Genomic DNA, 62,672 nt, shown 5'->3' with positions numbered 1-62,672 from the left:
ATCCCCTTATTTCTGTTTCGCATATGAGGAAACCTAGAGTAGCTAGTTAAGGCTTTCTAGTTTAATTAAAAAATCATGGGGTCTTATGAAGACTCTTCATAAGTGTTCATAGGGATTTTATCCACTTATTTTGGTTGCAGTTTCCAATTTTTAAAAATGTTTAGATAATCTTCTCTACCTTTCCCAAATCCTAATTCTTGTAGATTCATTAGTGTTGAACCAATATTTTCTCATGCTTCAATTCTTGGTATATGTATACTTTTCAGATGTATTAAACAAACAAAAAAACCCTTCACAAGCCAAAAAAGAAAAGGAAAACCCACCTACACTAAACAAGGTACTTGGGGTAAGTGATTAAAACAAGGCAAGAGGGGATCCCTGGGTGGCTCAGCAGTTTAGCGCCTGCCTTTGGCCCAGGGACGAGATCCCGGAGTCCCAGGATCAAGTCCCAGGATGGAGTCCCATATCAGGCTCTCTGCATGGAGACTGCTTTTCCCTCTGCTTCTCCCTCTGCCTCTCTCTGTGTCTCTTATGAATAAATAAATAAAATCTTAAAAAAAATAAAACAAGGAGAGATTTTCCATGTTACATAAATTGTCTACAGCAGAGAAAAGGGTAGACTTCTCCCCAACTCATTTATGATTGTGGCATAAATCTGATGCCAAAATTACTAAATTAGAAGAAAGTAATTGGTCAATTCTACTTAAGAATATGGTGAAAAAGTATCTCAATAAAATACTAGCAAACTGGTCCAGCCGTGAATTAGAAGAATAACATATTATGGGTTTATTCCAGAAATGGAAAGAGGATTCAGCATTAAGCTATCTATTACTATAATTCAGTACAGTGAGATATTAAAGGGGAAATATGTCACCATGTCACTAGATGCTGAAAAACCATTTGGCATAATAGAGATTGTTCCACAGTATAATACTGTCAGCCACACAGCAGAGGTTTTTATGAGAGGGTGGGGTGACAATGAAAAATGATAATCAGTTCCACATCCTGGATTGTAAGGGAATAAAAAGTCATGTGGAGGGAGGCACTCCCAGGAGACATGAGAAGGGTTCAAAGCAAGGAGGTGGGGAGAACATTCCCAGAAGTGGTTGAGGCAGGAGAAACAACCCAGCATTTCTGGAAGTGGAGAACAGTGATGACCACCACTTTGTCAAAGACAAAGAGGAACACAACATGGCAAAGTGACAGATGAGGCAGTAGAGTGGCCGTCATTAAAACCGGGAACTCAGGCTCCCAGGTGGTACCAAGGGATTTTGGAGAGCAGACAGGATTCAGACCCTCTCCTTCCTTATGAACTCCTTCCTAACACGAATCTCTCCGAGAAGCTTGCCATCTGCCGTTCCTCTTTCTCCTGTAGAAAAGGATCACCTCTCACACATCCCAAACCTTCCAAAGAGAATTGTGCCGGCACACAAATACCTCCGGGGCATCCGAAAACTGGACACATAAAGAACATGTCGCTTCTGGAGGAGACTGGAGGAGACCCTACCTTTTCTACATAGTGGTGTGCTTGTAAAGAAGCATGTATAACATATTTATTTGAATTTTATTTTTTTTAAGATTTTATTTATTAATTTGACAGAGAGAGAGAGAGCACAAGTAGGCAGAGCAGAAAGCAGAGGGAGAGGGTGAAGCAGTTTCCCCACTGAGCAGAGACTCTGATGCGGGGCTCATTCCCAGGGCCCCGGGATCATGACCTGAGCAGAAGGCAGCCACTTAACCTGCTGGACCACCCAGAGGCCCCTATTTGAATTTTAAATGCAGTGACTTCTGTGAAAAAGGAAGTCAGGTCTGGTGGTTGGGTTTGGCCAGGAGGACTGGCACTGCCGACTAGACTGTACCCAAGCATTTCCATAAATTGAATAGGCTCAATCTGTGACTACAGTGCTTTGACAAAAATATATTTAAGAGGGGCACCTGGGTGGGTCAGTGGTTGAGCATCTGCCTTCAGCCCAGTGCACCCCCCACCCCAATCCCAGGGTCCTGGGATCCATTCCCACATCAGGCTCCCCGCAGGGAGCCTGCTTCTCCCTCTGCCTGTGTCTCTGCCTCAATCTCTGTGTATTTCATGAATAAATAGATAAAAGCTTTAACAATATATATATTTAAGATTCATATATTAAATGTATACCCTGGAGATTCTATCCTTTGCAGGATTCTATCCTTTATTTAATCTTATGACAAAAAGAAGTAGATGTTAACTTAAAAGTGTGTGAAAGGTACATCGTTAGGACATACTCTTTAGGTCCAAGAGCTCGAAGAAAAGTGCACTTGAAATCTGGGGAGGTGGGCACTGGCTAAAGAAATTAGAGATTTTCACCATCTCTTGAGGGGTGGGGGAGGGCGCTAGGGGGAGGACTCATTTCACCTGCATGTGTCATGGTAAACCCAGAAACCCTGTGCCCCCCACAGCTATGGGGTTGGGTGAGGGAGGGTGAGTGGTCAACATGAGGAATCTTCACGTTATTCTTTTGAAATCTCACTCCCTGGGAACCCTGGGTGGCTCAGCGGTTTAGCGCCTGCCTTTGGCCCGGGGCGCGATCCTGGAGACCCGGGATCGAATCCCACGTCGGGCTTCCTGCATGGAGCCTGCTTTTCCCTCTGCCTGTGTCTCTGCCTCTCTCTCTCTCTCTCTCTCTCTGTGACTATCATAAAAAAAAAAAAAAAAAAAAAATCTCACTCCCCTTTCCACCTTTCCTTTCCTTTCTCCACCCTTCTGTTTATTTAATCCTTAGCCCCTACCCACCCCCTTCCCGCCTTCCTATTTCCTCCTCTTTCGGTTCTGTTTCCTCCACCTTCATCCTGTGACTGAATCAGCATCAATCCTGACCTAACAAATATGCTCTAGTGTTAATTTGGGTTTTCGTGTTTCAGGCTCCTAATTCTTCTGGAAATGGTGTGAGATGTATTTTATTTCTCTCTCTTTCAAAAAGTGTAATTCAGCTACCATTTCCTTGTGAAAGATTGCTTGCTTTATTCCTTGTGGCTCAGAAGCTTTGACAAGCTAGAAAAGAGCCTGTCTGGAATATATCACACAGTGCACACTTTCCCTCCAGAATGCGTGCTTCCTTTTCTCTTAGAAGTCTGGAACACAGCGGTTCCTGTGACCTTCCTTCTAAGAGCGCAGCCTTAGCACAGCGTCAGCCTCCCGTCCTTTCTTTCCGCAGACTGCCCCTTCTTTTTTCCACCTTGACTATCGGTGTCATTAAGGACTTTTCACTTTATTTCTGGTTGGTTTTACTCCCTGTTTTCTGCCCTCAGTGTTTCTGCTGCCTATCCAACACTTACTGAGGTTTCTTTTGTTTTGTTTTGTTTACTGCCGTGGCTTAAACTGGTGGCCGGATCAGTCAGGGAGGTCCCCTGCCCTTGGGGACAGTTCCCTTGTCCTTGGCGGGGCTGCTTAGTGAGTTTTTCCTTCTGTGAAAAGTCAAGACATCCCTTTAGCCATGTTTCCGGAACCTTACTATGAAAAGGGGTGCAGAATATCATTGTCTACACCTCTTTCACACTTCTAATAATCTACTGCAGGGACCCCAACCAGGCTGGAAGCTGGTTTTCAGTTCTGCAAATACCAGGGAGATTCTGGGCCAGTTTCCTAATGTCACTGGGACCCATCTGGAAAGATTACTTCTAAGGGACCAAATTTATGATTCTATCAAATCCTTTGGTTAGTTGGCACCACAGAAAAATACAGAGCATCTTGCCTCACTCCTCCTCTCTGTAATTCCTGAACATAGCCCAGAGTCAACTCATGGTGGGCAGTGAATAAAATTTGATGTTCAAATGACTACGTGACAGATTTCAACAGACACTCTGGAGCCTGCTTCGTCAGGGACATGGTAAATGACATGAGGATGATGGAGTTATGAGGACTTTTAAGGACTGAGCCTCTCTCACCTCCTCTACAATTAAATGAGGCAGCCTTGGGGATGGTGTTTTTCCTCCCCTTTCCTGCCCCCGCTGGACTTCATGCTTGAGAATGAATCCTTAGGGCCCAGGGGAAAAGTGTTTAGCAAGCACTGGACAAAACACAGTATGCTTAATAACAAGTTAGGCTGCCCCCAAATCGCATCTTGTCTTTAGCAATATCTGTAATTCTAAGTAAACCAGCAGCTAAACTCACCACTAGCTCTGGGAGAAGGATCTATTGTCAAGCTTCAGGACAGAACATTTGGCTTGAAGTCAGCATCGTTCATTTTTAAAAGTGGCAGCAAATACAAGAACATTAAAAGTAGGGCCCATGCCTATGAGAAAGAAAGGGAAGTTGTAGTTATTGTAAATGTGTTGAGTTTTAGCCCAATGACGTGATTATTTTTTCCAGAAAAATTGTTATCAAAGCAACAGTATAGACTACTAATGATAGTGTCAACGAATGATGACATTCCATGAATTTGCAGCAAGAGTCACTTCACTGCAGTGAGATTAAATTTATTTTATGGGTGCACATCTCATCAGAATTCCTTCTTGTTTTAAATGCCTTTTAAATTAATATCTATTTTAATAACAACAATATAAGCAAATTATCCTTGGAAGAACACATAGGAATATGTTGGTTGCTTTTGCACAGGGGAACAAGGTGGAAGGGGGCAGGGGAAAAGGCAGACATTTTATTTTTTTATTTTTTATTTTTTTTTAAGGCAGACATTTTATTGCACCATTTGAATTTTGAAATGTGTGAAAATACTTTCTATTATAAAAAATACTGATAGAATAACACAGGTACCTAATTTAACAAATAGTGATATAAGAGATAGTTCTCTCCTTGGCCTTCCCCACCCCCACCCCCCCAGCCTTGTCCTTCTTCAGAAGTATTTGCCTTCAAGTATTTTAGTGTCAGGGCACCTGGATGGCTCAGTAGTTTAGCATCTGCCTTTGGCTCAGGTCATGATCCTGGGGTCCAGGATCGAGCCTGCTTCTCCCTCTGCCTGTGTCTCTGCCTCTCTCTCTCTCTCTCTCTCTGTGTGTGTGTGTGTGTGTCTTTCATGCATAAGTAAATAAAATCTTTTTTAAAAAAGTATTTTTGTGTCACACTTATAAACAGGATGCTCTTGATTTCCACTTAGGGCATTGGTAAGGTTAGTTCTCTTACACAGCCTGATCTCTGCTGCCTCTTCTTCATCTTCTCAATATGGGGAATTTAAAGAGCCAATGTGGGACTCCATCCCAGGACCCTGGGATCACTTCCTGAGCCAAAGGCAGCCGCTCAACCACTGAACCACCCAGGTGCCCCTCAATATGGTTTTATCACAGTTTTTGGTTGAACAAATAGCCAATGTCAGTATTGTTCACTGGTGAACCAAATAATTCTACGATTTGCTTCCTTGTCTTAGTGTTCTGTTATTCCCTAGTTTTTATTTGCTTAATTTTCTGTGGTATGTTTTTCAAGTGACCCCCACCCCACCCCGAATTTTTTTCATTCTCCCCATCCTGTGATTATCAGCCCAGGTTATCAACAGCAGCACCCAAGGTGACTCACTCTCTTACTAAGAGCCTCCTTTGTTCTGAGACTTTTCACAGAGCCTGTGTTACCAACACAGTCCTACTTGGAAAAAGGTCAATTGGATTCTGTTTCCTCCAGGGATATGCCCACCTCTCCCTGGGGGCCGGAACACCCTGAACTCCCTCTTTGCCTCACAAGATAAGCGGGGCTCAAGGTGTAAACTCTCCTGTTCACATCAGAACACATTTTAACATAAAAAGCTGGCTTCACTGGTAGGATTTGTTTGTGTGCCTGGTATCACAGCGGGTGCGGAGTGGCAGCTAAGTTCCCTCATGCCAAAGACACCGCAATCAGGCTTATCTAGTAGCATAGGGGTAAGACAGAGCCAACAAGAAGTGCTAGAAAAGCTGACTTCTGGGGCGCCTGGGTGGCTCAGTTGGTTAAGGGCTGCCTTGGGCTCAGGGCATGATCCAGGGTCCTGGGAGCAAGCCCTGTACTAGGCTCCCTGTTCATCAGGGAGTCTTCTTCTCCCTCTGCCCCTTCCCTCTTCTCGTGCTTTCTTTCACTCTCTCTCTCAAATAAATAAATAAATAAATAAATCTTTTTTAGAAAGCTGACTTTTTTTCCCCTTCCCACTTCTGACTGATATTTTTGTCACCTCTTAAATGTAGTAGTATCTGTAAAATTCTTTCCTACTGTGTTTTAACTTCTAGCCTTGTATGCCAGATACAACATTAACAGTTTACTGCATAATCCAGGTATTTTCATAATTCTTTGGAAACTCATTTTGCCTCCAAAGCTTACTCTCTGCATGGCCTTTGATAAATTACTTGAGCTTGTTGATCTTAATTTCTCCATAGCTATAATGGGAATAATAACGAACGGTATCTTGAACATTTGTTGTATTTAATGAGAAGATCAATGCGAAGAATTTAGCATAGTACCTGACATTTGGTAAGCAGTCAAATATCAGCTATCATCTTTAGATTGGAATTATCATTTACCATCATCATCATTTTATTTGGTCATAAAAAGGAATCTTAACACATAACTTGATCATCTTCTAATATTCAGCATTATTATTAAGAACACTGGTGGGGGCAGCCTGGGTGGCTCAGCGGTTTAGCGTCGCCTTCAGCCCAGGGCGTGATCCTGAAGACCCCGGATCGAGTCCCACGTCAGTTTCCCTGCATGGAAACTGCTTCTCCTCTACCTGTGTCTCTGCCCGCCGCCCCCCCCGCCACGTGTTTCTCATAAATAAATAAAAAAATCTTTTTTAAAAAGTACACTGATGGAATACTATATAGTTAGTATTAAATATTTGAAAGTTAACTAAGAGAGTAAATCTTAAAAGTTCTCATCACAAGAAAAAAACTTTCTATGTGTGGTGATGGATGTTAACTAGGCTTATTGTAGTGACCATTTTGTAATATATACAAATGTCATACAGCTGAAACTAATATAATGTTATAAGTCAGCTATAGCTCAGTGAAAAGAGAAGTCTGGTCAATCTAATTTCCATTCCTATGTAAATGAGCTGTTTTCTTTCTCCCCAGTCTTCTCACCATCATCAGTGTTTGGAAAATTCACAATGACATACATGCATGATTGCTTCTTCTGTCATCCATGGTGCTAGGCACTCAACTTAGCACTTTTAATCTGCACATTATTTTTTTTTCTAGTTCTAAGGATTTTTCTTACACTACTTCTCTGATAATCTCTTCCTTTATATTTTCTTTGCTTTATTCCTGGAACTTCTTACTGGGTGCTGTACTTCCAGGAGTGGCCTTCCAATTTTCTTATAATTTCTCTCCCATTTCCCATATCTTTATCTTTTTATAATATGTCTTAGTATATTTTTCCATCTTTGTCTTCCAAACAATCGATTGAGTTCTTTACTTCATTTATCATGTTGCAAACGCCCATTGGAGGATTTCATAGGCTCTGACAGTTCCCATTCCATAGCATCCTTTCTTGCTTAATGGATCCAATACTTTCAAGTCTGTCTGAGAAGCTAAATGGTCATTGGGGTTTGTTCTTTTATATTTTCTTTTGTTATTTGCATTGTCTTCATTTTCTCTGAGTTCCTTTTTTTCTGATTTGTTTTGTTATTGCTGTTGTTTCTTGTTTTCTCCCACTTTATCGAGTGTTGGTGGTTTTTCTTTACTCATTGTTGGCTATTGGTTCAGATTTATCATTCAGCCTGGAGCTGAGGTCTTCAGTCATCACCAGGCATCTAATGAATTATCCAAACCAGACTCCTAGAGTGTAGACTGTTTGTAGGAGAGCCTTAGAACACCCATCCATAATCTCCTGTGGTGAAGCCATGAAGGGTTTGGTCAGAAGAAACCGAGCGAACCAGTCTGATCCTTTTTAGACATAAGGCCTCCCCTCTCATTCAGACAAGACTTTCTGCAAAACATCCCCAAGTACTCCTTTATGACCCCCAGTCAAGCCCATGTCATACCCTCAGGGAGAAATGTGATCACTATTAGCCAGTTTCCCTTGAATTTCCTTCCTAAATAGACATCACAATTTACTTCAATTTTTTTTTACTTCAATTTTTCATTCAAAAAATTATTTTTCTCCAAACCCAAAACAGTAAAACAAGTAAGGGCATGCTTTCTGGGAAAAACAAACAAAAAATAGGGGTGCCTGGGTGGCTCATTTGGTTAGGCATGAGACTCTTGGTTTTGGCTTAGGTCATGATCAGGATCTTGAGAATGAGGGGCTTCAGGCTTCAGGCTGTGGGCTCAGCAGGGAGTCTGCTTCTTCCCTCTCTCTCTCTGCCCCTCTCCCCCTCCTGCTCACACACTCACTCTCTCTCTCTCTAAAATAAATTTTAAAATCTTTTTATATAAAAAAGAACAAAAAACTAATGACACCAAATCAGAAGAATTTAAGGAGCATGGACCAGGGCACAGGGCAGGAAGATTAGAACTGAAACTCATAGGAAGGTGACATTTAGTAGACATTTCGTTGACCTGATGCTCAGATATCCTAGCTCTAGGGGCCCTGAAGAGAAAAGGTACAAGGCATTATTTTGATGGGAAATGGATACCAGCAACTGTATGTTGAATAATTCTGTGGCAGAAATACGTATACTAAGAAAGAAACTTTAAATATTAACAGTCAAAAAGGAAATAGAAATATTAAATTCCTTCTAAAATCTGAAAAAATTTCAGAAAAAAGTTATGAGCAACACTCCCATTTTTAACAAGGAACCATTAAAATATAGCATGTCATTGGAGGAAGATTTACTTTCCATCACATACCCTTTTGTGAGAATTCTGTGTGGGCAGCAGGAGTGTCTATTTGAATTGGCTGCCAGAGCCCCACCACCAAGCAGGAACTAAAGGTCTGGGAGAGAAAAAAAAAAAAAAAGGTCTGGGAGATGTGGAGCTGCACGATCTGGTGCAGCCCTGTATAAGAAGGGAGAAATAGTTTAGCTGAGCAGCCTCAGGGGGCAGGATGAGCAAGAGAGGTCAGCCCTACAAGGCACAGCTTTGGTGCAATGTCACAGCATAGAACCTCCGCCTTTCCCTGGGCCAGCTCAAACCACATCTGGATGCAGCAACCACTCCTCCTCATTGCACAGAGTGGCAGGTGTGGGGAAGCAGAAATTGAAAGGGAGGCAGGCAGTCCCCACAGAGCACTAGTGCATCCTGCAATTCATTCTTTGCCCTTAGCCAATGCTCGTGCAGGTGAAGCAGGTGTGGCAGTTTTCTCATGAGTACTACAGTTCTAAAGAGAACTGTACACCTGCTCTTAGTGTCCACTCTGGTCCATCTGTTGGATCCAGTCTCCAGATTAGGGGAATGGCAGAGAGGCAGGTGTTCCAGATGAAGGGGCATTTGCAGGAGGGTGCCATCTCTCTATGTGGTTCCTGTGAGTTTGTACAGGCAGGACATATCCTTGTGGTTCTTTCAGGTACCGCACTGCTCATGCAACTTGTCCCTCAGTCTGGCTTTTCCTTGGGGTACTTGGCATCCCTCTGAAAATGAGAAGGTCAGTTCTTCCCTGCAAAGTCCAAAGGCTGGGTGCCCCACGTTACAACTGCCAACACCAGAAGGAGTAGCAACCGTGCTGTCATTGATCAGGCCCTGTCTATCCTCAATCCTGAAACAAACAGACTAGGATTTTCAAGTCCTCCAAAGATTCCAGCAGGTCCAGGGTTTTTGAACACAAACCTTATGTTTAATCCTTTACCTTTTCAAAAAAATTTATTTGAAAGATGAACAACCTAATAACAAGATAAAGAGTATGAATAGCCAAACTGCGGAAGGAGTCTCGGTGTCCATCGAAAGATGAATGGATAAAGGAGATGTGGTCTATGTATACAATGGAATATTACTCAGTAATTAGAAACGACAAATACCCACCATTTGTTTCAACATGGATGGACCTGGAGGGTATTATGCTGAGTGAAGTAAGTCAATCAGAGAAGGACAATCATTATATGGTTTCACTCATGTAAGGAATATAAAAAATAGTGAAAGGGATTATAGGGGAAAGGAGAGAAAATGAGTGGGAAAAATCATAGAGGGTGACAAAACATGAGAGACACCTAACTCTGGGAAATGAACAAGTGGTAGTGGAAGGGGAGGTGGATGGGGGGTTGGGGTGACTGGGTGACAGGCACTGAGGGGGGCGCTTGACAGGATGAGCACTGGGTTTATACTATATGTTGGCAAATTGAACTCCAGTTAAAAAAATATACATATATAAAAAAAGATAAAGAGTATGTACTCCCAATTCACCAAAATGAACAAATAAAAACAACAAATGGCCAATAAAATATGAAAAGATACTAAAAATTTTTGTCACTGTTTAAATATGTTAAATACGTCATTCTGTCTTTGTTATAAGAATAAAGGATGGAAATTAAGATTTTCTCCAGATCTCATATTTTCATTGGTTTTTCTAAAGCCCACAAATGCCTTTCCCTTGGTCCATCTTACTTTTTTCTAATATCAGAAGCAAAGCAAAGTAGGCTTACTTTCAAAATGAAAACTAACTTGAATAAAGAAGAGCCAAAATATATTCAGTTCTTTAGTCATGCCACCTATCTTCTTTGATTCCTATTATCCACTGTCTAATTGATTTGGGTATTGAGTTCATGTTAATAACTGAAGCTGTCAGTATAATTACTGAAGTCATCTTACTTTGATGGTTTTAAAGCTGGAGATTTCTATATTTAAAAACAACGTAACATCTCACAGTTAAATCTAAAAAAATTTTTAAATATAGGCTAGAAGGCTACATATCTCATTTTCTAACTTTGCTCTGGAATGATTTTAAATTATGTTATAGAAAGATGCATTCAGCTCTGTCCTCCTCTATATAGAACAATAGGAGGCAAAGGAATTTTAAAATAGAAGAACACAAGAGACTGAGTGGCTCAGTCGGCTAAGCGACTGACTATTTTTTCTTTTTTTTTAAGATTTTTAATTTATTTATTCGAGAAATAGAGAGGCAGAGACCCAGGCAGAGGGAGAAGCAGGCTCCATGAAGGAAGCCCAATGTGGGACTCGATCCCGGGTCGACAGGATCAGGCCCTGGGCTGAAGGCGGCACTAAACCGCCCAGCCATCCAGGCTGCCCTAAGTGACTGACTCTTGATCTCAGCTCAAGTCTCGATCTCTGGGTTGTGAGTTCAAACCCCAGGTTGGGCTCCACATTGGGTGTGAAGCCTACTTAAAAAAGAAAAAAAGTAGAACACAAGAGAAGCATTGAGGATGAAGTGTGGATCATTCATCTGTGAAGTTTATCTCCTTCGTGTCTTCAGCAGGACTTTATTTAGGGTGGCACCCCAAAGAATCAGAGTTCCATCTCATTGACAAGTAATGTAACTAGCATCCCTGGTTATAGAATATCCATGCCTATCTGAGCTGTTTGAAGACCTTTGTATGTCTTGAGCAGTCCTACTTTGAAAGCCCCACCTATATTCTTACCAAAACCTTCAAAATGCACCCATGTCATAAATATTTATTGAGAGCATTGCCCTAGGCGTTGTTCCAGAAACTTGGCATATAGTAATGAACACAATTAAGAACCCTACCTTGGTAGAGCCATTATTCAACATAATTTATATACAACGATGGAGGAGTCAGGTTGAACTACGTATAGTTGAATGGTGGGTACGTGGTTATGTAGATGCTTGTACACAGGTTAGGCTGGACTCTGCTGAGGTAACAAACAACCCCCCAAATCTCAGTAGCTTAGCAGAAGACAAATGTATTTCTGACTCATTACATGTCCAGTGTAGATTGGAGGGGCTCTGCTCTCATGGGTACCCAGACTCCAGAAGGCATCATCATCTTGTAACTGCACCAGTGAGAACATAAGACCTCTTCAGTCTCTATAACTGGGAAGCAGTAACCTGGAGAGTCATGCACTGGCTCTTAAGTGTTTCATACCAGAAGGGACAAGAGTCACTTGTAGTCATAGCCAATGGCCAAAACAAGCCATAAAGTCCTATCTAACTTCAAGGAAACTAAGAAATGCAGGGAAGCCCAAGGTTATTCATGAGCAATAAAGCTTATTTAATATTTGCTGATTTTATTTTGCAGTTTTCCTTTTATAGTATAGAGCCAGTCAATGTTTTTTCAAGCTTCAGATAATTTGCACGAAATGCTCATATACCCTGAGCACTGTTACTATAATAGTTTATATTTACTGAAAGTTTGTTATGTGTAGGCACTGTTTTTGGTGCTTTGTAGGCATGCATAAATATGCAGCTTATCTTACTCTTCAGAACAACCCTGTGACATAGGTACTAGTCCTGTCCCCATTCTACAGCTGAGGGGATGGAGGTACAGAAAGGATGAGTCACCTGCCCAAAGGCACACAACTAGTAAGTGGCAATGCCTGAGTTTATACCACCTAGTTTCACTGCCTTTAAAACATGAGGGTGAAGACAGTCTGTGGGACATGCAGAATTTATCTTTTCTGCCTGTACCAATGCTTATGGTAACAATAATGAAAGAGGAAAGAAGAGGAAGGGGATTAGCAAGACCCTTCTTGCCCAAGTCAAGCCCAGTAGTGAGTAGCTCTCATTTTCCTTTGGATGTGTCTCTACCTAGCACAGTGCTATAAAGAAATGGGAGAAATAGGAGGTGGCTCTATCCTTTGAAATCTACTACAGTCCACATTCTGGTAAAATGGTGTAAAACGCTTACTCAGCCAGTGCAGGCCTGATGGAGTTCATTTTGTTTTCTTTCTTTTTTTTTTTTTTTTCATTTTGTTTTCAAATGAACATCTTAATGTGATTAGAGAACAGAAGTTATTAAGCAAACAGATGAAGTTCACTGAGGCAAAAATTTTCATCATTGTGCCTGAAACAAACATAAATGTAGCCTTTTCACCCAAGATGTTGCCTTACTCCAAACCTAGCAATTAGAGATCTACAGCACACCCATTCACTGTGCATGGTGTTTATTTCCGGGTTTGTACTCAGTGTGTCACCGAGAAGGGCAAACAAGACTCAGAGTACACAAGTATGTGCTAGCACACACATGCCCATTGCCTAGAGTAAGAAACCACACTTGAGGGCCTATACCATGACATTGCATTTATATCAAATTCAAGAAGCGGCAAAACTTATTTATGGTGACAGACGTCAGAATAGTGATTAGCCCTTGCAGGAGGCACGAGGGGATGTTCTGAAGCAATGGAAATGTTCCATATCTTGAACTAAGTGGTTCACACATTAGAAATTCATCCAACTAAGCACTTCAGATGTGTGTGTGTGTGTGTGTGTGTGTGTGTGTGTGTATCGGTAAACTTACCTCACTCCCCTCCCTCACTGGAAATCACTAGTCAGTAGATATGATTCCACTATAACAGGGTCATAAACAAGGAATTACCTTTACCACACTTTTAGCTGAGTGATCTTGGTCAAGTCACTCAATCCCTCTGCATTCTAATTTCCACATTTGTAAAAAGGGCCTAGTCATTGTGCCTACTTTCAGGGGTTCCTACCTATACCCCCTTAGCCCTAGGCACAAAAAACTCTATGTTATATGCATTAATTAATATATTTGTGTGTAGGGGTGCCTGGGTGGCTTGGTTGGTTAGGCATCTGCCTTCAGCTCTGATCATGATCCCAGGGTACTGGGATCGAGCCCCATATGGGGCTCCCTGCTCAGTGGGGAGCCTCTTCTCCCTCTTCCTATCATGCTCCCCTGGCTTGTGCTCTCTCATGCATGTTCTATATCTCAGATAAATAAATAAAATCTTTAAAAAATAAAAAAATTCAAATTCATATATTTGTGTGTATACATCTAAATCTGTATTTCAAAGCCGTAACCTTCATAGCCCATCAGTACGGGAGACAGAATCATTAGCATCCAAGAACTGGTTCACAGTTCCTAAAGGCGAGAAGAACATGATCTTCAAACAACCCCAGAGGTGAGCTGGGGGGCGGTAGTGGGGGTGCCTCAAGGAGGTACATACTTGAAACTGCAGCCTTGGAAGTTGATCTTATATGAGTTATGGAGACAAAAAGGCAAGATGGGGAGAAACGAGAGCCCTGTTGCTCTGGAAGACTGTGCACCTAGCCAGGTCGGGCCACTGTGCTCAGCTATGCAGATTACACACTGTACAACCCCAGGGCCATAGTCCACATGAATGGCATCCCCTGCAGGTGTGTTGAGCAGGATCACTGTGAGAAGCACTATGGGAGAGCTAAGACCTCACCAGCTGAATGTCCCACCTTCTCCAGGAGAACCTCTCAAATGGGATCTCAACATGGCTGCCTCAGCCTTCACCTGGTGATTTCTCAGGTGAGCAAAACCCATCACTACAGTGCACTTTGTTCCATCAGAGTGCCTGGCTCCATTCAACTCCAACCAATAATGTCTTGGGAACACCTAAACCCAGTGGTGCTCCTGGATAGCCACGAGAGCAGAGGCGTGAAACTCTGCAACTATACTTGTGGAGGAGGGGGACCCCAGAGCTCAGTAATGTTAGTGACACACACACACCCACTGTGCTAGTGGCAGCAGTAGTAAGACTGATAAAATCTGTAGCCGTAGCTTATTTGGGGTTGCCCAAGGCAAAAACTTTGATAAGGCAAAAACTACTAGGGTGCTCAGAAAGGTGCAGATCATGGGACAGACGGGTCTTATCATACCAGAGTGCATCAATACCTGCATTTTTAAAATTTGTAAAGCCTCAGAAAAAAACAAATCCTTTATGTAAACTTTTTGCAAATTTCCCCATCCTCTGACTAGTATGTGAAGTTAAAAAATGGTGAACCAAAATAAAAAACAAGACAAAAATGTTTTCTTCTGGAATGATGATCCTGAGTTTAATTGTCTATTCCAGTGTTACAGAAAAGGTAAGGGGGGTGGGTTTAGGGCTCACAGCCCTCCTGGGAGGACACTTAGATCCAGATCTTTGGGCAATGCAAAGTGGGGACCAAAGGCTTTGCGAGGCTAAGAGGGGGGATGCTTTCTTCTTCATTATAATCTTTCTCCCTTATAGAAACATGTTAATTTTAGAAATAGAGAAAATAAAGATTGCCTCACCACAGAAAGGAATCCAGTGGGACAGTTCATCCATTTTTCTTACTGTCTTATTTTTCCTTTTCCTTTTTATCTTTTGTAAAACTCTTAGTGGATTTGTTACTGAAGTTGATTATTAAGACAATTTTTAAAAATTGCTCAAGAGATTGTTCAAATTTTCATGAACATCCACATAGGCCCTACACCCATTCTGGTAAAACAAGACTTGTGGCTTCTTGAGAATATACAGATTGAGGGAAGTGGGGCAAACGTAGAAAATTCTTGCTTGGCAAGTTCTGCTCTTGTATTTTTCAAAATGTGTATGTTAGAGTAGTTGCGTGTATATCTTTTATTGTTACTGTTATTGGGTATAGTTCATGGAATATGGGGGCCCTTTGCCTCAGTCGATGGCTCAGAGCAAAGTGGATATCTTGATTTGGACCAGGCCGAATCCCTGCCTAAATGTCCAGAGTCACCTGTTGTGAAAGCCTCAAATAAAAACAGTTTTAATAGGGACGCCTGGGTGGCTCAGTAGTTGAGCATCTGCCTTGGGCTCAGGGTGTGATCCCAGAGTTCCACAATTGAGTTCTGAGATTGAGCCCCACGTCGGGCTCCCTGCATGGAGCCTGCTTCTCCCTCTGCCTGTGTCTCTGCCTCTTTCTCTCTCTCTGTGTCTCTCATGAATAAATAAATAAAATCTTTTAAAAAAAACAGTTATAATAATTGGCCTCACAATGAGAGCAGGTGAATCAGTCTATCAATGACATCAGAGAGGAAAAAGAATGAGTTTGGGCTGTAACAGAATAAAAAGGACTTAAGAGATATAAGAATCAAATGCAATATATGAGTGTGGTTGAAATCTGGACTCAAATAAACCAACTATAAAAAGACACATATTATATGATACTTCTACCATTATTCTGTTGTGCAGAAAGGAACAGGAGCTTTTAATGTCCCTATCAATTTACCAGTGAAATGATATGTCTGATATTTGCTCTAAGATATTCACAGAAAAAAGTGTTGCCTGGGGGCATATGGAAGCAACAAAGTGTTAATTATTGAAACCAGATTATAGGAGTTCACAACACTATTTACTTCATTTTTGCGTATGGTTAAAATTTCCATAATAAAAAAATGTTTAAAAAAAAGCAATGGAGGGGTGTCTGGGTAACACAGTTGGTTAAGGAACCAAATCTTGATTTATTTCAGCTCAGGTCATGATCTCAAGGTCAGGAGGTTGAGCCCTGTGTCAGTCTCTGTGCTGGGCATGGAGCCCACTTGGGATTCTCTCTCTCCCTCTCTCTCTGCTCATCCCCTACACCTCTCTTTCAAAAAAAGAAAAAAGAAAAAGAAGAAGAAGCTAGGGAGAACAAAGAAATTGGTGAACATAACAATTGAATGAAAAAATAAGTACCTAAGAATACTAAATAATTTATGTAGAAGCTCTGCTCTCAAGGAGGTGGAACATAGCTTCCCACCCCTTAAGTATGGGAATCCTCATAGTGACTTCCTTCTAAGAAGTACATAGTGGAAAAGAAGAATAACTTTGGATAGAACTAATAAACATGCTCCAGTCAAGTGCTCAAGATCAACATCATCAGTGACAAGTCATGTTGACAGCAGATACCCTTGATATGATGTGATGAGAAGGGCCCTTCACCTCTGTGGGCTTCCTCCCCCAAACCGATAATTCCTGTTCAACTATGAGAACATCAGACAAACCTAAACTGAAGGACATTCTACAAAACACTTGCATAGTGTTTCTCAAATTTGTCAAGGTCATCAAAAATAAAGAAAATCTGAGAAAGGATCACACCCTAGAGGAGTCTAAAGAGACATGATGACCACATGTAATATGGCATCCTGGGACAGAAAAAGAATATTAGGTAAAAACTGTAAATCTGAAAAAGTATGGGATTGAACTCATAAAAATGTACAATATCAATTTATTAGATGTCATTGATGTAGCATAGTAACAATAGTGAAAACTGGGTATGGAGAACACAGAAATTGTGATATTCTGGAACTTTTCTGTAAAACTAATTCTAAAATGAAAAGCTTATTTTGGGGCACCTGGGTGGCTCAGTTGGTTAAGCATCTGCCTTCAGCTCAAGTAATGATCCGAGGGCCCTGGGATCCAGCTTCACATCAAGCTCCCTGCTCATCAGGGAGCCTGCTTTTCCCTCTACCTTTGCCTGCTACTCCCCCTGCTTATGCTCTCTCTCTCCCTCTCTCTTCCTCTCTCTCTCTGACAAATAAATAAAATCCGTAAAAAAAATTAAAAAATAAAAAATAAAATAAAAAGCATACTTTAAAAAATGACTACCTCGGGGATCCCTGGGTGGCTCAAAGGTTTAGTGCCGCGTTCGGCCCAGGGTGTGATCCTGGAGACCCGGGTTCAAGTCCCATGTCGGGCTCCCTGCATGGAGCCTGCTTCTCCCTCTGCCTGTGTCTCTGCCTCTCTCTCTCTCTCTCTCCTCTGTATCTTTCATGAATAAATAAATAAAATCTTTAAAAAAATAAAAAATAAAAAAGTGACTACCTCTGAGAAAGTGAAAAATACAAATGTAAAAGTAATGAAATAGCCAAACTGACTACAGGTCACTTAAATCAAAAGCAATGGGGGTAGATGTCAGGCATAGTTAGTTTCTATAGTGTCTGAGAAAGAGACACAGAAGGACACAGAAAAAGAGAGATGCATATGGAAATGTTATGGACTGAATTGTTTCCCCCAGAATTTGTATATTGAAGCTCTATCCCTAAATGTAACTATATTTGGAGATAAGGCTTTAGAGAGGGAATTAAGGTTAAATGAGGTCCTAAGGGTGAGGCCCTAATCCAGTGAGACTCATGTCCTTATAGGAAGAGACCAGGTCTATCTCTCTCTCCATCCCTCCCTCCCCATGGGCACAGAGGAAAGGCCATGTGAGGATACAATGAAAAGGTGACTATCTACAAGCCAGGAAGAGAGAGATTTCACCAGAAACCAACCTTGACAGCCCCTTGATCTGGGACTTCTGGCCTCCAGAACTGTGAGAAAATAAACTCCTGGTGTTTAGACCACCCAGTCTGTGGTATTTTGTCATGGTGGTCTGACCTGCCTAATACAATAAATGCATGGCAACATTTTGGGAGATGGGCATACGGTGATTGCATGCTATAGACTGGGCATTGTTTGGGACTAAACTAAAGTTACTGGATTACCTTCATCAGGCATATATTTTATATCTTCGTACATGTTAAAGAGTAACTAAAAGAAAAAAGTTTCACCTATTTTCCTCTCCTTTCACACTTCTGACACCAAACATGTGAGAGTTTTCCCCACACTAATTTTCAAACTCTTCAGATACCAGTTGGGTGTCCTAGAATCCAGTCATGGCATTAACTCCCTGGAGTTAGTGCAGACACCACAGGTCCTTGTAGGATTGGTTCTACAAGACTGCCCCTACTTCAGATGCCAGTCACAGATCTCAGGGTGTCTCCTGTACTTCTGCCTACTTGGCTACAAATTGGAGGTTCCCACAACACCCTCCTCAAATTCAATAATTTTCTGTTAATACTCAGAGAACTCCCAGAAACACATTTATTGATTCATTACAAAGGAGATAATAATGGAGACAGATATAGAGATACATAGGGTGAGGTCCCAAAGTGTTCCACATGCAGTGAACTTTGGATAGGCCACCCTCCTGGCACATGGCTATGTTCACCCAGAAGCTTTTTGAACCCCATAGTTTAGGGATTTTTACAGAAATTTCATCACATAAGCATGATTGATTATTAACTCAGTCTCCAGCCCCTCTTCCCTCCTAGAACGAGAGGTTGTGGCTAAAAGTTCCAAGCTTTTAATAATGCTTTGTCTTTCTGGTGACCAGCCCCATCCAGGAGCCTGCCAAGAGTTGTCTCTTTAGGACAAAATCTGCTTCTATCACCTAAGAAATTCCAAGGCATTTTGTGAGTTCTGTCATGAACCAGGGGTAGAAACCATGTATACTTATTATGTCAGAGTAACCAGTGAAAGAAAAATAGGATGCATACAATCAAAACTGGTGGATGGTGGGATGCCTGGGTGGCTCAGTGGTTGGGCATCTGCCTTCGGCTCAGGGCATGATCTCGGGATCCAGGATCAAGTCCCACATGGGGCTCCCTACAAGGAGCCTGCTTCTCCCTCTGCCTTTGTCTCTGACTCTCTCTCTCTCTCTCATGAATAAATAAAAAAACAAACACCGGTGGATGGAAAACAAGGGAATAAGGAAAGCTCCACATATTCAATGGAAGGCAGGAAGGAAAGGGTGGAGGAAAGCAAAGAGAGAGAGAAAAGTATAGTAAATAAAAGTCACTAAATAAGATGGTAGAATAATAAGTGCAAATATATCAGTAATCACAAATTCACCTTTTAAAAAGGAAAGGTGTTGGGATGCCTGGGTGGCTCAGTCGTTGAGCATCTGCCTTCAGATCAGGGTGTGGTCCTGGGGTCCTGAAATCAAGTCCTGCATTGGGCTTCCCACAGGGAGCCTGCTCCTCCCTCTGCCTATGTCTCTGCCTCTCTCTGTATGTCTCTCATGGATAAATAAAATCTTTAAAAACTATAACATAAAAATAAAAAGGAAAGGTGTTAAGAGGTACATAAAATCTAGTGATACAGCAAGGTTGAAGTAAAAGGATGGAAAAAATCTACCATATGCGTAAGTCTGGATCCCAGTAGAATCCAAATCAGATGGTTCAAAAGACCTTAGTGACAACCCACAGATAGAGGTAGAGGTAGGGGTAGATTCAGGAAATAAAATAGGGATGAGGGCACCCCGGGTGGCTCAGCAGTTTAGGGCCACCTTCAGCCCAGGGCCTGATCCTGGAGACCCGAGATCAAGTTCCACGTCAGGCTCTCTGCATGGATCCTACTTCTCCCTCTGCCTGTATCTTCGCCTCTCTCTCTCTCTCTCTCTCATAAATAAATAAATAAATAAATAAATAAATAAATAAATAAATAATCTTAAAAAAAAAAAAGGGATGAGAAGCAGAGAGAAACTGTTGATACTCTCAGGGTAGACATAATGAGGGGAAGACAATTTGCCAGGCCTCAGAGGATGACAGAGCCATGGAGGAGGGGTCTCCATAGCCCCCATAGTCATAGTGAAACATGGTACCTGCCAGATAATGAGTTCAGTATAAGGGGGAAGAGGCAAAAAAATACTTTGACCTCTTTTCTCCACTCTTACATCTCCTGCCTCTCCTTGGCAGCCTAACCATGGGCAGTAAGCAAGAGAGCCTGGGTGGTATAGTTTGTGGGCCAGGCAGAGAAAAGAAGATGGGCAAAAGGCATCACAGTATTCATACCCAATAAAAAGGACTTTAAGACAAAAGGCACTGTTAGGCATGAAAAGGGGTTTTGCATAATTATAAAACAAATTCGTCTAGAAGATGTTAACAATCCTATAGCTGTATGAATCTAACAACATAGGCTTCTCAGTATGCAAAGAAAATACCATAGGGGTTATAAGAAGACAACAACAAATACACTATCATAGTGGAAAGTTAACATATCTCTCCCAGAAAGTGATGGATCCAACAAATGAGAATTGTCTAAGTCTACAGAAAATTTAAACAACACAATAAGTTTCATATGATGGATATATAGAGAATTCTTCTCCCAATAATTTAAAGCATACGGTGTTCCCGAAAACCATACAAATGTATTTCAGTTGGTGGATGGATAAACGAACTGTAGTATATCCATAGAATGGAATACTATTCAGCAATAAAAAGAAACAAATTACTGATAAGCAAAAATGTGGATGAATTTCAAACACACTGTGCTGAATAAATAGATTCCAAAGGCTACATAACGATGTGATTCTATTTATATGACTGGAGGAGGCAAAAGTAAAGCAATAGAAAACAGATTAGTGATGGCCAGGAGCTGGGAAGGAGTTGATTCCAAAAGAGCAGTGGGGGGGACAGAACCATTCTGGTTGGGGCACGGTAGATAGTTACTTGATTCTGCTTCTGCTAAAATTCACACAGCTGTCCATCCAAACCAGGAATGTTGCTGCATACAAACTTTTAAATTGGATTTTAAAAACATAGTCTATCCAAGCTCAAATAGCAATATAATTGACCAAGTGCATGGTCACAGAATGAATATTAAGAACCACAAAGGATCAGTATTATACCCACCAGAGCTTCTAACTACAGTGCAATAAAACTCAAAATTGCTTTTAAAAATTTAGCTCCCAAATGTCATACTTGTGGAAACTAAGAAAATGCATTTTAAAAAATCAATGGGTCAAAGAATATCATAATAGAAATCACAAGCTATTTCAAGTTGAATAATGACAGAAGTGTTAAATATGAAAATGGGTGGCCTGTAGCCAAAATGGCGCTTTAAGAGCTGAGTCAGGGAAGACAGAAGTTGTGTTGGTTTGTTTTAAATAATACGGTAAACTTTTTCTCAGGAGTTAGAAAATGGACAAAGACAATTTAAAAAGTGGAAAGAAGGGGATGCCTGGGTGACTCAGTGGTTGAGCATCTGCCTTTGGCTGTTCAGGTAGTGATCCCGGGGTCTTGGGATCGAGTCTTACATCGGGCTCCCCGCAGGGAGCCTGCTTCTCCCTTTGCCTGTGTCTCTGCCTCTCTCTGTGTCTCTCATGAATAAATAAATGAAATCTGTGTCTCTCATGAATAAATAAATGAAATCTTTAAAAAAAATTTTAATTAAAAATGAATAAAAAAATTAAAAGTGGAAAGAAGGAAATAATACACCTAAGAACAAAACTCCCTGTAATTGCAACAAGGCATGCTGCAGAGAGGATTGGTAGTAAAATGACAAAAGAATTGTGGCTGCCAGACAGAGAAGAAAACTATGAAAAGAATGCAGAATCCAATCAGGCAGTAAAAAAGAAAGTTGAAGCTGGTCACGTGGAAAAGGAAATCAGACATATTCCAGTGAGGAGTGCAGAGGTTCATTCCCTGAAATCAAGTGATTAAAAAATACAGAGAGATTACACGAAAATTGGTGCCCAGGGAAAGCACTTGTTTTTGAATCTCAACCCACCTGAAAGGCTTTGGTTGGGCCCGCCCATGCCCACAGATGCTGGCATAGACAGGGCCCAGTCCTAAGAAAGGGCTTTAGTATGTGCGCATCTGTGGTCAAGTAGATTTGGTCTAGAACAGTTGTCAGGACACCACAGGGCTTTTATTTTCATGGGTTTTACCTACCAACATTTAATGTATTTGAATTAAAAATACTTTATTCACTTAAAAATAACAATAATAAACTCAATACAACATTGTTGACAAACCATGCAGAATGAGAACCCAAATATCCAAAAATATGGAAAGTCATGAGTGAATTGCACTTCATTTGTTCAATAAAATACTATACAGCTTATTTCTAACTAACTCTATAGGTAACAATATGGATAAATCCAAGAAAAAATAAACTTAAATGGAAAAGGCAAGTGGCAAAATAACAGAGTATACATAATTTATGTAACTTTTTTAATGTAGAAAAAGAATTAATTGGCAGAAGCAAATCTTTGAAGGCCAGACTGAATTTGGACCTACTTCAGCAAGCAGTGAGAGCTCATTGTTGAATGAATGAATCATCAAAAGATTTTGAGCAGGAAATCCACACGTCTGCTATAAAAGATCAGTCTGGCAGGTTCTTAACCTGGGGTCCACAGACAGAATTCAGGGGGCTTGTGTCCTTCCATGGGAGGGGGAAAAAATCTTTATTTTTAGAAAATGGAACATTTCCTTCAATTAAGTGTACTCAACAAAACACAATGCTATTGGCAGGACCTGTGAGTTCATCACCAACAGAAATCACAGGTATGTTCATATCACATTATAGTTGTAGTGGATGTCTTCAAATATTCTTTATGCTCGTCACACTTTGAAATTAGAGTAGGCTTTATTTTTTTTGTAGGCTTTATTTTTATTTTTTTAAAGATTTTATTAATTTATTCATGAGAGACACAGAGAGAGAGGCAGAGACAGAGGCAGAGGGAGAAGCAGGCTCCATGGAGGGAGCCCGACGTGGGACTCGATCCTGAGACCCCAGGATTATGCCCCTGGCTGAAGGCAGACACTAAACCCAGGGGTGGCTTTAGATCTGCTGCTGGATCTCACTGCTTAATAAATTGATTTTTTTAAAAACCCACATATATATTACATCCCAAATTTGTTTTTGTTTGTTTTGTTTTGTTTTGTTTTGTTTTGTTTTGAGAGAGAGAGAGCATGAGCTGAGGGGTGGGGCAAGACAGTGGGGGAGAGAGTGAATCTTAAGCAGGCTTCATGCCCAGTGCAAAGTCTGGCATTTCCTCGATCTCACAAACCTGAGATCATGACCTGAGCCAAAATCAAGAGCCAGTCGCTTAATCAACTGAGCCACACAGGCATCCTCCTAAATTTGATTTTTAAAAAGTTTGGAGGGGGACCTGGGTAGCTCAGTCAGTTAAGCACCTGCCTTCAGCCCATGTCATGGATCCCAGGGTCTCAGGACCGAGTCCTGCATCTGGCTCCCTGCTTAGCCAGGAGTCTGCTTCTTCTCCTTCTGCCCCTCACCCCACTCATTCTCTCTCTCTCTCTCTCTCTCTCTCTCTCTGTCTCCTTCTCCCAAATAAATAAATAAAATCTTTTTAAAAATAAATAAAACGTTTTGAAAACACATTTCAATGTAAAAGTTTCCTTTGTAATTCTGCGTTTCATTTAGGACATTTTAAAAAAATGATTCTGAGAATGTTCATAAGCTTCACCAGACTGGCAAAGGGGTCCATGGCACCAAAAAATGCAGAAAGTAGGATGGCTAAGAGTGGGAAGGGGAGGGCAGATGCCTGAAGGCTGCTGCATCAGTCTGATCCAGGGATAACAGGGCCGGGATGGAGGTGTGAATGACAAGGGGAATGCTCAGTCCTGCAGCTCAGACTGACTCATTTCCTGCCCTGCCCCAGCGCCTAGTACAATGCCTGGAACATAGAGGCCACCGAGTCAAATCTGTTATGTGAATGGAAAATGTCACTGGCATGGGAAGCAGTTGTACAGTAGGATATACTGGGTTTATGGGTGGGCTTATGAGACTAGAAAGAAGGAAGGAGCAAGGGGGATAGAAGCTGGAAGCCGTTGCATCTAACTCAGCTGCTTTCCAGTGGAGTCTGGCACTGGAGCAGGTACGAGGGATTGAGATTTGCAATGAGCCCACCAAAGGGAGAGGATAGCCCAGAAGCACACAATGGTCTTAGTTTTTAATTTCACTGATCTTGTTCCAAATTTGCCTTTTCTCCTTTTTACATGGGACTCTTGAGCCATTGCCACAAAGCACATTTGTCAATCTTCCTGAATGTCTCCACAGAAGCAGGTTGGGACAAGGCTTTTCCCAGCCCAGAACTTCTATTGTAAAGGATGGCTTGCCTATACGATACTGCCCAGGCAAGACCTGGATCTGGGGCCAGAATCAAAATTAAAGAAAAGGCAAATTGGATTTCATAAGAGTTAATTTTATGTTTCAACTTGGCCGTATCATCACACGCCCGGATATCTGGTTAAATGGTGAGTGGCAGACTAAGAAAATTCACTCTGTCTGATTGTCGTTGAGCTAGGACTTCAGTCTTCTGTCTACAGACTTGGACTCAAACTGAAACTTAACACTATCAGCTCTCCTGGTTCTCAGGCCTTCGACTCAGATTAGAATTGGCTCTCCTGGGTTTCCAGTTTGTCAGTTGTGGATCCGGGGACTTCGCAACCTTCATAACCACATGATTGATCAATTGATTGATCTGTCGATCTATCTATCCTCTCTTGATTCTGTTTCTCTGGTGAACCCAGACCAATGGAAAAGATCTTTGCCTATAATCCTTTACCTACAAAAATGTTACAAAACATCTGTTACGAATGCCATAAATTCAGAGAATGATTGTTCCTTGTGCTTTGTTAAATTTGCTAAATCAACAAAAGAACATCAGGAAAAACAAGGTAATGAATTTCAATAGAACTTAAGTTTGGCTGAAATGGTAATGGTGAGGACTGCTTTGGAGGGGAGCAGGAATTAGGGTTGTCTGGGGCATATCTACACAAACATAGCACGCACACAGTTGCTCCGTGTCCTTCTTGTGCACTCTTCATGACGTCTGGCAATTTGACTTCGACCTTGAGGCTCCACTTTTATTAATTTTTTTCTCTAAAGATTTTATTTTCTTTATTCATGAGAGAGAGAGAGACAGAGGGAGATGCAGGCTCCCCGTGGGGAGCCCAATATGGGATTTGATGGCCAGACCCCGGGATCATGACCTGAGCCGAAGGCAGAGGCTCAACCGCTGAGCCACCCGGGCATCCAGAGGCTCCACTTTTAGAGCTTTGCCCTTAATTACCTCTAGTCTCCAAACACCAGCGATTCCCACTGTGCTAATGATGTTCATCCCTACACTTGAGCTTTCAAAAATAATGGAATCATAGGCAGTCTGATTTCACCTAGTGCCTTCATTTCCCAGATTATAAAACTGAGGATCTTAGAAACCTAGAGATGTGTCCAGAGTCACGTATGTACTGGTAATTAGTAGAGTTGAGACGAGTAACCAGATTTCCAAAATACCACTCTCACACTCACTTGGACAACCTGGTTTTCTCTGCATAGTGAGCTATGAACTCTCTTCAGTTAGATGTCCTTTGTTCAGCTCAGACATGACAAGCCTCAACATACAGCAGGCACTTATAAAAATGTTGAGTCTTAAGTAGAAGACTAAGGGAAAGAATCTGTCATACAAGACAGTCAAAGGGTTAATATTCTTAATTTGTAAAAGGGTATTCATTCAACACATGTTTATTGAGTGCTCACCAGGTGCACTGTGCTAGACAGTGAGAATACAATGGTGAATAAGAATAGCACGGTTTCTCCTCGCGTAGACTTTACCGTCTAGTGGGCACAAACAAACTAACCTGAAATTACCCTTGGGAAAGGCAGTCATGCGCAGCTTCTAGCTTCCTGCATAGGAGGGCAGTGTTCCTTGTGAGGACATAGAGAGCCCTTACGACCTGTTTTCAGACCCCACGGGGGAGGAGATGGGGTCCTTGGCCTACAGGGCAAAGGGGACATGTGTGCAGACCATCTCCTGTGTTGACTGTGTGGGAAGACCTGCTGAGCATAGGAGATAGACATTGGTTATGGAAGTGGATCTTGCTCTGTCTCCTCTCTATGTTAGTAAAGTGTTGTTTCACCCAAAGCATGTGTGAGTCATGTCTCTCCTGGCAACGCCGACACCTGTAAACTATGCAGTGGGTCAACACCCTGGGACTGCTGCTCCTGGTGATAGGCAACAGGTGCCACTCGTCTCACAATTACTGTAATAAAAAACACTGACTGAAGGAAAGAAATGCCTTCAGAGGCACTGAAGGCCTGACCCATGTTGTATGTGTGACTCAGACTAGGGAATGTCAGGAGCTAGCTGTGAAGTTCTGAGCTAATTAGAGAAGGATGGAAGAAGGGGCAGACAACACAGGCCAAGGAAGTTCTGTGCAAAGGCCATGTGGCATATTTGAAAAAACTGAAAGAAGGCTCATATGCCTTCAGAGCATAAAGGGAGGAGCAGGAAGTGTTCTCAAATAGAACTAGAGAAGGAAGCAACCACCAGACAGCGCAGGGCCTTCTAGGTCACTTTGAGGACTTGAATATGCATCCACTGAGGAATGGACAGCAGAGAAGAGTTTGTTAAGGAAAAGTTGACAGTGAGACTCCTGTTTTAAAGATATGAGGCTATTGGGAACAGAAAAATGGATGCAAAAGGGAGAAAGCAGACACCAAGAGCTAAGTGAGATCATTGCCAACATCCAGGAGAATGAGGGTGGTAGCTTAGGCCAGTGGTTCTCAACCAGAGAAATGTGACCCCTCAGAAGACCCTTGACAAACTCTGGGAACATTTTTGAGAGTCATACTGTGTAGGGGGATGTTACTGGCATTTAGCAGATAAAGATCAAGAATGTCACTAAATAAACATCCTACAAGAGACGTGATTGCTCCCACAACAAGGAATCACCTGGCCTGAAATATAAATAGTGTCTAGACTGACAAACTCTGGCTCAGGCTGTGGTGGTGGTGGAGATGGGGGACACATTGGAGACATAATGAGGAGGGTAACATCAGTGGTACTTAGTGACTGATGATGAGGGGTGAGGGAACAATTAGCAAAGGGAACACTCAGCTTTCTGGCTTGCTCGCTTGAATGAGTGGGGGTGTCATCTACTGAGACGAGATGCTGGAGAAATTGATGGTTTGCTGGAGAAGGATGAGGAGCTCAGCTGGAGACCTATGAAACTGAGATGCCTCTAAGACATCCAAAAAAAAAATCAAACAGGCCATTCACTAGGTCTGTAGCTCAAGAGGAAAACCCCGAGCATGACATATGCTTATTAGAGGCTTCTGTGACTAGAACAGAAGCCCCAGGCAGGGATGAGATTACCAAGAGAGGAGGTACAGAGTGAAGAAGAAAGAGGGCCCAGGATGACAAACTCTTGGGAGAGGAGCACAAGCCAGCAAAAAACATCTAAGGGGGCATCCGGAGAATGGGAAGAAAACCAGGGCATGTCACCTCCCAGAAGCTGCAAATGAGACTGTAACCCCACACCTCCTTTAACACAGAGCACCACAGATCTTTTTAAAGCTTTGCTAAACTGACGAGTCAAGAAGAATCTTGTTTAAAGATGTCAAAGTTTTCATTAGCAATTTAGGGGTGAGTAATGAGATTAAACATCTTTGCCACGTTTACTGGCCACTTATACCTCTTGTGTAAATTGGGCAGGGTGCGTCATTTGTCCATTTTCCTTTTTTTTTTAATGGACAGCTATATTTATTTTATTTTTTTCAAATATTGCTATGATTTTTTTAAAGTTTTAATTTAAACTCTAGTTTATATATATACATATATATATTTTTATTGGAGTTCAATTTGCCAACATATAGCATAACACCCAGTGCTCATCCCATCAAGTTGTCCATTTTCCTATTCTAGAAACTCCTATTTTTGTATGACTCTATATATTATGATTTTTCACTCTTTGTTATCATATTCTTAAATATTTCCTCACGATTTATCTTTTTTTTAAAGGTGTCTTTTTCTGTGCAGTTTTTTTTTCCCCCCTGCAACATTGTTGTTTACTTTATCTTCCTGCTTTGATTTCATGCTGAAAGAGGCTGTTCCTTCCCCGGGGATCATAAAAATGTTCTCCTATATTTTGTTAGGATACTAAATCCTTTTTCTACATTTAAACTTTTATCTAGGGCAGCCCCAGTAGCTCAGCGGTTCAGCACCGCCTTGGGCCCAGGGTGTGATCCTGGAGACACAGGATCGAGTCCCACGTCAGGCTCCCTGCAGGGAGCCTGTTTCTCCCTCTGCCTGTGTCTCTGCCTCTCTGTGTGTGTCTCTCATGAATAAATAAGATCTTTAAAAATAAATAAACTTTTATCTATCTAAAATCTATTTGGGGGTATAATGAGTGACTGAGATTTTTTTTTCTCACTTCAGTTGACCAATACGTTCTTTCAATCTTCTCTTTATGTTAAACTAAATTCAATAACCATTAATCCGGTGTCAGCCTATCTCTTCCGTTCTTTGATCTGTTGGTTTAGATCCTGTGCCCAAACCAGGCTGTTTTAATTACTGTAGCTTTATCGCATGGTTTGATATCCAGGGAGGCACATCTGTATCACTTTAAAACCAGGAAAAATCATAAAACTAGAAAGCTCTTCCAGGAAGAGCTTGTCCTGAATCTGAGCCTAAGGATACTTATATAAAATGGGGTAGAGAAGGGCCCTGCTGAGCACAGTGAGCAGATCCCTGCGCAGGGCCAAGGCAGTTGGTCTGAAATATATGACAAGGGACGTCTCTGTATCACTTTGCTCTCCTGGCCCAGGTGATTCAGGGACCAGTGTGCCTGCTAGCCTCACGCCCAACATTACAGGTGTTTACCGGCTTCCACCTCGCGGAAAGACGGGGGCACGCGCCCACCTGTGCACGCGCACGAGGTGCCCGGTTTCCTCTTCGCCCTGCCCCCACTCCCCCTCCGGTTAGGCTTGGGGTGAGGATGGAGGAAACCAAAAGAGAGATCAAAGGGCCCTTGGCCTCGATATTGATGGAAGAGGGAGTCAGGCAGTGGACACCCTCCTGGCCTCCGCCAGGTGAGCTCCGGCGGGATAGGGGTGGAGGGGACTGGAAGAGGGGGTGACGCCCGGGGGCTGGGCCTTGACCCCGCGGGGGGCGGTCCCCGGCCCCGGCCGCCCCGCCCCGCCCCGCCCCGCCCCGCCCCGCCCGGCCCCTCCCGGGCTCCCCCGCCTCCGCAGAGCCTCCTGCAGAGCCTCCTGCGGGCTGGCGGCCGCTGTCACTGCGGCAGCGCGCTCGCGCTCCTCGGACGTCCGCGCGCAGGTGAGGACCGGGGGCCCCGCGCCCCAGCCGCAGAGGAAGGAGCGGGACGCTTCGTAGATCTGGGAGCTGGGAGGGAAGGAAACGAATCGGATCCCGCCGAGGGCCGGAGGGAGGGAAGGAAGGGCGCGCGCCCGGGTCCTCGGCGGCGGGGAGGTGGCCCCTGCCAAGCCCAGAGAGGGGGACGCGTCTTCACCGGGCGCATCCGAGGCTCCGGCTCCGGAGATGCGCTGGCGCGTGGCTCTTCTGGCTGTGTGGAGGAGACACAGTTCCCGAGCGGGGCCTCCCAGATCCTGGGGCTCTGGATCCCGGGGGCCCCACATCCCCGTGCAATTGTTTCCAGCCAGCAGCTAAAAATACCCCTCCTGGATCTGCCGGGGGCGACTCCCGGCTCGCGGGTCGCCAAGCCCCACAGAAACCTCCCTTGCCTTGCCGCTGTGATTTGAAGAGCCCTGCCTCAGCCCCGTGAATGTTACTGACAGGTGGAGGATTTGTTCTGCCCAGGTTGGTGTGTACAGGTGGAAAAAATCTGCAAGAAATGACGGACTTAGCTTTTGAAAATTTTCAGTTTAAAATTTCGGCAAGCCTGTTCTCTTCCTGCATCTGCGGAGGGGACACTGGAATTTAAGCCCAGCTTTGGGTTTGTAGGCAGAGGGCTGCGTTTATCTGTCCCCCAAGAGGTTTTGACTTGGAAGAAGTGAGGTGGGTTCCAAAGCGGGTTCCGCTTCCTGATAGGCTTTGCTGCTGGTAGTCGTAGCTTTCTACCTGAGGACCAGGAGGCAGCCGCCTGGCCTGGCCGTGGTCAGGAGCCTGCTTACTATCACCTCCCTCCCTCCCTCCCTCCCAGCACAAATGTTCTGTAACACTGCAAGTTTCTGGAACTGAAGTCGGGGTCCACCGACACACTCATTCTGTGTTCTCTCACCTGCAGTTGGGAGGAAAGATGTTCACTGTGCTGACTCGCCAACCTTGTGAGCAAGCAGGTTAGTATGTCTCAGCAGGCGGCAAGTGTGGCGGTCTCGAGTCCCACTCCCCATATCAGCCTACAGTTCTTCCCGCGGGTCCCCTGCGAATGACCGACCTTAACGTCTTTGGTTGGAGACTCGGTTGCTTACCAGGGTTTCATCACCAGCATTCCTCAGGTGGAAGTAATGCTTTTGACCACAGCTACACGAAACAAGGACTAACATGCATGTTCCACTGAAATGGTTTTTCCGGTTTGCATAATCCATTAATTTGGCCGTTTGTGGTTTCTCTTACCAAGCTGTGTGTGAGATCTGCTTTAGAATATTGTAGATTTTGTGATAAACTCTAAAGTACTTACCTCTGTCCTCTGCTTCCATCCCAGTGTCGTTGCTGGCACAGCACCTACAGCGTCCTGCATTCCCTACCCCCACCCTAGGTCAATATTGTTACCCTTGTTAACTGGAGGCACATATGTAGAGTTCACACACACACACACACACACACACATCCAAGCTTGCCCTGCCTGCCTACCTCTGGAGCATGTTTTGCAGTTGCTCATGTGAAAACCCAGAAGGGTCTGGCCTCTCCACCCTCAGACACCTTGTAATTAGTGTTTGCTCACTCCTAATGACAGCACAGCTCTGAGCTACATTCTCTAAATGAATGAGACCTGGTCTAGTCCATTTTGCTTTGTGGTAGGCTTTTCTGCTGGAGCAAGGGTTTGCTGAAGGTAATCATAGCTATTTACCTGCTAAGTGCTGAAGCACAGAGAGGACTGGGAGGCCAGCCACACATCTGTGGTCGGGAGACTGCTCACGTATCACCTCCCTCCGGCCCCTGGACAGATGCTGTCTTTAGCTGTGCGCCAAAACTGGGCATTCTTGTCTTCCAAAAGGATATAATTTTAGAATGGTAGGGGCAATTTATACAAATCTTGTTTTGTAAAAGGAAATTATACCTAAGAAGCCTAGTTTACTTGGATTTTCACATTTTCCTCAAAGGACTTTTGGAAGGTTTGATGAATCTTGACAAATGCACACACCTATATACCCCGTAATTCTCAGAAGATATAGAGGATTTCTGTTACCCCAGAAAGTGCACCTGTGTTCCTTCCTAGTGAGTCCCTACTGCCAATCCCCTGGGCAGTCAATGTTCAGATTTCTGTCACCTGTCTGTTTTAGAACTTCACATGGATGAAATCATTTCAGTATAGAACAGTATTTGTTTTTTTAAAAATGTATTAATGTATTTGCTACTTTATTTATAAAATTTCCATTAGCCCACACTGGTTTAAGACCCAAGTAAATATCTGCTCAAAATAATTTATGTAAGCAATATTAGTTTAATACATAGACATAGTCCATTATGGTAATTATATACTTTTATACAATACAGCTATAATTATCTTTATTCAGAGGCTCTATATTTAGTTGAAGATTATTCATAGGCTTTGTTATTATGATTATTATTTTGCTCTTAAATGGATATAGTTTACATGTTTTCATTGAAATACAAATGCCAGAGTTGATATGATCCCTTTGGGAGAGAACACATGGCTTGGGATCTAGCTATTTTTTGTGAAGATGTAGATGAGACCCTATGCCTTCACTGTAGACACAGGAAAAATCACTGAGATTAACTTCTTACTGCAAACCCAAATATTTCAGAAATTCATACATGTTACTATTTGTGTAATAGTACATTACTGTGTACTGGATTTATAATCATTGATTATATCTGAAGTATAGTATTGATTTCTTTTATTTATCTGATATTATTTTTATATGAAATATTATATCACCTGCTTTAATAGAAAACCAATATTTTAAGAATTCAATTAGCCTACATATTATACATCATTAGTTTTAGATGTAGAGTTCAATATTTCATCAGTTGCATACAGCATCCAGTGTTCATCACATTGTGTGCCCTCCTTAATGCTCATTACCCAATTACCCCATCCCCCCACACCGACCTCCCCTCCAGCAACCCTCAGTTTGTTTCTTAGAGTTAAGAGTCTCTCATGGTTTGTCTCCATCTCTGTTTACTTAGAAAACCTGTATTTTAAAAATCTACATTGAAATAAATGTTATTTTTTTTAAGATTTTATTTATTTATTCATGAGAGACACACAGAGAGAGGCAGAGACATAGGCAGAGGGAGAAGCAGGCTCCATGCAGGGAACCTGATGCAGGACTCGATCCTGAGACCCCAGGATCATGCCCTGAGCTGAAGGCAGATGTTTAACTGCTGAGCCACCCAGGCGTCCTGAAATAAATGTTATTGTAAATCACCTCAGGGACAATCAGTAATATACATAACACATTTTAGGAGATAGTATAAACTATGCACACTGTCTCTGCAAATGCTATCTATTCCACTCTTTGAAGGAAAAATAAATGGGCATTAGAGTCCAATCTCCACTCCAACTTTAAAATGTGGGCCTCATTAAAGGCCTCATAAAGGAAGTGATGTATGCACATGTTATGTATCCAGTCTGTGGATTCTACAAAGAAAGCCAGTGCCTTGTTCCTACTTCTCCCTCATGTGTCTTCTGGGTCTTCCCATTTTAGGCCTCAAGGCCTTCTCCCGAACGCCAGCCATCATCGCCTTGGTGGTCTTGCTTTTGAGTGTTGTGGTGCTTGTGGCCATCACACTCATCCAGTTTCACCACAAAGAGGTCCTCCTTCCAGGACTGAAGGTAAGTGTGAAGGGATTAGCACTGATGGGATGGGCTGTGACATCAATTATTCTACAGCTGTGAGTTAGATGAAAAGCCTTTTCTCTGCATCCAGTGGGAGAAGACCCAAGGGAGAACCGAAGGATCTTTGGTGTAAGACCTAAGGGAAAAGCTCTGGACATACTGGTTTTGTAACATTTGACACCAGAGAATGTTAATGGTTACAACTTCTCTAAGGACTGTATGTCCTTACTTTGACTCCTGACTGTTGCCCAAAGCTAGACTTTGTAGCCCAGGTATAGATGGCTACCAAAGATCTACCAGCTTGTGCATTCCCCAAGACCACACAACCCTGATCATGAGTGGAGACCAGCAGACCCAGGCTTCTCTTCTGGCCTAACCTAGGAAACAAAACATCAAGGACTTGAAAAAGTCTCCTTGAGCTGTATGTGTGCTACCTCTCTTGAGTCTAGAAGTGTGCCATGATTCTTCTAACTCTAACCCTTGAAAAATTACTCAGGATATTATGCTCAGTTTTAGAGGCTACTCTTAGCCCTTGATAAAGTCTGTCCCCAAATGGCCTCTCATATGATGCCTGATAGTCTGAGAACCATGTATATCACCCCAGCCTTGGTGTAAGGGCAATGGGAGGTGATCTCCTGAGAGGCTGTCAAGTGAAGTGGAAGAGTCCTTCAGTCATTTGGGTAGATGTTGGCAAACTTCTTCTGTAATGGGCTAAATAGTACATATTTTAGGCTTTGATGGTCATTTGTAGTCTCTGTCACATATTTTCTCTCTCTCTCTTTTTTTTTTTTTTTTGTCTTCTTATGATTCTTTAAACATGTAAAAACTCTTAGCCTAAGGGCCATAGGAGCCAAGAAATTCAACTGTTATTTGAATCTCATTTAGCCTTTACCCTTGACCTCATGTGTCCTTTCTACATCTTCCTGCTCTTAGTGACTGTTCAAAGGCTATACTTGAAGCAGAAGTTTTTTAAGTTGTTAAAAGATAAAATAGAAACTAATATTGCCTCAGCTTTGTGGGTGTGTTTGACCTACCAATCTGAGGCTGCTCTTCTGGAAGATTAAAGTAAAATCTCCTTTAGATAATGGCATTTGGTTCTTTTATAGGATGTTTTACAGTAAGAATCTTAGTACCCCCCCCCCATGAATAACATGAAGAAAAAAGAAAGGAAAAAAAAGGGAAAGAAACCTTATACAACTGTCCAGTGATGAGAGGAAAACAAACTATCCAGTTGTCCAAACACATTAGCCAAAGCCTAGAGAAGCCATTTCCCAAGCTCCTGGCACTGCCTTCTTCTATAAACTACAGAAAATCAGGATTGCAACTGGGAGTAATACTATCTCCTTATACTATCTCCGCTGTTCCATTTAGTGAAACTTTTCCCTGAGTTATCTCATGTAACCCTTGTGACAGCTATAGCAGAGGGGCAAAGGAAGCATTGTCACCACCATCTTGCAAGTGAAGAAACATAGGTTTGGCCAGGGAATGGCAGACCAGAACTGACCAACCCTCCTGTTCGTAAGGCCAGGGTTTTCTTCCCTCACCTCTCTCTTCTCCTTGATCCTAAGTTCAGAACAGAGAACCCAGGAGAAGATACTGGCCCCCGAGAGGATAATTTCTCCTCCTTTACATAAGAAGAAAGATGGGGAGGTGGGTGCAAATGCAGGAAGTTTTGCTGAACTGGGGGAAGTGGGGGGAAGGCTTATAGCCCTCTTAGACCTCTAGAACCACTCTTATACCCCATATTTCAGAGGAACACCTCTAGCTGTATTCCAGAGTTATTCCCTGTCCACAGCACAAGGGAATGTGCCCACCCAGAGCCATGCTTCACCTTCTAGAATAAGCTGTGGTGCCGGGGTCTGTGTGGGCCTCGTCCTGAGGACTGACCTCACCACTGGTCTGAAGGGTGCCAAAGGGGCAACTGTTTGCAGAGATTGTAGACAGAGAATGGATGTGGAGTCTGGGCCACCACACCTTCTACAGTCAACTTATAGGTGCATGAGGCTCTTTAACTCTGTGTATTTGCCAGAGGTGGGATGAAGACAAGTAGAAGTTAAAAGGGAGAGTAAAAGACTTCATTTATAAAATTTCCCCACAGGGCCAATGAAAGTTAGGGATAGGCTGTTGGCAGTTGTCAGCTGCTGGCTTCCACTCTTTCTGGGAGGTAAGAGGTAAGTCTTCTGTTCATACTGGAGGAACATGGAGGAATTGACAGAAGACCAGAAAACCTAGTAGAGTAGACCCAGGGCAATAAGGAGGCTACCGCTGAAGGAGGTCCTGGGTCAGGTGGGTTCCCCTGATCAAAGATGTGAGAGCAAAAGTAGACCATCTGGGAAGGACCCCGGAAGCACAGGCCGAGGGTGGGGAAGTGAGACAAGAGGGAAGCAGCCAATGGAGGGTCTGCTATCCAGCCAGTTATGGGCAGTGGAGGCTCAGTCCTGCAGAGGATCCCTGGGAGCTGGTACAGAACTCATCCCAGGGTTATCCTCTACCAAAGGGCATCTAGAACACCTGCCTCAGAGGTATCTCACTCAAGGATACTTACACAGCAACTTCTTCTAGGCATTGGTTGAGTGGCTGCTCCCTGGGAGACATGAACTCCCTAGCATTTCTTTAACTCCCTAACATCCCTGGACACATTGTATGCTCAGGTGAGCTCAGGTCACTGGAGAAAGCCTTAAGGCAGGTGGAAAGTGCATGGCTGGGCATCACCAGGGTAAGGCCTGAAGGACATGGGTAGGGAGCCCTCAGTGATTCTTCCACATAGATATGATTATTGTTATCCTCGTTTTGCTGATGAGAAAGTAGAGGAACAGAAAGGGCAGATAGCTTCTCACAGTTACAGACTGGAAATAGCAGACGTGGTGCAGAAGAAACAACAGAGAGCAGAGAATGTTGGAGGCCTTGAACAAGGATTTAGAAGGAACAGAAGAGACACCTTCACCCCTTCGCAAAGAGTTCAGAGATGGGATTTTTAATCTCCCCAGATCTAGCTGTCAGGCCCCAATCACAATGTAGGGGACAGGAAGTTGTAGAAAGTTTGAATATTGGCTCAGAAGACCCATTCTGCTTAATTGGGTGGATTAAATGTGAGAAAAGACAGATGTTCTGAGCCAGTGGAACCAGAGCAGAATGGCCACTTGAAAGAACATTCCACATGCAGCTCTTTTCAGAGTGAGGACAAGCCTCTTTTTTTGGTTTTGTTTTGCAGTGTGTGCTAGGGGTGGGAAGGGCAGTTGTGGAAGTGAAGCTGAATGAATACAAGGGCTTTTAAATTGTTATGTTGATGTTTTCATACCTGGGACCTTGTTTTGCCTTTCTGTGCAGCTGACGGTTGGTTATGAGGGGCCAGCTCCACAATGGCCTATGGGGGCGGGGGGGGGGGGGCTGGAATGTTCCTTAAGACCCTATTGAAAGGTGATCGCTGTCTATTAAATCCAGCCTTGGCTTACCTAACCTTGGTTTATCTGAGTTGAATGGCAGAACTATTAAAACAGTCAAAGGTTAAAGCGTCCCCAGTCCCTTTTCATTGTTACTGGTCTGACTTGTTCTACAAACCTGAAGCGTAAACATGATGGCATCAGTTTTATTTTTCACTCAAGCCCTCACTTGCTTTATTATCATTAAGTCTGGTATCTTCCTTTGGAGACTTTGCCCTCCTCACCCCCAATCACAACTGTCTAGAAGCCCTGCAGCTTCTCAGTCCAATATGATCAGCACCCCCATCACCATTGTCCCTTGCAGCTGCATGATGTCACTGTTGAAGGGGGGCCTACATAGGCCCTCTCGGGTCACACTAGATCCCCATGTTGCATCAAACTCCCACTCTTGGCCATTCCTCTCTAAAGCACAACCAGGGGACGAGGCTGTGCTAAAACCATTCCCTTCTAATCCTCACCGGTTCTGTCATTGGGCTGGAGCTCTGGTGCCTATGGCCCTCCCTGTTTTATCCTTAGGAGAGTGAGAGTTAGATAATTGGTTTCCTCCTTTCCAGAAAGACACAGCACTTTCATCACTTTGATCCACCTCCTCTCCAGCCAGATCTGCACACTACTTAACTACGAGTTTGCTTTTGAGGGACTTTTTGTCTGAACAAAGAAAGTCTGCGATATGACATCTTATTATGAAACAATCAACCCTGATAGACCTGGTTTCCTTGGAACTCAGTGAAAGCATGGGGGCTCTGTGTATAGGTTTGGGGTTGGTTAGATCTAGACTTGAGCCCAAGTCTGGGACTGTGAGCAATTATTTACCTCTGTGAGCTTCAGTTTCCCCAACTGTCAGGTGGGAATGATGACAACACCAGCCTTATGAATGCCACACTAAAGCACTTTGTGTGTGCCTGGTATACTGTAAATACTCAACAAATGTTTACTACTACAATTCCTATTATGATGCTAATAGTGGTGATGATGATAATGATGGTAATGATGATGATAATAAATAAATCTAAGAAAGTTGATCTTATGATCTTTGCTTTTGCTTTGTTAGAAGCTCACACAGTCCTTAAGTTCGGGATCATCGGTTCATATGGAAGGCTGTTTCCTTTTGGTTAATCCACTGAGTGTGTCTCCAGTTCCATGTTCAAGCCATGTTTTTCCTGACACTGCATTAGACAGAGGGTTACTTATTGCTTTCCACGTAGCTGAACTGAATGAAATTCAGTCCCCACCCCAACCCCTCTGTCAAACCACATTGAGTGCCATTGATCTAGGCAAATGAACTCTGAAAACTGGTTAAAGACCAATTTTTCCACTTTTGAAAATGTCAGCAAATGATGGTGGTTACTCGGAAGTAGCACTGGGCTCAGGATTGGTCCCTGTCAGCACGTTCCAGCAGGTGCCGGAAGGGCAGCCATTTCTCCAGGTTCACAGTGGAAAGTCTCTGGCTGTCCCCACCCTGGTGAAAACTGGATCCCAGCTAGGATGAGGAGAATGAGAATGACCCTTCTTCCTCCTTTCTGATCTTGGCCCAACAGCCCCAAGTTTTCTTCACAGGGAAAACACACTGTTTGCAAAGAGCCGGGATCCAGAAGATGTGGAAAGGGTGGGGACCCTGTGGAGTGGCTGCTCTTGTGTGCTCCCTTGCTAGTCAGCACCAGGGGTGGAGGGGCAGGTGGAAGGGTGGTGAGGGGTCAAAAGCAGAGGGGAGGGGAAAGAGTGGACTGGTAGGGAGGCTCAGATCTCTGAAGTGCCTGGTTTCCTTCAGCTCCACCTATGCACTAATCTCCGGGTGAGCCTGCCCAGAGCAGGCTGTGAACAATGCTTCCCTTGTTTGCAGGGGGTGTCATGTCAGGATCCCTGTCAGCATTCATCACATTGAAGGCTGAGATTAAGAGGCTGTCCAAGTTCAAATACCAGTGGACACAGGATGTTCCATCTCAATATAATGGCGAGGCTGTGATTGAGGAGCTGGAGCAACATGTTTTTATTTGGTCCCATTTCAAAGGAAACAAGCACTTGTTAATAGTGGAAAGTTGGAATCCTACCAAATGTCTAGAATCAGGGAATTAGTTAAATAAATTATTGCGCATCTCACAGAAGATGTGGGGAATGTATTGAAAATGATGGTATTTTTACTGGCAGGAGAGATGTGCATGATACATTTATTAAGAAAAGAGCAATGGAAAAGACTATGTACAGTGTAATCCTCTATTGAAATGAAAACCTATGTCTAACCATATATTCATATATGTAGTTGTATACACCAAAGACCATTAGAAAATATATACAGGAAGGTGTTAAAACAATAGTGGGATTTGAGAGGTTTTATGTTCTTTTCTTTCCTCTTTTCCTTGCTTTGTAATTTTGTTTATTTTGCTTTATTGATCTTTCCAAATAGCCTGTGTTCATTGAGCAGCCACTGAGTGTCGAGCATATGGTCTCCTGTTTACTTCTCAAGGTTAAGTTGCCTGAAGATGGGGAAACCCAGAGAACTTAGGCCTTGTACCCAGGGCTGTAAAGCAAGCATCAATCTGAGTCACCTTGCCTCCAGAACCCAAATTCATCTTCCTCACTGAGACAAGCAGCCTAACCCCACAGCAGTGGAATTGGGGAAGAGCTGTGACCCAGAAGCCTCTGCTGCCCTGGGCTGACTCCAGGCCCCAGCACATGCTGACCTAAGTCAGCATTACTCATTCCAATCCCCATAGGCTGCTAACGCATGCTCTTTCTGGGTCAGGTTTGGTCCAGAGCCTGAGCTGGAAAGACTTGAGGGGAAGCTCCCTGGTTCTTGCCTCTAGCGAAAGGGATGGTCCAGGACTCCTAGCCAGCTCTCCTGGGCACAGCTAGCCCTGGCACTGCCCTGACAACACCCTTTGTTCATGCACCGTGTAACCAAAGTGGTATGTCAACATTAGTTTGTGTTTGGGGGTTTTCTCCTTAATTATGGATACTTTCCTTCTGAAGGCTAATGCAGGTATTGATGTGTCTCTCCTTCGTGAGAACTTCCTATGTTGTTTTCCAGGCTAACAGGCCTGGAAGTTTGGAGAATAGAGAGCATCAGGTGACTGACTACTCATTTCCCTCCTGAGACCCAGGTGGCTTCTGTCCCCCACCTCCTCAGAGCTCTGGATGAGGAAGAAACTGAGGATGGGCAAGATTCTCAGAGTGCTAATTTTCTACCTTGGCTGCATATTGGTGTCACCAAGGGAGCTTTAGAAACCGTCAATCCCTGGGTGCACTCCCAGAGATTCCAATTTGATGGGTCTGGGATGTGGCCTGGGAACTGGGAGTTTCAGAAACTCCCCATGTGATTCTAATGTGTGGCCAAAGCTGAGAACCATGCCCTGGAACACCTGACCCACCTCATCCCATCCCCTTTCCCCATAGTCCAAGGAGACAGTTGGTTTGGAGAAAATCTTTTTTCCCCTTTGTTCAGCCCCTACCTATATGAAGCAGTGTGGATTAAGCCCTTGAGAGTATTTGGGGTTCTCAGTGGCCCATTGGAAAGGTGTCCTCAGAGAGGCCCAGCCCATTTCTGACTCTCCCTTCCCCCTTTTGTTCAGTATGGGATCGTGCTCGATGCCGGGTCTTCCAGAACCACCGTCTACGTATATCAGTGGCCAGCGGAGAAGGAGAATAATACCGGAGTAGTCAGTCAAACCTTCAAGTGTAGTGTGAAAGGTAAGGTCCTGAGTTTGTGCAGGAGGCCGATTGGGAAGCAAGGGAGAGTCCTAAGGGCCTCAGAGGCCTGAAGGGATCCTGAGAAGCTTCCTGGAGACAGGGAATGAGCACTGGACTGGGCATCAGGAATACAGACAGTCCTGTGCTTGTGCTGTTCCTCTCCATGCAGTGACCTTGGTCCAGTCCCTTCCCTTCCCTGGGCTTCAGTTTTCTCATGTCTGAAATAATGGTGGTGCATAGTGTGAGATTTTACCTTGCCACACCTGCATAAATGAAGACTGGTGGAAAACACAAGTCTCCTGGGTCAGAACCAAGGATGATTTATTGCTCACAGTAATTGCGGTAAGCAGAACATCAGCATTTTCTTGAGCTGGTTCTCTGAGCCTCACTTTGCACAAGATGATGTAAAGAGGACCAGACAGTATCTGCTCACACAATAGGTTGTATTACAGAAGACAAACCCTAAGATTAGGGAACCTGAAACATTTATAATGCTTCCCTTTTGATCTGGGGGAAAACATCCTTGAAAAAATAATTCAGAACAAAGGCAGTCAGGGCCTCTGCTCATAAGACATGCAGAAACATGAGCGAGTCATGGAAAATTATATTCCAGTAGGGGAATTGTATTCTAATTGGCTGTGTATGTCAGGGTGGGGTGGTGGTGGTGGTAGAAAAGAAGTGAACAAGGATGGACAATACATAAACAAATGAGCATGGCTCTGCTCCAGTAAAGCTTGATTTATGGACCCCAAAATTCTGAATTTCATAATTCCCAACTGTAACACATATTGTTTTAATTTTTCCTTGTTATTTAAAAATGTAAAAACTGTCTTAGCTCACAAGCTGTACAAAAAAAAAAAAAAAGATGATGAACCGAATTTGGCCTGTGAGATGCCAACTCCTGAAATAGAACATTCTCGGCATTTTTAATGACCCTCCAAAACATAGCCTGAATTTTATATATATAAACACATATTTATATATGTTTCCTTGTTCTTCTTTCTAGTTTTGTCTTTATGCATCTAGTTTTTCCTGTTCTTGAAAATCAAATCAAACATGTATTTATATAAATGGAATTAAACATTTATTCTCTGTAATTTCCTTTGTTCATTAACATTGGGCGTTTAAGATTCATCTACATTGACAGGAGTAGCAGAAGCTCATTCATTTTTACCTGTTGATGGACATTTGTTTTTTCATGGTTATGGAAAGGATGGTTATGAATAAGGTTAAGGATATTTTTATTTATAAAATTACAAATTATAAATGCATTTGCGTATTTTATATTTACATTGTGTATACTTATGGCCATTTCTGGCTTTGTGAAATACCTGTTTGTGCCTTTTTTTCAGTTTTCTACTGAATTGCTTGGCTTTTTCTCATTGACTCATTGGAGTTCTTTATATATATTGTGAATATGAGTACTTTGCTAGTATTGTTATATATTATGTTGTTCTCATATCCCCTTACAGCTTATGGTTTCTCTTTTTAAGTCTCTTCACTGTGTCTTTTGATGATCAGAAGTTCTTACTTTTTATGTAGGAACAATTATCAATCTTCTCCTTTATCATTTGCTTTTTTATATTCAAGAAATCCTTAACTTGAGGTCATAAAGATATTCTTCAAAGTTTCATAATTTTTCCTTCTACAATTAAGTCTTTAGTACACATAACAAACCCCACTTAGTGAGTGTGTGTATGTGTGCATGTTTTTAAAAGCTATCCTCTTTAGAGCATCATGATCTTTGACTTGGCCTGGAGCATCCCAACCAGTGTATCCTGAATGTGTTAACAGGTATACCCTTGGCCCACAGACAACAGGCTAGAGACTCTGGACCAGTTCCCCAGCCCCAAGCAACTTCCTTTTTTTTTACCTCAACGAACTGCCAAAATATAATAATTGGGGGGAGGGTGTCATGGCATTGAAAAAGCTGGGGGGAAGAATTAGCCTTTCCCATAGGGAGGCCAACAGACTTCTTTGAATAACAGAGTCAGTTCTGATCATCTGCCCTTCCATGGAGGGCAGCTAGGAGCTCACCTATCCTGGTACATAGATGTCCCAGATTAAGTTAGAAGCTAATATTGAGATAGAGTTTGGGATGCAAGGTAATTATTAGAGATTCACACCTGTGGAAGGAAGGGAACAGAAGGAAGACTGGTCAGAAGGAAAAGTCAAACAGCCACATGGGCCCGACAAAGCTTCAGCCAATCAGAGTTAACCTGCACGGCCTGAATTGGCTGGGCTGCAATACTCCCGTTGAGCAAGGCAGATCTCTGCAGCTGAGGCAAACCATGAAAGAGATGACAGCTGAGGCATTAAGTCTTTATTTGAAGGGGCATCTGCTTGGCATCTCTCTCTGGGTTCCATACAACAGGGGACTTAGGTGTTTTCTGAGTACTGATTGCATTGTTATCCATGAGACACAGGTGGCCACAACTTTGCTTGGAGCTCAGCCAGAGATCCATATCTGTTCTCCTAACTTCTGAGCCATTTCCTTACCTCCAAGCATGAAAGAGGGCAGCAGGATGCTTATTTAGAACGGGGAGAACCGCCACTTCAAGAAAAGAGAGGATAGTGTAGGATAATGATTAAGACTTCACCTCATCCCTCCTATGTGAGCTCTGGGAAGTTTCTAATATCTCTGTGTCTTGACCTCTTCATCTATAAAATAAGCATAATAGTAGTAACTCCCATCCCAGAGGAATCATTTGAAGATTCAGTGATAATATATGTAAAGAAGGTAGCAAATGCATGGCATACAGTTAGCACTCAATTAAGTGTTAGCTATTATTTTTCATGGGGCAGCACACTTGAGAGCTCCTGGTGGATATTCTTGCTAAGAAGTTAGTCTGTCCCAGATCTATCTTTAGACCCAGAGAAAAATTCAGCCAAGTCAGTCCTGCTGATCTTCTGACCATAGGGGGAGATGTGACCTTCATGGAGGGACACAGGCAGTCTCTCAGGGAAGAGGGCCCTTGGCCACCCTGGATGTGATTTAGAGGAGGGGCAGGATCATGAAGCCCACACCACATCCATAAATGGATCTTCCCTTTGATCACAGTGGCCTCAGGGATCCATATATATACTCCAAATGACCAGAAGACCACAAACTAAAGCTCAAAATACAGAGTTAAAGTTTGGCAAGTGCCATCCCCTTGAAGACCTGTGGCTTCTCCAGGGATAATTTGGGTTTCTGGTTTCCCAGTCACAAATTTCCCAGGACTCCCCTGCCTCAGCGGTTCTGAGAGGGTGATGAATGCTTGCTTGCCCAGCAGTGTTTCCCAGATACTCAGGCTCTTGGAAACTTCTTTCTTGGTGTGGGGAGAAGAGGGGCGGTGGAGGGGCCCTGGTAAGTATCATCAGTCCTCAGTTGCTGCTGTTTTCCTGAGCTTACTGGGTGCTGCCTTAGCTGCTGGTGCCCATGCTGACATCTGAAGCTCCGGCTGCCATTCCCCAGAGGGCACAGGGCCTCTACATGCCTCTCATCTCTTTCATGGTGTGTGGTGCTCATGTTTGCTTGCTGCCTCCTCCCACAAAGGACATTCATGTGTTCCCTTTAAACCAGTGGTTAAAGTTCTTTAAACTCCACTGAAGTTTAAGTGTAACCATCCCCTCCATTGAAATAACTTAAAGAATTACTGTGGGGACATGGGCACTATGGCGTTGAAAGCATCCATTGCTTGGGTACATATCTTCTACTTCTGTCCCACCTTGAGTACATTTTGTGTAATCTGTCCAATCATCTTTCTCAGATTGGAATAGCAATTTCAATCCTCCTTTCTTGGGGTTGTGACTCCCAGGATCCCTTGAGCCTGTGAGCCCAACCTTGTTTTTTCTTTAGGAGGCTTACTGGACCTTATGCAAATAGGTCTCAGGTGACACACTCAGATACTCTGAGTTTTGACATTCCAGCAACCCTCCTAAGTCTCTTTCCAGAGACCAGCTCTGGCAGATCAGATTGGATTACCTGATCCCTTTAGTATAGAGTTACACACTGGTTTGAAAATCTCATTGACTGATTCATTTATTCATTTATTTAATAAATATGTGTTGGGTATCAACTGTTGGCCAGTAACTGTTCTTGACACCAAGGATTCTAAAATGAAATATACAGAAGTCTCTGCTGTTGTGGAACTTATATTTGAATCAAGGAGATAGATCATAAATAAAAAGGTCTATAACATGTCAGGGAGAAGTGCTGTGAAGAAATCAAGTAGGGAAGGTGGACAGAGAATAATCGTGCTATCTTATTTTATTTTTTAAAGATATTTATTTATTTATTTATTTGTTTATTTATTTATTTATTTGGCAGAGAAAGAGCATAAGCAGGGGAAACTGCAGGCAGAGGGAGAGGGACAAGCAGGCTCCCCACTGAGCAGGGACCCCAACACAGAACTCCATCCCAGGACCCTGGGATCATGACCTGAGCCAAAGGCATATGCTTAACTGACTGAGCTGTGCAGGCATCCCTGATCATATTTATTTAGACAGGATGGTCAGGGAAGAACAAAGGAGGGGGTAGTTAAATACAGGCAAAAGTGAAAGGAGAGTGTGAGCATTTTTGCGAGAAGGACGTGCCTGGCAAGCAGAAAAGCCAGGGGTGGAAGCTGCTCAGCATCTTCTAGGAAAGGCAAAGGGACGGGTGTGGCAGAGCAGAATGAATAAGAGGAAGCAAGGTAAGTAATGAGGCCAGAGCTATGGTCGAAGGCAGCTCATAGAGGACCTTGAGAGCAGTGAGAGGTTTGACTTGTACTCAGATGCATTTCCGTCAGAGCATACTGTGAAGCCATTAGAGGATCCTAGTCAAGGAACTAAAATGGGTATGACTTATACTTTTAACAGAGCACTCTGGTTGTGGAACATGTAGTCAGAGGCTGAGATCAGAAGCAGGGAAACCAGGATGCCTGGGTGGCTCAGTGAGTGGTTGAGGGTCTGCCTTTGGCTCAGGGCATGATCCCAAGTCTGGGGATCGAGTTCCACATTGGGCTCCCTGTGAGGAGCCCACTTTTCCCTCTGCCTATGTCTCTCATAAATAAATAAATAAAATATTTAAAAAAAGAATCAAGGAAACCAGGACTATCAGAGCAGTGCATGTTATGATGCATAAAGTTATGACACTGTAGTGGTCTGGCTGAGACTGTGCTTGTCAGTGTGAGGTAATTTGGGGGCAGTGTTCCCCAGGGAACATTTAACAATGCCTAAGGACATTTTTTATTGTCATTACTGGGGTTGGCGGCACCTAGTGATAGAGGCCAGGGATGCTGCTAAACAATGTACAAGACAGCCCCACAACAAAGAATTTTATCCAGCCCCAAGTGTCAGTAGTGCCGAGATTAAGAAACTGTGATCTAGCATGGTTCTGAGGAAGGGTGGAAGAAGTGCTCAGATTTGAGAAGTATTTTGAAAGTAGAGCCAACAAAATTTTATGATAGATTCAATGTGAAGTGTTTAAGTTGGTGATGCCTGAGCACTAGTTGTGACCTGAGCAATTGCATGCATGATGGTACCACTTCCTGAGAGGGGAACAGTGGGAGTGGGTCAGTTGGAAACATAGCAGGGATTAAAGAATTTGGTTTTAGGCAGATTAAACTAGAGATGCCTACAAACTATAAACTCTTAGAATAGCAAATTTTTTCTGTAAAGAGTTAGATGATAAATATTTGTTACTTGTTGGCCATTCAACTCTGCCACTTTAGCACAAAAGCAGCCACAGTCAATGTGCCGACAGATTAGCATACATATATATGTATTTCAAGAAAATTTTTATTTATGGATGCTATACATAGAGTCCATAATGCCTAATGGGATATACCTTAAGGACAAAAAGAACTTAAAAAATATATCTTAAACTGTTTTCAATAACCATACAGTTGGTGGCAGTACTAGTATTGTCATACTAAGAGCCTTGTGGGTGGATTGTGAAATAAAGCAAGTGAGTTCTTCAGTTGGAGTTGCTGGGAAACAGGATTCTTAGCATAGGAAAAAGAAAGTAAAGATCAACTGAAGTGAAAACCTATAGCTTTGAAGTAGAAGTACCAAAAGAACTCATGATGCATTTTTCTCTCAAAACAAAGTTTCTCCTAGGTCTGTCTTCTGAAAAGGCTTCCAAATTTTAGACGCTAAATACCATACTCAAAAAAAGAAGCCAGGACTCCTTGGAGAAATGGCTGATTCCAGAGTCAGGGCAAGAAGTGTGTAAGATCACACATCTAATATCAGAGAGCAAAGGAGCTCTCAAAGGTTTCTGGGATCATATCTAAAGGACTCAGGAGTCATGTTGAAGAGAACTCTACTGCCCAACAATGGGACCATCAATAAGAATAATAATTGCAATGAGTGGGGCACTTGACGGGATGAGCACTGGGTGTTATTCTCTATGTTGGTAAATTGAACACCAATAAAAATAAATTTATTATTTTTAAGTTTATTATTTTATTATTTTAAAAAAATAATAAAAATAAAGGGTTAAAAAATGAAAAAAAAATAATAATAATTGCAATGAATCGAAACACATCAACTATATATTCAAATTCATATGATCCTAAAGATATGCAGCAAACAAATAAAATCCCTCACTGGATAAATTAGGATATAGGACATGCAATATTTATTTCTTAGCTGGTGAAGGGGAAATACTCAAGCACTTATCCTGCCTTCCCTGTACAAACTGTACTGTAGGGTAACCAAATAGTTAACGAGAGAGAAATTTTCTTCTTATGAAAGCATTTAGGTAATAAGCAAGAAAGATGGAGATAAAACATCACCATTTCATAAACCCTATTGGGCTAATGGGTCTAAACAGTGATCTCTGATGCCTGCTCACAGCACAAAGAGAAGCAACTAGACCCGTGTACCTCGTACTAGAAGTGCACACTAATCCCTATAAATTATTTCTTCTAAAAAAGTCCAAACCTGAATCTGATTGGGCCTCTGTGTTCAGTTACCAATTTATTGGAGAAGCCTGGACTAAACAACATGTTACATGAACCATAGGGATACAGTCAGCAAATTCTAGGCTGTGGAAAACTCTATAGGACAAATGAAAATGCAAGGACAGGGCACGCCTGGGTGGCTCAGCGGTTGAGCGTCTGCCTTCAGCTCAGGCCCACATTGGGCTCCCTTGCATGGAGCCTGCTTCTCCCTCTCCCTGCGTCTCTGCCTCTCTCTGTGTGTCTCTCATGAATAAATAAATAAAATCTTAAAAAAAAAAAAAAGAAATTGCAAGGACAATTTTTTTTTAATTCAAGGGAAAATTTGAAAGGGAGGATGGAACTTACAGATAAAAGAGACTTAAGAGACATACCAGCCAACTGCAATGGGTGGAATTTATTTGGACTCTAACTCATACAAACTAGGTAGAAAGAGGGGATGGGGGAGTGAGAGGGGAGAAAAAATATGAATATGGAGGAATGTGCACCTTCACTGGAATTTGATTCTATTAGGGATTATTTTTAATTTTTATAGGCATAATAATAGAACAGTGGTTATGCTTCCTTAAAAGAATTCTGGCCTAACTCATTTTCCGTTCTTTTTGTGATGGTTCATTTCAGCTGCATGGAGATTTCTTTTTTTATATATATTTTATTTAATTATTCATGAGACATACACAGAGAGAGGCAGATACACAGGCAGAAGGAGAAGCAGGTTCCATGCAGAGAGCCCAAAGTGGGACTCGATCCCAGAACTCCGGGATCACACCCTAAGCTGAAGGCAAATGCTCAACCGCTGAGCCACCCAGGCATCCCTTCATAGAGATTTCTGACCAAACTGAGGAAGTCTGTCATGGGTTTGTTTGGGTCATATGTCTCTCTACGTATGTTACTTCTTGAAATTTACAAATGTGGACTTTTGGTGCTTTATTACATTTAATGTTTAAGATGATATCTTGTTAAATTATATATAGTTACACTAAAATGTTTCGTGAAGATAAGTCATGACAAGATTCCTTTTTCCCCCTCTGTCTGAACACATGGGACACAGATTTGAATTTTTGTTCCATTTTTCCTGTTCTACCTTTCACTGTGTCTCTAAACCTATTTGGTGGAAGTTCTGTCAAAAAATGAACTTAATGGAGTGCCTGGTTGGCTCCATTGGTAGAGTGTGTGACTCTTGATCTTGGGGTTGTAGGTTCAAGCCCCACATTGAGGATAGAGATTCCTTAAAAATAAAATCTTTATAAAAAAAAATAAAAAAATAAAAAATCTTTAAAAAACAAAACAAAAAATAAGTGAACTTACCAAAGGCAAGTAGTGTGAAAGGATACTAGAGAAGCAAAAGGCCAATAAGATTGATTATCTATGGGGGGAAAAAACAACTTTCTGTCTTTTAGTGAAACATCTAGAGAATGAAATGATGTTTCTGCAGTTTGATCTGTAAGGAGAGAGAGCAGATGAAACAAGAGTTGATCATTGTGGAAGCTGGAAGATGGGTACAATGGGGTTCATTATACTATTCTCCCTACTTTTATTTATATTTGAAATTTCCATAATGAGACCTTTTTCTTAAGCAGATCCTGGTTCATTTTTCACTTTTGTAATTCCTTCTTTCCACATTTTGGGAGTTGACTCCTCAGTGTGACCACATGTGACTTAGCATATCCACTTGTTTTCAACCCCCTACTTAAACCCATTAATTTCCAAAGCTGATTTGTTTTTTTTTTTTAATTTAGAAGTTGTACTGCTCTTATTGGTTCCTGGAAATGCTAAGAAGTACTGACTGCTTGCTCTTCAGGCTCTGGGATCTCCAGCTATGGGAAAAATCCCCAAGATGTCCCCAAAGCCTTTGAGGATTGCATGCAAAAAGTCCAGGGACAGATTCCAGGCCACCTCCATAGATCCACCCGCATTTACCTAGGGGCCACAGCTGGGATGCGCTTGCTGAGGTAAGGGCTGGACTGGCCCATGGAGCCCCACCTGACCAAAATAGCCAGGAATGTGTTGAACCCTGCCAAGAATGTAACTCTATTTCTGGGAACAAATCTGAAAGAAAGAAACCTATATTCTGCCATAAATTTATGCTTCAAAAGCAGGGAAACTTTCAGTCTTTATTTTAATACACAGAAAGAAATAGTTCTAAATGGATTCCCTCCCGCTTGGTGATTTTCTTGAGAACTCTGGAAGAAAGGAAGGGAAGATGAAATCTCATAGGGTGCACCTCTTGTTTTTTAGAAAAGTGAAAACTGTGTTTGATGCCTGGGCCTTTGATACCTGTGCGCACCTAGCTCCACTGAATGCGGCTCATAGTTATGTCGCTTCTACCCATGCGCACAATGTCACTGGAATCTGCTTTAAATAGTAGAATTTCTGCTATTCCCAAAGTCTTTTGAACTATTAGGAAACAAACAGCTCATTTCATTCAATTAAGCAGATCCTATTAAATTTGCAACTGTGACTTTTACCCCGGTTGCACTGGTTTTAAGTGACCTTTCTCTTTTTTTTTTTCCCCCACTATTTAATTTCCTTGACCTTGAAATAAAAGAAAAATAGTTTTTTTTAAAAAAAATCAAACTTTAATCTATACCCAGGGTAGAGGCTGCTCCAAACTTTGAAAATAAGGCATTAGCCCCCAAAGATGACATTCGTCCTGCTTCAAAGCCACTTTGTCTCTGATGCCAGTAACATAAAATTGTATGTGTGGGCATGTATGTGAGGAAGATACATAGGAACAAACAAACAGAGCCACTTTAACATGATCATTAAAATACATCAGGGAACACCCTCAGTTGGATTGGGCCTTTTTCTTGTGGTTTTCCTCTCCTTGTTTCTACTCCTATGTCCTGGTTGGCCAAGTAGAATGTGGGAGAAAGTTGGATTTCTTTGCTTTCTCTTGAAATCTACAGTGTGTTTCAAAACTGTTGTGTTTACCTGAAATAGAAATGATATAGAAATTCCTTCCTTCTGTGTTTTCTTTCTTATAGAAACAAAGCACTCAACTTTTTTTTTTTTTTAACTCCTTTTTCTCCCAGTCTTCCCAGTGAGGAATAATTAAAAGACTCTGATTTATAGCCCATGACAAAAACCATAAAATAGCCCACAACAAAAACCATAGAATAGCCCATAACAAAAACCATATAACAGAAAGTTCACCACTTAGGAACACAGTGAATGTCCCATTTGAATAAACTAAATATTAACTCCTCCTTGTAAAATCTTCTGATGGTGATCCATTCTTTCTGAGGAACTAGCTGACATTTTAATTGCTAGAAAAATCAAATATTTTTTAAAAAGCAATTAATGAGAACCCTGAGATGGAAACTGATAAAACTAGGAAAACTTTTGAATTATTTTCCAAGCAGTGATAATTTGCTGCTGAATTAGAATGAACTTCAGCTTGTAGCATGTCTATTTTTTCTTGAGCCAAGAGTGAGTCAATGCCCCTGGCTTTCTTAATCCACTGATGAAAGGTAAAATAATCTTTTGCCAAGTGAATCTTCTTCCATAAGGTAAAATGGCAGCAAATGAATATTATAGTACTATGTCATGGGTAATATAGAAATGCCAGTCTTCCATGGCTCAATACACTGATGGATTTCATTCCAATGATGACCGTGATGGCCATCATATCCCCTCATGATGAAGAGCAAAACAGGGACTACTGAAAACTCAAGCCTCTTCTTTTCCTCCCTCCTCCTAAGATCCCACTTCCTTCTGGCCTGATGAGGGTTCCTTTATATATGGTCCCCCCAACAGATTACTTATGCCACCCCTATGGCTTCACAGTTCCCTTTCCTGTGCTGATCTGAGAGCAATGGTGATTAAGCAGGAGCCTCTTTTGTTTAGCTGGTTGCTAGAGAATGGGATGGGAACAGGTAAGGGAGGAAAGGACAAGAGGTATTTTTACTTGAAGTTATTTTTCTGATTGGCAGTTTGACAGGTAACAAGTGAATCTGCCTTCACGGTTGCCTAGGAGGCTTCAACTTGCAAAAGGGTTGCCATTTTTGCACACATCTGGAAAACCTTCCCTGCCAGCAGAGGGGTGGGGAGGTTTACCTTTCACCTGAGATTATTTTAAGAATCTCTTGTCCAGGCACTTAGCCTTTTGTGTTCTGTGCCTTGCATAGGTTACAAAATGAATCAGCAGCTAATGAAGTCCTTACAAGCATCCAAAACTACTTCAAGTCCCAGCCCTTTGATTTTAGGGGTGCTCAAATCATTTCTGGGCAAGAGGAAGGGATATATGGATGGATTACAGCCAACTATTTAATGGGAAATTTCCTGGAGGTGTGTGAAAATAAATGCATGGTTTTTAATCTTGCTATTTATCCTGTCCCCTGTGGGTGGCCACTTAAAGCAGAGGTGCATGCTGAAGGGGGCATCTGTCCTGTGTCATCCCTATCATACAATGTATTAAGGAAATACCTATGAGACAATAGCTAAGACAAGACACATAGAGCTGGGGCAAAAACATTGCATCCTAAACAGGACCAAATGCATAGAGCAGATGGAATAACATCACTTACTAGCTGATAAGAAATTGGAGGTTGGGGTGGGGGTGGAATCTAAATCTAAAGCTTCTGAGTCTTTTGAAGGGTAGTTGGAGAAGGATCCTTCCCAAAGCTCCACAACTCTCTGAAATTTCTGGAACCCTCAAGGCTTCCCAACCCATCCTGTGTCCCCAGGTCCCTTATATTGCAGTCCCCACATGCCCTGCCCCTTGTTCAAAGAAAAGTTAACTCCAAGAGATAATCCCCATGTTATAGAGGGCATAAACCATATCCTGCCCAAGACTTATTTTGTTCCCCCTCAAATATATTCTTTAATTTTAATTAATTGCCAGCAGTTAATATTTTAGAAATTTCACATAAAAATCAACATTTCTAGTTTGTCCTGAACCCTGGCCCCCCTAAAAGTTGGAAGCACTGGTCACAATGGACTTATATTTTGCATGGCAATTGTCTACACCTAATCTGCTTCACTCATTTGTGTTGCCTGCCCAGCCTCTGAAAGCATTTGAGGTCACCACCCTTGAAATAAAGGAGAGATTTGACCCCCAAATGTTCCCCATGTCATACTTTTTAGCAATAAGATATGGATCTTGGGTGGAAAGCCCTGGGCAAACAGAGATGGTGCCTCTCAACTTTTCTCTTGCTTCCTTTTCCCACTGTGCAGAAGAACCTGTGGCATATGTGGGTGCATCCAAATGGAGTGGAGACCATAGGTGCCCTGGATTTAGGTGGTGCCTCCACTCAAATATCTTTTGCGGCTGGAGAGAAGGTAGGGCTGAACACCAGCAGCATCATGAAAGTGTCCCTGTACGGCTATGTGTACACACTCTACACACATAGCTTCCAGTGCTACGGCAGGAACGAGGCTGAGAAGAGGTTTCTGGCAATGCTCCTTCAGGTACCTGAGCTGGGGCGGGGAGGTGGGGGTACAGCAGGTGTTCCCTTGGGGGTCTTAAGGGGAGGGTGCCTTGCCTTCTGGTGTCTGTCCTTTCCACTTCAATTAGAATGTGGATAGATAGGGGCCTGGGTGGCTCAGTTGGTTAAGTGTCTGCCTTCAGCTCAGGTCATGATCCTAGGGTTTTGGGATAGAGCTCATGCCTCCCTGTTCGGTGGGGAGTCTGTTTCTCCCTCTGCCCCTCCCCATGCTCATGCTCACTCGCTCGCTCTCATATAAATGCATAAAAATCTTTAAAAAATAGAATGTGGATAGAAACAAGAACATTATCCAGTTCACTCATGGGGGTCCTAGATCTCTCTCTCTCTCTCTCTCTCTCTCTCTCTCTCTGTTGTATTGACCAATTCCAGTGAATCTGAATCAGAAATCTAGGGAAATTCCAGGGCACCAGATGTTTTATAAATGATTCAAGACCTGGGATCCCTTTATGGACACAAACTGTTTAAAACCAATAGCTAAATAAGCCTGAGCATTTTTCAACTCCCTTGAGTACAGACAAAATAATAAAAGTGATTCCAAGAGAAATATTTGCTGACGGGAGAGGACTGAGCCTTCCCCAGGCTCAGCCTCTTTTTAGATGGGCCTATATTAGGCAGGCTTGATGGCCTTTATATGGTGGGATTGTGGAGTAACAGAATTCCATCACATTGGTCAATCACATGGTAACTATTCCATGGCACAGATGGCTACTGCAGACATCAGCTAGAAGGCTGTCAACAAGGTAAACTCAACATTAGTGTGGTGTGTGTTGGAGGCTGGGCACTGCCTGGGAAGAACAGAGTGGGAGACACTGCACATGGTCCTTGGGACTTCAGAGACCCAGTGCCCACCCCAGACACACCACCCCTAATTGGCCAAACCAAGCTCCACAGGGAACCCTGTCAATCCTCCCTAGCAAGGTTTCTATAACCACCACTCCACCCCACTTGCTCACTAACATACTTCAGCCAATACGTTACTTTCTAGGACAGAAGTTCTGGAAACACCTCTTTTCTCCATCTCTTTTTATTTCTAGCAATGCTTAATGCCCCTCCCTCCAGCTCTGGTCCTGACAAGGGTGGAGAGCAGGGGCTCCTCTAAACTTATATCAGGAGAAAGGCAGGTGAAATCCTCTTCCCAGGGTGAATTAAGGTCAAAGAAGCTAACCTCTTATATTTGGCTGGCCCTGAAGAATATTTATTTGTGAGTTTTTATTTTTATAATGTTTATTAAAGAATGATTATGCATCCAAGAATATACAGTAGAGCAGCAAATACTCCACCTGTCTGAGGTCTCATTTGTGTTTGAGAAACGTAGGACTCAAGGTTTGAGCTCAGGCCTGGGGCATGTGGGAGACCCCAGCCTCTACTATAGACAGTCAGCCCGCAGGGATGAGGACAGCTCTCCAGTTTGCCTGGTAACCTCTGGATGCCCTCAAAGCCTTCTGACTCAGGTGAGGGGAAGGATCCAGGTGTGCTGAGGATCACCCACAAATGCATGTCCAGACCTGCCTAACCAATACTTTCATGTGCCAAATACATACTGCCAAGCCCCAACTTAGGAGGTTCATAAAGATTGCATCATGAACACTGGCTGAGTAAATTCCACTAGTCTGGATCTGGTTTCCTTATCTGTCACAGTGTGATGAGAATGGTACCTAGAAATATGCTTTGCAAACTGTTTTTGTATGAACAAGCCTTTAGTTGCCCTGAGCTGGAGTCTCTGACAGCCTGTAGGAGGCCAGAGACATGCATTCACTGTCTTTCTTTCCCTCTTTAAGAAAGTTTTTTCTTTTTTTCATTTTTAAAAAAGATTTTATCCATTCTCTTGACAGAGAGATAGAGCCAGAGAGCACAAGCGAGGAGGTAGGGGAGGTGGGGGACAGCAGAGGGAGAGGGAGAGGCAGGCTCCCCACTGAGCGGGAGCCTGACCTGACTGACTCATTTCCAGGACCCTGAGGTCATGACCTGAGATGCTTAACTGACTAAGCCACCCAAGCTCCCTAAAAGTTTTTTCTTTTGTTTTTAAAGACAAACATGTTGAATGAAAACAGACATGTTTGCATTTAGAAAAGGAAAAATATAAATAACAAAACAAAAAAACCTAGAATTAACTACCATAAACATACTGCATTTTCTTCGTTTTTTTTTTTCTTCCAGTTTTTTTCATGCAGGAATAAGTATATTTACAAATTTGGCTTCATATAGTATATATAATTTTGTATCCAGTTTTTTCTTTTTTTTTCTTTTTTTTTAAATTTATTTATGATAGTCACAGAGAGAGAGAGAGAGAGAGAGAGAGGCAGAGACACAGGCAGAGGGAGAAGCAGGCTCCATGCACCGGGAGCCCGACGTGGGATTCGATCCCGGGTCTCCAGGATCGCGCCCTGGGCCAAAGGCAGGCGCCAAACCGCTGCGCCACCCAGGGATCCCTGTATCCAGTTTTTTCTTTTACGTAACAGTAAATCATGAGCAGTTTCCTCTGTTGTTCAGTATCCTTTGAAGTTATTATTTAAATGGACACATAATATTCCAGATATCATTATTTAAAAAGAAAAACTGAATTGGGCATTTTATTATAAAAGAAAGTACATTTTTATTGTAAAAATGTCAAACTGCCTAAAACATTAAAGTAAAAATGAAAGAATCTCTTTCCAACCCTATTCACCAAATGTCTTCCCTGTTCACAGCTTGATACGTTGTTGTTCTAGACTTTCCAGATCAATCTCTAACTTACTTTCTTTACCTTTTAGTATTTCACAATTTGTCAACTATTCCTATCTTGATGGACATCAGGCTATGTCCTGTTTTGCTGCAGCAATCTTAATGCAGTGAAGCTTCTTGTGCATATGACCTTATGAACTAGTGATTTTGCTTCTACAGGATAGACTTGAAGAATATGTATATTTTTTATATAAGTGAATAAATAGGCAATCTTCCAAAAAGTTAAAAACCATCCAGATTCCCACCAACAATGTTGTGATGACAATCTGATAATTTCAGGGATTCTGAGACATTCTATTAATAAGTCTGTGGATAAGGAGGATCTGTTTCTGAATTTCCTATTCAATTCATCCATGTTCCCATTTTTGAGCCAACTATTCTAGTTGCAGTTTTTTTTTTCTACTCTCAGACATTTATTCTGAACTTCAAAACATTTTAAGTAGTGACAAAATGGAATTTTTTCATTGAGATTATGATTATGGTTGCAGTGAGTGAAAATTAATTTGGTAAAAAAAAATTTGCTTATTGATAATGTTATAAATTCCTATATAGGATTTAAAAATATCCTTCCAATTATTTAGTTCATGGTTTGTATCCTTCAAAAAACATAGTTTTCATTTTTGGTCTTGTACCTTCCTTTTAAATTTGCTTCTTTGTATGTGTTTTTAATAGTTTCTGTCACTATTTTTTTTTAATTTTTATTTATTTATGATAGTCACAGAGAGAGAGAGAGAGAGGCAGAGACATAGGCAGAGGGAGAAGCAGGCTCCATGCACCGGGAGCCTGATGTGGGATTCGATCCTGGGTCTCCAGGATCACGCCCTGGGCCAAAGGCAGGCGCCAAACCACTGCGCCACCCAGGGATCCCAGTTTCTGTCACTATTAGGGAGAGTCCCTATCGCTATTTTTCCACTTTTGGGGAGATTTCTCTAAGATCAAGATATACTGTAGTTTTCTAGTGGACTTAGTTGCTCTCAAGCCTAATGGTTGACCCGTTTGTGCCAGTGCTGTGCAAACACTATTCAGAGTAAATTTGTTGAAAGTTGAGGGCCTGAGCAACTTGGACCATTGGCAAATTATATATATATATTTTTTTTTTTTGGCAAATTATATTTTAAGAATGCCATCACAAATCATTTAAACTCCAAAAAGATCATAGAAATAATCTTTCCTGAGCTGCTTCTATGTTCCAAGCCAAAGATAATTGATATTCTCTTGCTTCTTCTCCAGACCAAGCCAGAAATAATTTATTGTGTTTTAATGATTTAAAAAGTATGTCAGATTTGGAGGGGGAAATTAAATAACCATCTGATTGATTTCTCCACCCCCCTTTTAAACCAATATTTCAGCCATAGAGTGACCCTGGTGTGACATGTTACAAATTAGAAATATTAATTTTTGAAATCATTTTTTTCATACTATTGAATCAGAAAGGAGCCTGTTTGCTACCTCCACAGACTTAGTCATTACAAGACCTTCCTGGAGGACACAGATTTGAGCTACACTGGATGAGTGTTGGACTTCTGTAGGCCTATGTGTGGTGTCCTGTCACTGGTCTTTGTTAAATGGTTGTATTAAATTGTTGTGTACCTCAATTTCCTGCATCACTAAACTGAAGAGTTAGAAAAAAATATTGTGAGTCAAGACTTTACTACAGGAGATGCTTGGTGACTTTGAAATTGGACAGAGTTCTAATCCAATATCTTAGAAAAGAGAGTCCATAAATAGGACCAAGAATATTTAGAATTTAGCATAAGAAGAATATTTTTTCACCAGTAGATAAAATATTGGATAGTCATTTGAAAAAAGTAAAGTCAGGTTCCCTACTACAATCTTTACACCAAATAAATTACAAATGGATCAAAGATTTATATGTAACAAGGATATTTGTTGGACCATTGTTTATAAAAGCAGAATGATTGGAAACCATCTAAATATTCACATAGAGGAGATTCCTTATCCAAGGAATATTTGTATAGTGGAGTGCTATACAGCTACTAAAAAGAGGAGGCCATTCTGTATGTACAATGGAAAAGATGTGAAAGATATATTTTTAAGTAATAAAAGGGCAAAACAGTGTGTATAGAGTACTACCATTTATACTTTTTAGAAAAAGAAAGAAGGGGGAAAATAAAGATATTTGCATATGCATATAAGAAGTATCTCTGGTAGGAAATGACAAAAATTGGCAATAAAGGTTACTTCTAGGGAGGGATCTGGTGGCTAGAAGTGGTTGGGATGGAACCTTAATTTTCATAATAAGTAAAAAAAAAAAATTTTCATAATATACTTATTTATAACCCTTTGGATTATTTTGTTAACTGGATAGGTGATCTTCTATTCAAAATGATCAATTAATCTAAACATATCTTGTTTTCCCATCAAAATGAATTTCATACAATCTGTTTCATAGGACTGCCTTAAGGGGTGGGTCAGATAATGTGAGCAAGAGCCTAACCTTGTGCCTGGTGCAGGGTAACTATTCACCCACCCCCAGTAGAGTTCTCAAGACAACCTGACAGTTGCCTTCAAGTACACACTGACACAAAATGGCATGTTTTTTCATCCATATCTCTCTTGGCATGGGAGGGTAACAATAGTGAAGATTTGCAAAAGGGAAACACTTGGCCCTCCACAAAAGAGTAGTTTCTGACACCCTCCCTCTCATTCCTCCAGAATTCTCCCATCAAAACCAGTATCATCAACCCCTGTTACCCTCAGAATTATGTCACCACCTTCACTGGGGACTACATATTTGACAGCCTGTGCACAGCAGACCTGAGGCCTGAAAATTATGATCCTGATGACATCATCACTTTTGAAGGAACCGGGAACCCATCACTGTGTAGGGAAAAGGTGGCTTCCTTGTTTGACTTCGAAGCTTGCCATGACCAAGAAGCTTGTTCCTTTGATGGGGTTTACCAGCCAAAAGTTAAAGGGGCATTCGTGGTAAGAGCAAAAATCACTAAAAGATTCCTTTTTTCCCCCATTGAAGATTTAGCTCTCACATTTGTTTCTCTTCTGATCTGTTTCCCACTTTCTTATTCCCCACCCCGAAGCTCCATATTACATGCCATTCTGAGAACTGACTTTCTTCTGTGCTACCCCCTTCCAGGCTTTTGCAGGATTCTACTACACAGTCAGTGCTTTCAATCTTTCAGGGAGCTTTTCCCTGAACGCCTTCAACTCAAGCACCTGGGATCTCTGCTCTGAAAGCTGGAGTCAGGTCAGTATTTACAGAGAAAAGGGCAGCATCAGTATGAAACAGTAAGTGGAGTTGAATATATTCCATTTGTGTACATGTGTACGTTTGTTCTGAATTTGGACCTTATGCCGTTCTACTTTCACCACATCCACAAAATGTAGTAATAAGGAACCTACCTCGTACCCACATTGTGAACTAATGTTCTGACCATGGGCACAATGGTTACAACAGTATGTGATAGAGAAGAAGCATGATACTCCCTAGAGGTATTTTCATTATGGTATGGTACAACTGGAATATTTATGGTGATGGTATTATGAAATTCTAGGTGATGAGATTCTTTAAAATTGTTCTGAAACATGCATTTTCAAATATGCCTGCCTCACCTATTTGGAATTGCCTCTTTAGCTCCCACTGCGGCTTCCTAGGTTTGATGAGGTATATGCCCGCTCCTACTGCTTCTCAGCCCACTATATCTACCACCTGCTTGTAAATGGATACAGATTCACCGAGGAGACCTGGCCCCAAATACGTTTTAAAAAAGAAGTAAGTCAAGGCACAGGTTGTTTTCTCCTCTTCCTTTTAAAGGTATTGTGCATATATACATGAAAGAAATGTAGAAATTATGAGGGTATTGGTGATTTCAGTTTGCTGAAGGGAAGCTGATGAGCCTTTGATCCCTTGTGAGCTTTCTAGAAGAGATAGTGGAGAATTCAGAGAAGGTGTCACTGGAGACCCTTCCACATGAGTGAAGGAACAGAGGCCAAGAGCTCACAGACCCTGAGCACCACAAGGGCAGGACCTGTTGTATTATCTTCATATTCCTAGCATTCAGCACAGAGCAAGAACCTAGAAGGGGTTTACTAAATGTTTGTTGAGAGATATAAATATTGTAAGGATCAGACTTCATCCAGAAAAGAAGCTTTAAATAGAGCAGCAATTTTTTTTAAGAGGATGGTAACTAACTGCTCTCCATTTTATGCAGATGTCAGGGTAAATGCTCTCTCTTAGGGTATTAGGGATTTACAGCAAACAAGAGGTAAGAGCTTCTCTCGGAATGTGCCTGAGGTCACTGTATTTACTGTCAAGTGTTCAGGATGGCCTGAAGCTGGAATCATAGCTGTCACCCTCCAGACCTTGCTTTCAGGCAGGACTCACCCAGCACTATGTTCTCATTTAGGTTTGAGGAGAATTTTCTCATTTCAGGAATAGCTGATATAAAGCCTGAAGTCAGTCTACTCAATATTAGCTTTAGCAATAATTAGATTTAACCAATCAATAACCAGCATTATGGCTGTGACTGTCTACTTTTACATAAATAAAATTGAGTCATCTACAAAAAGATAAGGCTGTCTGGAGACATATAAGGACTGTTGGTGGGCATGCACTCTCTAAGCTTTGCTTCTAATGAATCTAATTAGCAGGAAAATACATTATAAGAATGGAACATGACATCCCTTGGATACCAGTTTGGATGGATATAGAATTCCAGCTTTCAAGTCCCTTTCCTTTATTCATAAAGAAGTTTATATACAGCCAAATTAGTATTCAAATGTGAAGGCATAAAGAGAAAATATGCCACACAAAGATATCAAAAATATTTTTGGAGGAAATAATCAAATAATAAGAGATATAAATCCAAGGGTTGTAAAAATATAGGCAGTAAAAATAAATTATGTGGTGGCTTAAAATATATATTTAAAAAAAGAAAACTTACACCGAAGAAAAGTAAAAGAGAAGAGTCCATCCATACATAACAACCCAAAATTCAGTATTGCTAATATCCAATGTGAAGAGAGCAGGTAAGGGGTCATAAGAGTGGCCTAAAATGTCCATCTTATAAAAGGGGACTTCATATATGAATATCATTTTTAGGGCAAGAAAAGAAAAAAATATAGAAGAAGGAAAGTAGAACTGAAAATTTAAAACTAAGATACTAGGAAGTAGTAGTCCAAATATATCAATAATGACAATAATCATAAATTGATTAAACTTACCAGTTAAAACACAAATATTGCAGATTGTATTTTTAAAAATCAAACATATGGTGTTTATAAGAGAAACCCTTAGACGTTAAGCATAAGGACATGAAAGATTAAAAATTTTTTAAAAATTTAACTATCAGGCAACCCAAAGAAATGGTAATTAAAAAAAAATTAAAAAATTTTCTGTACAGCTATTTAATATCTAACCAAATAGTCTTTAAAATGAAGAGGATTGTTCAAGGTACAGAGGATTATAAATAATGATACAGAATTCATTCTTAAGATTGCAAATTGGAAACTTTTTGTATCTAATAAAACAGTCTAAAAACATGGAAACAAAAACTGATGGAACTAACATAAGAAATTGACACAGCCTGTTCCCTATTTAGACTGACACCCTGTGCTTAGAAGCTGGTCCTGGGTTCAGTAAACTGCACATTACCCTTTCTTTGGCCACAGACACTTCTGTACCTGACAGTAGAAAAACTCCCACTGTTGTTAACTGTGCCCTTATGCCATTTGGCTGTGACAAGGTTGTGAGGGCTCTGACGGTTTTCTCCACGGTGCTGAGCATAGGGCCCTCAAGCCTTTGTGGTCTCACTGACCTGGATTCTAGCCAGTGTCTGAACGTGAGAAAATTCTTTGACTTTAGACTGCAGTTTCAGGTGGGTGTTTCATGAGGATGATGGTGTGACACGTGTAATTCCCAACTCAAACCCTACCCTGAGAACTGAGCCATCTTTCTACCATACAGGTGGGGAACAGCAGCATAGCCTGGTCTCTGGGCTACATGCTCAGCCTGACCAACCAGATCCCAGCCGAAAGCCCTCTGATCCGACTGCCTATGGACCCACCTGCCTTTCTGGGCATCCTCGCCTTCTTCACAGCAGTGGCCTTGCTGTGTCTGGCATTTCTTGTGTACCTGTATGTTTCGTCCAGGAAGCAGAGGCAGTCCCAACACGCCTTCAACCACACAGTGGATTCTGAGTGAGCCTTGTGAAGCAGCTCCTGGAGCCTGAGGGCTGCCCAGGACCAGCGTGGGTAGCACAAGACAATGTCAGCGAAATGTCCATCTTCAGGAAATACAACGAAAGTCAAGTACCTAGGTCATGCACCTCTCTGATAGTGATTTATGCCAAAGCACCTCTTGCGGAGTCCCCCAACCATTCTGGGCACATTGCTTCTCCAAGGACCCTACCATCCACTTGCTGGCCTATTGGAGAACTGAGGAGAGACAGGCCATCAAGGTCAGGCTTTTTATTCCAAGTGCTAGGAACAGTAAGTTGAGAATATGACAGTTTGATGTTGAAGAACTGACCTCAGGGCTCAGTTTGCATTTTTCCTTCCTCAGAAGTGCCCTATACCTCCTAGCAAGTTTGGAAGTTGACAGGTGCCCATTAAGCATTTGACACAGTTAGATATGTTGCATCATGGCTTCCTCCCATTGATTCTTAACTAAGAGTTAGCAATCCCATAAACATTGAGGTACCTCAGACTAGTAGAATATAGTATCTGGTGGAGAAGATTCCTTTACCCCAATGATAGTGGCCATGGCCAGGCTCTGTCATACGGGCAGAACCTGGAAGACAGAGACACATAGAAAATCTCCCAGGAAACTGCAGTCTTTCCAGAGTGGGATTCCCACTCAGGGCACTAGTCAGTAGATTGCAGCCTGTGTGTATGAATTCATTCTCACCTACTCTTCATATGCCTCGGTCCTCCTATAAAACATTTACTCCTAGTGAGGCTATCATGTAACACATCTTTTTGCCTTTCTAGGCTTTTGCTTAGGGCTATTTCTCCATTGACAGCGTGGTGTGTGTTTTGTCCACTGTTCCCACAAGTGTACTTGATGCTGTCTTGAGATTTCCTCACTTACCACTTTCCTACGTAGGATGAGAAAGAACTACGGCAAGTCCAATGTTGAAAAAAAAAACCAATCAACATTATTTCCAATTGTTGTTGGTTAGCTGAATATGGAATAAAGGACTCTTATTTTGATTTGAAATGTGTTTGTTGCCTTGCAAACAGTACTTTTTCTACTAAGGACCCAAGGTGGTATTTATGAGAGGAAGTTCTTAAAATGAGGAAAAATTTGTTAGGAAATCTTTCCTAGTGAACTAAGAAAATTATGCATTAATATCACCTTTATTCCAGAGAAGTCAAAGTACTTCACTTTGGAAAGCCTTTGGCTCCTTGAGGTAATTGAGTCAAACATTT

At 42.1% G+C, this 62,672-nt stretch overlaps 1 protein-coding gene across 3 annotated transcripts; it reads left to right on the top strand.

Annotated features, from left to right (window-relative positions):
• The first annotated feature begins 29,261 nt into the window (after window positions 1–29,261).
• ENTPD3 (ectonucleoside triphosphate diphosphohydrolase 3) lies at window positions 29,262–62,460 on the top strand. 3 transcript variants are annotated; one of them, XM_072793233.1, is made up of 12 exons: window positions 29,277–29,371; window positions 29,712–29,872; window positions 30,300–30,351; window positions 32,908–33,035; window positions 40,045–40,162; window positions 48,893–49,043; window positions 51,222–51,381; window positions 52,270–52,503; window positions 57,939–58,211; window positions 58,378–58,488; window positions 58,876–59,013; window positions 61,207–62,460. In XM_072793233.1, the coding sequence occupies exons 3-12, from the start codon at window positions 30,312–30,314 to the stop codon at window positions 61,441–61,443; spliced, it is 1,590 nt and encodes a 529-aa protein (XP_072649334.1). In that variant the 5' UTR covers window positions 29,277–29,371; window positions 29,712–29,872; window positions 30,300–30,311; the 3' UTR covers window positions 61,444–62,460. The 3 variants fall into 3 exon arrangements, with proteins under 3 accessions (XP_072649336.1, XP_072649334.1, XP_072649337.1); XM_072793236.1 differs by lacking the exon at window positions 29,712–29,872 and having other exon boundaries at window positions 29,305–29,371; XM_072793235.1 differs by lacking the exons at window positions 29,712–29,872; window positions 58,876–59,013 and having other exon boundaries at window positions 29,262–29,371.
• Window positions 62,461–62,672: the final 212 nt, after the last annotated feature.

The sequence above is a fragment of the Canis lupus genome, chromosome 22 (genome assembly GCF_048164855.1).
Source record: "Canis lupus baileyi chromosome 22, mCanLup2.hap1, whole genome shotgun sequence".
Classification (NCBI taxonomy): Eukaryota; Metazoa; Chordata; class Mammalia; order Carnivora; family Canidae; genus Canis; species Canis lupus.
This window is presented reverse-complemented; position numbering and strand designations above follow the sequence as displayed.

Bases quoted from the DNA above. Each gene is read 5' to 3' on its own strand.
- ENTPD3 (XM_072793233.1), top strand. From the start codon at position 30,312: ATGTTCACTGTGCTGACTCGCCAACCTTGTGAGCAAGCAG. The intron at 52,504-57,938 runs GTACCTGAGCTG...TCATTCCTCCAG, and splicing joins TTCTGGCAATGCTCCTTCAG to AATTCTCCCATCAAAACCAG. The intron at 58,212-58,377 runs GTAAGAGCAAAA...ACCCCCTTCCAG, and splicing joins AAGTTAAAGGGGCATTCGTG to GCTTTTGCAGGATTCTACTA.